At 38.1% G+C, this 72,089-nt stretch overlaps 3 protein-coding genes and 1 long non-coding RNA gene across 4 annotated transcripts; all 4 read left to right on the top strand.

The window, feature by feature from the left end:
* Positions 1–47,155: 47,155 nt before the first annotated feature.
* LOC131431274 (ataxin-8) lies at positions 47,156–47,497 on the top strand (the record flags this gene model as incomplete). The annotated part of the gene is made up of 1 exon (XM_058596885.1): positions 47,156–47,497. A coding segment is annotated over one exon (342 nt), but the record flags the coding sequence as incomplete, so codon positions are not given.
* A 30-nt stretch (positions 47,498–47,527) lies between these two features.
* On the top strand, positions 47,528–47,869 carry LOC131431273 (ataxin-8; the record flags this gene model as incomplete). Its single annotated transcript, XM_058596884.1, has 1 exon — positions 47,528–47,869. A coding segment is annotated over one exon (342 nt), but the record flags the coding sequence as incomplete, so codon positions are not given.
* Positions 47,870–47,881: 12 nt separating this feature from the next.
* On the top strand, positions 47,882–48,223 carry LOC131431272 (ataxin-8; the record flags this gene model as incomplete). The annotated part of the gene is made up of 1 exon (XM_058596883.1): positions 47,882–48,223. A coding segment is annotated over one exon (342 nt), but the record flags the coding sequence as incomplete, so codon positions are not given.
* Positions 48,224–56,085: 7,862 nt separating this feature from the next.
* Positions 56,086–56,921, top strand: LOC131432806 (uncharacterized). Its single transcript, XR_009229969.1, has 2 exons — positions 56,086–56,299; positions 56,502–56,921. It is a non-coding gene; the product is annotated as an uncharacterized LOC131432806 (long non-coding RNA).
* The last annotated feature ends 15,168 nt before the right edge of the window (positions 56,922–72,089 follow it).

Genomic DNA, 72,089 nt, shown 5'->3' with positions numbered 1-72,089 from the left:
TTCTTTCAGTGCAGGAAAGTGATGAACAGAGATGCCTGATCTGCAGATTTGTCTGCATAGTGCTGCAGACATTTTTTGTTGTGTAGACTTTTGTAGACTTTGGAAAATCGAGTTTTTCGCAGACTTTTGTCAAAATTTACAGACTTTTGAAATTACCGGGACCTTTTTTTATACTTAATAGAGAAATTGCTGCCAGCAAGGCATGCTTGCTAGCTGCAGATTTTCACATTTACATACTTTTTAAACCCTGTCTGCAGTTATTTGAAATTTTCACCTGGCATCTCTTGTGATGAAAAATATTTTCCCTGAACTTACCGGAACGATCTCAATTTAGCGTGCAATGAATTACCGTGCACAGTCTTCTTATAATAAGCATCGGAATTCATACTCGGCAACGTACACCGTTCTTTTGGAAAGATCAAAAGAAAGGCAGTAGCTGTGAAAATGTTTCGACTCGGGTAATTTATAGCGTTTTCGTTTATCACGCTACACTGAATCGTTGGAAATGACAACACTCTTAGCTCTAGATGTTCTTAACAAGGGTGAAATTATGATCCATTCGATTCAATTGCTTTTAACACCTATTGAGAAAAAATGTCTTTATAATTTCACGAACTTTCACAAGTTAATTTTCAAGAAAACCAACACCCACGGTTTCAATCAAATGCTGACACAGTGGCATGAAACTCTTGATTCATAACAATAAACTCAATCAAACTTACTCATGTGTGTATCGAAATCGGCGATGTCTGTTCCTGACAAACCGAAAAATAAATGAAAATGGAAATAAAATGCGTTTCGCCGAGCACAACTGTCTCTGTCTCACATTCAGACGAGGAGCGTCATGTGGGTCTGAATTTTGTCTGTATTGCGCACCAACAAAAATTAGATTAACAAAAATTATATCACAATCTTTAATTTTCCATTTCACGACGAGCGAACGGAAACGTGGCTGTCCGTTTCGATATTAATTCGATTTCCACGCCAACAATTAGTAGGCGGAGATTGTGAAAAAACTCCACGCTGTCACTTTTTTTCCCATTTCGCTTTAGAAATGGAAACCGATCCAATCCAGCAAGAATGAACTGGGTTCAGAGCGATGCATTTTGGACAGTTGTTTTTTTGAGGTTATCATTTTTCGAATTGGCTGGATCAGAAGGTCGAAAATTAATCTAATGTGACCTATTACGCTCTAACATTTACTCTACTCAAGTCTACCACTTAGAAATTGAAAATATTTTTTTCATGATGACTTCTGCTGGACTTTGGCCCGCAAATCTATTAACCACCCTCTCATTCTGCTACTTTGGTAAAAGTCGATAGTGCCTAGCTGAACGGTTCGGATACTTTTTTTTTAGCAAACTAGAGAATGATAGTTAGAGTAAGCTTTTTGACACTTTGTTTGCTATATTTCTAGTCTCTTTTTCAATCTTTTACAGCTTCTGCTTACCGATGGTCTTATATTTTGGGCGAAATTAATGGCAAATCGATGGATTGATGTCCTTTTGATGAAGTTTCCCCTACAGTAATGGTACGATCAAATTACTTTTCGACTGTGTTTACTTTCGGGAACAGGTGCATCGTTTTATTGGTTTTATTGTGATACATTCATTAAGTGAAATATGTCACTCATAGTCTCAATATTGTCGTGCCGGTCTGAGAAAGGCAAACATGCACCTGAGATTTTACAGCACTTGACGCATTCTTCACTTTAAAATAATGGCAGCATCAATTCCAATATGGTGGGACACAGCATTGTAGATGAACTAAGTGCAATTTTGTCTCGTTTTAGAGATTGCGAACCCGCTTGTATGAAGCTTTTTGACATCAAGCCACTTGGGATACTTAGCAGATCGAAACAATTTTAACGATTAGTATATTATTCCACTCGGCAAACGACCATAATCGGTCAAAACTGGGTTTAAATAAGCGATATAAAAATAACAATAGTATTTGATTCGGCCGAACAGCCCATTCGGTGGAATGATCCGTTCAGCGACTCGTACTCGTTCTTTTACTTTTGCATTGATTATTGCATTGAGAGTGGTAGATAATTGAAAAAAAAAAAAATTATCAGTTGACCTAAACATGCTGGAACATTTTGAATCGAAACACTTCACGTGAAATTCTTCGTGCATGCCTTTTTGGGCTAAAGTTTTATTGTTCATATGATTTGTCATCAACAACTTGTTGTTAGTCTGATTACTAATTATCGGTTCGACATAAACGGCTATCGATGTTTTTCGTTGCCACATAATTTCTTTCCGAAATCGCATCCCCATAATGAGAAACATGACAAGCTACAAGTATGCCAATAACTGTGCTGAACGTGTCGAATGATGTAATTCCTGCCCTCATTTCTGCTGGCTGTGTGTGTGTGTATTTGTTAGAGTCTGTAGAGGATAAAAATGGAACCAATTTAATTTGGGCATTAATTGAGGAGTGATCTAGCGATGCGTTTAATCTCCCTCCGGCTTGCGTACGCGTCGGGAGTGAGTCGTAAATAAGCCGGGAATGCCTGTTCATTTCATTCATTTTAATTGAATTTTGCGCACCGCGAATCAGTATGCGGAAATGGAAAACATTACGGAACGGTTTTCGCTCGGATGTGGAATAAATCGAATCAATCGCTGTAGTAGAAACGTTGTAAATACTTTGTTTGTGTTCGAAATATTTAAAAACGGACGAGGATCCAGACGGCGGGTAAATGTCTGTCCAAACTAAGGGGAACACAGCTGATCTCATTGGGACGCAGATTGCCTTGAAGTTTTTACTTTGCATTACATTATTATATACATAATTTGGAGTAAAGTAGGATGTTAGTCTAATGACTGATTCGACGAAAGATACCAAAATTAAATGCGAATCATGGAACTCGAAATTAAAACAATAGCATGACAATTCAAAGCTTGAGAGCAATTAATCCTGGGAAATTTGAAAAACATCTGCGAAAGAATTAGGATGAAAAAATCAAGTGAGTCATTTATGGATATAATCTAAACGCAGCTGTCAGCTCCATCAGTCATATCAACAAATATTATTTATTTATTGTAACTTTGATAATTGCATTGTCAACCCAATGACAGTAAACAAATGCAAAAACCTAGACTACTAGCAAATACAAATTATAATACGGAATGCTTCGACAAATTTTCAAGGACACATTCTGCATCGTGCGGTACACTGTCATGATACACTGTCAGAGTGACAATGTACTTTAACGAGTTTTCTATAAAACTAGCAACACTGAAGGGTAAGAACAAGTTCACCATAGTTACTGTTTATGATAGTGAAAAATAAATAAGCAAACAGTTTTTATCTGATAATCAAGATTACAAGCGAAATGTAAGTTAAACAATAATCTAGAATGGTTAAGCCACCATGAATATACAACTAGCTGTATTGATATTTGTAGATTCGTGGGTGTTTGTGTTCATTTTTCATCTTTTGTGCTAGTGTCGGTGATATTTAGACTGATTGTTGCAGTTTAATACAGCAACGATAAACATAAACAAACAAGTTTGTTTTGCACCGTAGCAACTAGCATAAAGCGTTGCCAGAAACGATCTCCTTCCACATTTTCAAACTATCGCAATGAAAGGGAGTAATTTGCTAGGCTTACTTGTTCAGGCTGTGAACCAAACATTGGTGGTTCGTTTGTATGGGACTTAGGGGTATTATTATTTGTATTTGCTACTAGACCTTTCTGTTCTTGCTGAATGATGCCATCGAAGTGCACAGGTTGCAAAATATTAGTTGCTTCGAATCACGAAAAACTACTGCGTTCAGATCTGGTGTAAACGCAAAAAAGAATATTTTGGGAAAAAATCGATGTTGAGACTTTTGATTTTGAGACCGCGTAACCTCGCAAATCCGCGTAAACAGAATCCACATAAAAAACCGCGAGGATTTGAGGATTTTTGGATTTGAAGATTTCCTCGATTTCAAGGATTTCAAGGATTTCCAAGATTTTCAGGATTTTCAGGATTTCCTGGATTTCCAGAATTTTCAGGATTTCCAGGATTTCCTCCATTTCAAGGATTTCCAGGATTTCCAGGATTTCCAAGATTTTAACGATTTTCTTTCGTTTTCACATTTTTTTGTTGTTCCCTATCTTAGTTTCCTTATTTTCTATCTTTCTTTTCCCATTCGTTTATTTTTTCTTATGTACGTTTTCTCTTTTCCTAAGTAACCTAAGTAACTTTTTCGTTTTACATTCTTGTTTTTTTTAATTATCTGTCTTATTTTATGCCGCTTTTCCTATTGTTTTTTACCTTTCCTATTTACGTTCTCATTTTTTCGACCACTCTTTAAAAATTTTTTTTCTTTTCATACTTCAAATATGCACTTTCCTACTGTTACTACTTTCTTTACTTCTTCTCTGATTCATATTTGCACTTTTTCCTATGCTTTTCATCAACACTTTAACACTTTCTCCATTCGTTTTGGATAATAATTGTTCAATTACGCACAATTCAAATTTCTCTTGTTATTTTTCTTTGCTTAGTTACTTGCTTACTTTCGTTTTACGTCCCTTTATACTTTTTCTATTTATTTTCTAATTTTACCCATTTTTTTACATTTACTCATGAAACAGAATAAGGATAGTACAACAGAGAATAAGAAATTAAGAAAGCGAAAAGAAATAGTGAAAAACCATATAGGATAAAAAAGTGATGGGAAAAAGTATGAAAATAAACAGCAAAAGTATTAAAATAAAGGTATTAGTTGCATTGAAAGGAAATGTTCGATGGCGAATGGAGAATGTTACAAAAATAATAAGAAAAGTGAGAAACATAATAGGAATAGAAGAGAGAAAGAGAATAGAAAGACCAAAAAGTGCACAGGAAAGAAAAAAAAGGGAAAATAAGGCAGTGTGGGGGAAAAATTGGGAAGAGTAAAAGAAAAATAAGGAAATATCAGGAAAGGTAATAAGGAAATTTAAAAATTGCATTAGAATCTAAAACGAGTAAATAGGAATAGATTAAAAGTAGATTTTAATATAGAAGTTGGAAAGCTGAATCGTGAGTTCGAGAATACGAAGTACGAAACTTAAACAGGAAAACTATAGAAGAGAATGAGAAGAGTAAACTAGAAAATAAGGAAATTAAGAAATAAGAGTGTTAAAAGGAGACAAAAAAAATCGAATTGGGAAACAAAGAAAGCACATGTTAAAAATATTAAAGAAACCTGACAAAATATTGATGTTTACAGGAAAAAAACAAAGAATTGCTTGTACAAGTTAGCAAATAAAAAAAAAAAACTGGAAGGAAATGGTTGGGCCGAATAAGAAACTCTATAAGGAAGATTAACAACAAGGAAGGGAACAGAATGAAAAAAGAAACAAAGTTAATTAGGAAAATGAATAGAAATGTGAATAGTTTTTACAAAAAAAAGTAAATTGAAAATTTTAAGAATTGGAAAATTTTGAAAGTAAACAAATAAGTGAGAATGAGAGTATTGAATGCATAAAAATAATAGGAAAAGGGAAGAAATTGAACTGGAAGAAAAAATGAATAGGAAAGATAAATGATGAATAAGGAATGCATGGAAGTAAATGAGAAACAATGAAACAGAGAAGTGACAGTGGATGTGAGAAATAAAAGAGAGCGAATTAGGCAAATAAGAAAACCACGAAAGAAAATGAGAATCGGTTAAGTAGAAAAGAAAGAAAGAAATGTAAGAAGGAGAATGAGAAAAGTACGAGAATGAATAGCAAAGTAAGAAAGTCAATAAAGATAGTAAGAAAATAAAAGTGATAAAGACCAAATGTTCACTTACTGATTTTTCAAATTCCCTTCCAAAGTTTTTATTGACCATTTTGTAAAGACTGTCCCAAAAAGTATTGACGCACTTTGATTTCGCTGTAAATAATTCACAAGTGGTAGATATTCAAATTTTATTCGATATACTGATAATATTAGACTACAACAACAAAATATTGTTCTCAACATTTGCTACTTAGCCATTGTAGACTAGCTGGCGCACCTTCTTGTGAACGTTCCTCATTAAATTCCGTACAGACTTCTTGGCGACAAGTTTTGACACTTTTTTAAAACCTTTTTCCAACTGTTGAATGATTTCGGCTGCCGAGACATGTTTCCTAAGATATGCCTTCGTTAATGCCCAAAACTCCTCAATTGGTTGAAGTTGTGGGCAATTTGGTGGATTCATGTCTTTTGGGACGAAGTGACATTTTTGGTAGTATACCATTCTACCGTTGATTTCGAGTAGTGGCAAGAAGCAAGATCTGCCCAGAAGACAACAGGATCCTTGTGGCTTCGAATCATGGGTAGAAGTCGTTTTTGTAAACATTCCTTGATGTATATTTCGCTGTTCATTGAAGCAGTGGTGATGAAGGGTTTCGAAATCTTACCGCAGCTACAAATTGCTTGCCAAACCCTAGCTTTCTTATCAAATTTTTCGACTTAAATCGATGTCTCGGACTGGTTTAACACTTGCCCTTCTCGCACCGTATAATATTGTGGTCCCGGCAAGGATTTGTAATCGAGTTTCACGTAGGTTTCGTCGTTCATGATTATGCAGTTCAAATTCCCAGCAAGAATCGTATTGTACAGCTTTCGAACCTTCGGCCTGATCGATGCTTCTTGTTTCGGACTACGTTTTGGTTGTTTCTGTTTCTTATAGGTTAGTAGATTCAAATGTTCTTTAGCACGAAGAACATTTGACTTCGAAGTGCCCACTTTTTTGGCCACATCCCGAACTGAAACCTCCTTCTTTTGCTCGAACGCCTTTAGTATACGTTTATCCAACTGAGGGTTAGCAGGACCAGTTTTCGGTTTATCCTCAAAGGTGTTATCCTCACTGAACTTCCTGAATTGCATTTCGCACTGCTTTTTCACTTACTTCTTCCATTTTTGCTATCTTTCTCAGTGACAGTCCGCGTTCTGTGCACCATTTGTACACAATTTTTCGACGTTGTTCTGCTGAAAGTCCACGCATTTCGAAACAAACTAATGAAAACGAATAAACAACTGCACAAGTGGTTAGAGAAGAGTGTAAACAACAGGACGCAGCCATAAAAATTGACAGATTCTGAGCCATTGCGAAATAGCAGCGGTTTTTGGTTGCGTCGATACTTTCTGGGACAGTCTTTAGAAACTTTTTGCTCTTTTATAAATTTTAGTTCATGAATAAGGAGTGTATCGAAAATAAGCTATCCACAAACATTTGTGTTGTACGCATGTATTTGTGATGGTTTTTTATGCTCAGATCACAGCATGCTGTGCGCTTGGCTGTCAGCTTTCGTTTGTTTATTTGTTTGTGCGGTTAAAATTCTGCATTTTCAAAATGTCGCGTATTGAAAAGGAAGTGAAAATTAAGCTTCTGGACACATGGCTAAGTGGGAAGCGTATTACTATGCGAAAATTGGCGAAGCAGTATAGAATTCATCATGCCGTCGTTAAAACCTTCATTAAAAACACTATTCTTTAGATGAGCTACCAGGAAGAGGCAGAAAACCCGGTTCTTCCAACCCGAAGCTGGACCAGAAAGTGGTATCTCTAATCATGAAGAACAAATTAATGTCAATACGTGATTGGGTCAAAAAAGCAGGAACGAGTATCGGAATGATTCAGCGTATCAAGAGGCGAATTAACCTGAAGACCTACAAGGAGCAGAAAATCTCGAAACAAAGTGTAGAACAGAAGAAGCGAGCAGCAGCAAGGGTCCGGAAATTGTATTCGCGTCTTTTGCAGTGTCCGAATGCATGCGTTTTGATGGACGATGAGACTTGTGTAAAGGAGGACTCAAAAACCGCTCCAGTTTCACAATACTTTACTGTCGTCGTTGGGGAGGATGTGAGCGATGCGGACAGGTCGATTCAAGTGAAGAAATTCGGTCGAAAGGTACTTGTATGGTAAGCAATATGTTCCTGTGGTTTGAGTTCAACCATTTTTTACACTACCGGATCTATAAATGCAGAAATCTATCGATCTGAGTGTCTCCAGAAAAGATTGCTGCCTTTATATAAGAAGCATAGTACACCTCCACTGTTTTGGCCGGATTTAGCGTCGGCTCACTATGCCAAAACCACTCTCAATTGGATTACGGAAAAGGGGTATAAATTTCGTTGAGAAAAATATTGCCCTCAGCTTCGATCCATCGAACGTTACTGGGCAATCGTGAAGAGGGTCTTCAAGAAGACTGGTAAGGCAGCTGGGAACATGCAGAAGTTCAAAAAAATTGGGCTCAAGCGTCCAAAAATGCGATGCAACACTTGTCCGGAACTTGATAAAGAGCGTTCAATCAAAAATTAAAAAAATCGTGAAGGAATAACTTAAATTTCATCCGGTTTTCATTATACTCAAGTTTAATCTCGTACAATAAAGGATCAATTTTCAGATTGAATAAAATATCGTTTTTAATCTTAATTTGAAAGAACGGTTTATGGATAACTTATTTTCGATACACTCCTTAGTTTCTCTGGTTACGTGTGCTTCCTTAGATTTCCTTTGAAGTGTATTTTATACCCGGCTTCAACCGATTGTTGATCTTTTGCCGATAATTTCCATTCTTAATTTGCTTATGTTCTGTTTACTTTTCCCATTTGTTTTTCTTCTTTTTTATTTACGTTTGCACTTTTTCATTTACTTCTTCTATTATTTATAATACTCTTTTTTCGTGTTAATTCAGATCGACAATTCATATCCTAATTCTAAACCTGAAATTACGTTCAGAATTTAGGTACATCAGAATCCGGATACTGAATTCAGGTTTAGAATGAAATTCGAATGAGAGCACGACTTGAGCGTTTGAGGCTTTATACCACACAAAAGGTTTGTTGTTACTGATGCTGGTGGACGATCCTCACCACGACGTCCAGTTCTGTCTAGAAAAACTGAACGATCTTCGAACGAAGTCTACCTTTTATACTTGTCCAGTAGAACATCGGGACTGATTATGTTCCTGACCACCTCAAAACCGTTGTCGCGGGTACGAGAAAGGCAAGCAAGCGTGATGAGTTTTCTTCATTGTTTCCAAAAGTTTGAGAAAACTTAGTTTTTGAGTTATTTATGGTTATCTCACATTGCGAAAAAATTAGTCGCGAATTGCTGATCATATTTCTGATGGCCTGGAGAAGGGATTATGTTGCTACGTTTAGTACAACTCGAGAGTTTCACGATTGAAATCTATCCTTTCTTGTACCGGGTGAATACACGTCAAAATTGTGTGCCTGTTGACACCAAGAATCCTGTGTAGTTGAGGAACAAACGTACCACCGATTCGGAATATTATTTTACTATTTTTCAGCTTCCACGAACAAATACGACAGCAAGATAAAACTTCCGTTCCATAACCGAACGTAACACGTTCTTTGTTACCGAATTGAAAAGCAGAACCAACTAAGCGTATTAACACTCCAAATACCAAGCCTCAAAAAAAGTTGGAACAGTAACTTTGAGCTGTTATAGCTCAGCTGTTTTTCAACGAATCTCAATAAATTTTACACCCTCGAATTTTGTGAAGTTCGTAGATTGATTCCAAAACTTTGTAGCTGACGATTGGCAAAGGAAAACCAATGAAAATTTAATTTTTCCCGTTCCAAGTTTTTTTCACGCGCCTAATATGCCCTATCTGCTTTCCAATTTTCTTTACTTTGGCATAAACGTCGCATAGAAAATATTGAATACTTCAACTTTACCGAGTCATAACTTTGTTGTTAGTCAACCGATCTTCAAAATTTGTTCACCATTGGAAAGGTACTACTTCCACAAATACAATGCACTGAAAAAAACTAAAAATAGGGTTGTCTACCCAAAGTTATAATGAAAACTGTAGATAGATGACCTAAGAAAAGATGAGACTTTTTACAATGATCGTAAATATCTCGAAATTCAAAGCGATGACCTATATATTTTTATACATCATTCGATTGCTAGTGATACCAGCTACAATTTTCGCTCAACTACCTTTCCTGCACAATCAAAAGAAAACATTAAACAATCGATGAATTTATAAATATATATGAATTTTTCAATTTTTTTTCACATGTTTGTATATAACTCAAAAATTAAAGCGATGACATGTACATTTTTTTGATTCAGAATATTGGATCCATTACCGGAAACAATGTATTGATGATCAAAATTATATATCCGTTCAAAGAATCTCAAGAAATTTGGTACAAATACAGAGAATTTCTATTGTTGGGAAAATTTTGCCAAAAAAAAAAAACAAATCAGATCTTTGAAATTTTATGACATATATTTTTTTATTATTTTAGTTGGAAATTTATTATGAACACAATTTACAAAAAAAACTGAAACTTGGATTTCACTGAAAATCTTAATAATTTTGGTAAATATACCTAAACTCTAAAAATAATAATGTTTTTGTATTGGACAAAAGATCTAAACAATTTTTATGCACAACCCAAACAGAATTGTTAACTACTAAAATTAGGTTTTTTTGTTTTAGGTTTTCCGTAAAATCTCAGAAAATCGGTAGAAGATCGGAAATTTCAAAATTTCTGATATATATTGCGTTCCAACGTTTCTGCAAATATTGGAATCCGTTTTGATTTCATCTGTTTCAAAGAGACGTAGAATTTGTTTCTATTAATAAAATAAATTTTGTGACAACACGAAAATTTTAAATTATTTCAATGGCTTTGTACAAAAAGAAATAGAACGTAAATTTAAACGAATTCCATATACTAACCCATGGCCAAAGAAACCAACTAAAATTAAAAAAAATATTGCTTGATTTTTGTTTTACTAGCAATTAAGAACAAAAAAATATATCTTAAATTTTCCGCTATCCTAAACGACATCAATTATAATCGATAGAATATTAGAATTCAAATATAACAAACTTAGAATTATTTCGGAATGTATAGAATTCGAAAATTATTTGAATTTTCTATATGTAAACAATTTAGAAAAAGTAGAATTCTGAATTTAGCACAAAAATCATACGAAATTAAGTAAAACTTGTTTTTATCCACCTAGTTGTGTAATGATGCTTTTCTCATATCTCTCTTATTCTCATATAAAAATGTATTCTTCAAACAGTTTTGTTTGATTTTTGAAAAACATGAAAGCTAGTACATGAACTAGTGTAACCTACAAATTGAAACAGTTCTCAAATCGGTTAGGCCATCTTTCTCAGTGAAGTGAGTTCCACTATTTCAGGTACTTGTGAAACTGGAATCGCCCCGAATATTGGCTTTGCAGCTTCCTGATGGGAAGGGAAGGATAAAAGGAACATGGAAGGGAATTGAGAATTGGGTGAGGTGGGAAAACAGCACAAAACATAAAGAAATAAGTCGTCCTGCATCCCCGAAAGGATGCTGAACGATCTGCAGGTGCCAAAATGCACGGTTGATAGAACCTCCAACCACCGAGAGGCGTTAGAGATTTTACAAAAGCGACACCATTCTGCATTCCCCGAAGAATGCAGAACGATTTCTTCCCGAATATGCACTTGAATTAATTTGACACTTTAGAAGACAAAAATACCTTATATAGCTAATAAATGACTGATACGAATATTTTTCAATGAAAAAATCCAATGTATGAACATAATTTAAAAAAATTTAAAAAAATATCTCCTCCGCCTTTTTTTATAAACATGCTCGAAAATATTTTTTGTCAAATAAAGGGTGATTTTTTAAGAGCTTGAGAACTTTTTTAAACAATAAAACGCATAAAATTTGCAAAATCTCATCGGTTCTTTATTTTAAACGTTAGATTGGTACATGACATTTACTTTTTGAAGATAATTTCATTTAAATGTTGACCGCGGCTGCGTCTTAGGTGGTCCATTCGGAAAGTCCAATTTTGGGCAACTTTTTCGAGCATTTCGGCCGGAATAGCCCGAATTTCTTCGGAAATGTTGTCTTCCAAAGCTGGAATAGTTACTGGCTTATTTCTGTAGACTTTAGACTTGACGTAGCCCCACAAAAAATAGTCTAAAGGCGTCAAATCGCACGATCTTGGTGGCCAACTTACCGGTCCATTTCTTGAGATGAATTGTTCTCCGAAGTTTTCCCTCAAAATGGCCATAGAATCGCGAGCTGTGTGGCATGTAGCGCCATCTTGTTGAAACCACATGTCAACCAAGTTCAGTTCTTCCATTTTTGGCAACAAAAAGTTTGTTAGCATCGAACGATAGCGACCGCCATTCACTGTAACGTTGCGTCCAACAGCATCTTTGAAAAAATACGGTCCAATGATTCCACCAGCGTACAAACCACACCAAACAGTGCATTTTTCGGGATGCATGGGCAATTCTTGAACGGCTTCTGGTTGCTCTTCACTCCAAATGCGGCAATTTTGCTTATTTACGTAGCCATTCAACCAGAAATGAGCCTCATCGCTGAACAAAATTTGTCGATAAAAAAGCGGATTTTCCGAATGGACCACCTAAGACGCAGCCGCGGTCAACATTTAAATGAAATTATCTTCAAAAAGTAAATGTCATGTACCAATCTAACGTTTAAAATAAAGAACCGATGAGATTTTGCAAATTTTATGCGTTTTATTGTTTAAAAAAGTTCTCAAGCTCTTAAAAAATCACCCTTTACAAGAAACGGATTTTTTTCGTTTTTCTCAATTTTAGATATATCAGTTTAAAAATAACCTGTTTTTGAACTAGTTTTGCTCATAACTTCGGTTCAGAAAACGCTACCTGAATGCGCCAGTCATTAAAAAATTGGTTTTAACAAACTCTAAAAGATGTTCAAAGATACCTATACGAAAAGAGAAAAATATAAATGCTAGAGCAAAAAATCTGATTTTTTGAGGAACACCCTAAGTTGCTCTTTAAAAATAGCTGTAACACTTAAACCGTTGCAGATACTACTATGATGTCCTCAGCAAAGCTGCTCGATATAAGTTTATCTACAGTTTTGCCGGAAAATGCAGTCCTCTATCTCAATACATCCGGAAAATAAGTTTTGGATCACCTTAATAATAAGAGCCACCCTAATACCATGTACATCGACATATGGTTTATCTTCACTGATCATTTGTTTTGAAGACATCATAGCTCTAAAGTATAAGGATAAGCCACAAATGTTTTTGTCCCCCTAAATTGTGGATCCTGACCACTGTGCAATGCAATTTAACTCGGAAATTTTAAAATTTCCGATCTTCTGTCTATTTTTTGAGATTCTACGGCAAACCTACAACAAAACCAGAATTTTAGTAGTTATCAAATGCGTTTGTGTTGTGCATAAAAATTGTTTAGATCGTTTGTCCAATACAAGAATATTTTAAGAGTTTAAGGTTATTTACTAAAAAATTTAAAATTTTCAGTGAAATCCGAGTTTCAGTTTTTTTTCGTAAATTTTGTTTATAATAAATTTCCAACTAAAATAATAAAAAAATATATGTCATAAAATTTAAAAGTTTTGATTTCATGTTGTTTGGCAAAATTTTCCCAATAACACAAATTCTTTGTATTTGTACCAAATTTCTTGAGATTCTTTGAACGGATATATAATTTTGATCATCAATACATTGTTTCTGGTAATGATTTCAATATTTTGAATCAAAGAAATGTACATGTCATCGCTTTAATTTTCGAGTTATATACAAACATGTGAAAAAAATGAAAAATTCATATATATATATAAATTTATCGGTTTCTCAATGTTTTCTTCTGATTGAGGAGGAATGGTAATTGAGCGAAAATTGTAGCTGGTATCACTAGCAATCGAATGATGTATAAAAATATATAGGTCATCGCTTTGAATTTCGAGATATTTACGATAATAGTAAAAAGTCTCATCTTTTCTTAGGTCATCTATTTACAGTTTTCAATATAACTTTGGGTAGATAACCCTATTTTTCGTTTTTTTCAGTGCATTTTATTTCTGGAAGTATTACCTTTCCAATGGTGAACAAATTTTGAAGATCGGTTGACTAACAACAAAGTTATGACTCGGTAAAGTTGAAGTTCTCAATATCCGATTCGCGATGCAGGTGCCGCATGAATGCAGATAGGGCACGTTTTGAGCTCGAAAAAAAACTTGGAACGGGAAAAATCTGATTTTCATTGGTTTTTCCTAAAAGATTGCCAATAATGATATACTTAAAATAATCTACAAACTTCACAAAATTCGAGGGTGAAAAATTTATCGAAATTGGTCAAGTAACAACTGAGCTATGGTAGCTCAAAGTTACCGTTCCAACTTTTTTTGAGGCTTGGTGCTTCGCGTAACTTTTTTAGGCTTGGTATTAGGAGTGTTAAAGATGGGAGCAGACCATAAAAGGGTCACGTTTGCAAATGTAACCATAGTCGTTGATCGGACCCCGCTAGCAAGGTATGGTATTTCTATGTAGCAGAGAAAGAGAGAGAGAGAGAGTTGCTCGGCGCGTATCTACGGAATGAGTTCATGTAAGTGGAAGCAATCCTTTCCAATCACATCCTGGCGGAAATTGCACATACATGCACAAACCGAACTCGCCTTTTCTATTTCCTGTGTCGTCTTTGTCCGACGATGTGCGCTGGAAACCGATGGAACCGTACGACCGTATTCAAGTGAGATGGTTCGAAAGCAATAATAATTTCAATTGAATAGAAAAATTACTAGCGCAAAAATAATCACTTTCCATCATGCGTCAGCTTCGGCCAGCAAACGATGGAGATGCGTGGTGCTTCACACGAACCGAATGATTTCCCCGCAGCTTTGATCTTCTGCCAACATTTGCATTTCATTGTTTGTTCGACTCGGAATCAATCGAACCCCGGTCGATTGAGTATCAACATTCAATAAACTCTTTCTGCAGTATCTATCTTCGTCTGATCGGGACCAGGATCCATTCCAATGCAAAACTGGTTGGAAGCAGTTTGAAGAGAACCATTCAAATAAGGCAGACGTCTTACCGAAACCGTTCGATGCACCGACTGAATTATGTGTTTTCTCTTTTGTTCCGGAACTCGAACCGAACCAAACCAAACTGGTGGGCGCGCGCGCGGTAAATGCGCGATTGAGTTGCTTTATTACGATATAAATTTCAATTTCGCTTCCGTCAGTAAAAAGTTCAATCGTACCGCAACCGAACCCGATAACAATGGGAAGCTCACGGTGGGATTGTTGGTGACCAGCGGATGAGGGTGGGTTTTATTCTTCGAACGGCGACTCCGGTTACGAATGAAGATGGATTTTGTAATCTTTCAGCGAATGATACCCACAATCCAAGCGGAAATCAAGTTGGAGGTGTTGCAATCGATGCCGTTTCCGTTGTTGACTTTTAATGTTTGGTTAACTTCGCCGTTTTTTTTTTTTTTTTTTTTTTTTTTTTTTACAAGGTGAAATGCATTTACGCACGGAGTGTGGGACTCTCCACAGGACTACCCAACTGTTGATTGGAACTACCCACTAAAACACCTTGGATCTCCAACCCTACCTCCCCGGCACCACCGCTAGGTATTACTTCGGGGTGGAAGGCTATTGGTGCTCACAGCACCCTCCCCAGATTTATGCAGAATGGGGATCAGCATCCTGCTCTCGAGGGATCGACCAGTTGGATGACGAGGTCGGTCCAGTGATGCCGGCTGGATGGTAACTTCCGGTTCACTGGCGCCTCGACGACCCAAAACTGATGCTACGTCGCGGAACTACTCGACTAGTCTCCGCCAAAAGATCTAGTCTACACCGATGGAGGGTTCCCCGACGAGGGAAGTTCTACCGAACCGACGCTTACGGTACGCGTCTACGACCCGACCGAAAGGATGCCTAAGTCGATCCAATGATTCCGGTTGGAGCGTGGCTTCCGGTACACTGGCGCTCAGACGATCCTATCGGTATCACGCGACGATCTACTCATCTAGTCCCCGACAAAGGATCTAGACTACTCCGACGGAGATTTCCCCGGCGAAGGAGAATCTCCCGACACCGATTCTTCTCACCACACGGGACACCCGATGGAGTGCCGAGGTCGGTCCCGCGATTCCGGTTGGAGCATGGCTTCCGGTTCGCTGGCGCCTCGACGACTCGAATCGGTGTTGTGGCGGCTACTCGACTAGCCCCCGCCGAAGGATCTAGCCTACACCGACGGAGAGTTCCCCGACGAAGCAGGCCCTCCCGAAACCGACGCTTTCGATTCCCGTCAACGCCCGACCGAGAGGATGCCTGGGTCGGTCCAGTGATTCCGGTTGGAGGATAGCTTCCGGTTCACTGGCGCCCCGACGATCCTAGCAGTTTTACGTACTACTCGTCTAGTCCCCGACGATGGATCTAGACTACTCCGACGAAGAGCTTCCCGACGAAGAAGGTTCTCCCGGACCGACGTTTATTCGCTGATCCCTCTTGAGCCTACTACGGTACGCGTTGATCCGCACTCCATTTCCGCCGCAATATGCCCGCAATTTGGGATGCCGCGGTCGACACTGCGTTCCAGTTCTCTACGCAGTGGCACATTCTCTGGATCAGGTTTTCCGGTGTGGTGTCCCTGCCGCATGCCTCCAGTAGATCACTCCTTTGAGCCGCGAAACGGGAACATGCGAACAAGACGTGTTCAGCCGTCTCGACCTCGTCTGGGCAGCCAGGACATACAGGGGATGTCGCGTGGCCGAACCTGTGGAGGTACCATCTGAAGCACCCGTGGCCTGTGAGGAATTGCGTCAGGCCGAAGTTCACTTCTCCGTGAGGTCTATCTAACCAGCTCGAGACCCTAGGTATGAGCCGATGTGTCCACCTGCCCTTGGTTGAGCTGTCCCACTCTTGTTGCCATCTGCGTAGAGAAGCGGCTTTGGAGGCCCTACGGGCGTTCCTGTCTCCTCGCATGCTGTAGCGCTCCGCGTCTTCCTTCACTATCAGACCGATAGGCATCATGCTTGCAACCACACAGGCCGCATCCCTCGATACAGTGCGGTATGCACTGATTACGCGAAGACACATCAGTCTATGCGTACTCTCCAGCATCTGTGCGTTGCGTTCCACATTTAGTGCCGACGCCCATACCGGGCTGCCGTACCTGAGGATCGAAACTGCCACTCCTGCCAGTAACCTTCGTTTACTGGAGCGCACAGGCGAGCTGTTGGCCATCAAACGGGAGAGCGCCGCGATCGCTGTTGATGCGCGCTTGCAGGCGTATTCAACGTGCTTGCTGAAACTGAGTTTGTCGTCAAGCATCACACCCAATTGCTTCAGTGATCTCTTGGAGGGGATCCCGCAATCTCCGGCATGTACCAGTGCCTCCTGTTCTGATTTGCGGTTGTTTACCACCATCACCTCTGTTTTGTGGTGCGCGAGTTGCAGTTTCCTGCTACGCAGCCAGTCCTCCACCAAGCAAATTGAGTGTGATGCACTCAGTTCGACCTCTTCGATGGATTCGCCGTAGACTGTCAGCGTGACGTCGTCCGCGAACCCGACTATCTTGACACCCGGAGGGAGCCTCAACCTCAGTACTCCATCGTACATTATATTCCACAGGATCGGGCCCAAGATAGATCCCTGTGGTACTCCAGCCGTGATTGGAGTGCTACGTGTGCCTTCGTCGGTCTCGTAGAGCAATACTCGGTTCTGGAAGTAGCTTTCCAGAATCTTGTACAGCCCTTCCGGTACTCCTAGTCGAAGTAGGGAATCAGCAATGTCTGCCCAGCAAGCACTATTGAACGCGTTCTTGACGTCTAGCGTTACTACCGCACAGTAGCGGATCCCTCGTCGTTTGCGCTGTATAGCTACCTCCGCCGTGGTTACCACCGATGTTATGGCGTCCACCGTCGACCTGCCTCTGCGGAACCCGTACTGTTGACTGGACAGTCCTCCTGCCTCCTCTATGAAGGGGGCTAGCCTGTTGAGGATGATTTTCTCAAGGAGCTTACCCACAGTGTCTATCAGACAGATTGGTCTATACGCCGAAGGATCCCCTGGGGGTTTCCCAGGTTTCGGTAATAGTACCAACCTTTGTCTTTTCCAAATGTCTGGGAATATACGCTCGTCCAGACATCTCTGTATGACCTCCCTGAACATGTCCGGTTTAGTCATTATAGCCGCCTTTAGAGCCACGTTCGGGATACCGTCTGGCCCCGGGGCTTTCTTTGTATCGAGCGATCTCGCCGCAGTGAGCAACTCCTCGTTCGTCACCTTTACGACTTCATTCGCTGGTAGCGGAGCTGGCTGCCAGGGGGACGTGTCGTGGTGGGGAAAGAGAACCGTTATGATTTCCTTCAACCTCGCCGGACTACGTTCAGGGGGTGCTAGCGCCCCTCTCGTTTTGGCCATCACCATCCTGTAGGCATCGCCCCATGGGTTGGAGTTGGCTCCCTCGCATAGCTTGTCGAAACAGGCTCTTTTGCTTGCGCTGATGGCCTTGTTTAGTGCTAGCTTCGCCGCTTTGAACGCCGTGTTCCTCTCCATCCTCATCTCCGCTGATCGAGCTCTTTGCATCCTTCTTCTAGCCCTGAGGCAGGATGCGCGAAGGCGTGCAATTTGCTCGTTCCACCAGTAGACCGGTAGTCTATTGGTCCTCGGTTGAGCCTTTCTAGGCATGGTCGCGTCACACGCCCGTGACAGGATAGCGACCAACTCGTCCCCTCTCAGGTTCGCGTTGTTCTCCTCTAATTCGAGGGCAGCGCAAAACGTTTCGCGGTCGAAGTTAGCCACCTTCCACGCTAGAGTTTTGGGAGTATTACTCATCCTTGTGCTTCTCGCCAATTGGCCGATCGTGTAGCGAATGGCTAGATGGTCGCTATGGGTGTAGCCATCATCAACTCTCCAATTAAGATCTCCAGCTAGGCCGGGACTACAGAAAGTCAGGTCGATAAACGACTCGACTCCATTCCGCTGGAAGGTACTTTTCAGTCCATCATTCGCTAACACGACGTCCAACTTGGCGAGGGCCTCCAGTAACGTCTGTCCTCTCCTATTGGTGAAGCGGCTGCCCCAAGCCGTTGCCCAGGCGTTGAAGTCTCCGGCTATCACCACCGGCTTCCGACCCACCAGGTCTGCGGTCAACATGTCGACCATCCGAGTGAACTGGTCTATTGACCATCTCGGTGGTGCGTAGCAGCTACAATAGTAAACTCCGTTTATCTTAGCTACGGCTACTCCCTCCGCTTGTGTTTTCACCACCTCTTGCACTGGGTATCGACCAGTCGTCAAGATCGCCACCGTCTTGGCTTCGTCAGACACCCAGTTCCCGTTATCTACCGGTGTGTGATAGGGATCCGAAAGAATCGCGACATCAATGCCCCATTCCGTCACTGACTGGTGCAGCAATTGCTGGCCAGCTGCACAGTGATTTAGGTTCAGCTGTACTACTTGCATGCTGTTTTACTCCCTCCACTTGTTGAGCAAGTAGGTCCGCCCATGACGTGGTTTGTGGCCTTCTTCTTGCTCGCGCATAGCATGCAACGTGGCGTTCTTTCGCATGCATACGCCTTGTGCCCCTCGCCGCCGCAACGCTTGCAGAGGTTGCTCCGGTCTGGGCCTTTGCAATTCCACGACTTGTGGCCAGGTTCGGAACACCTGAAGCACATGTCGACCACCGGCGGTTGGTAAGCGGTCACTGGGCATACCGACCATCCGACCTTTAGCCTGCCCACTTTGAGGACCTTATTGGCATCCGTGGCCGATAGCTTAAATGTAGCTATCTGGGTGCCCTGTGGTCCTTTCCTCATGCGGATGGATTCCCGTGAGACATCCACACCTCCTTGCTCCTTGATGGCCATGGCAAGTTCTTCTGCGGTGGCGATTTCGTCCAACCGTTTGCACTGGAGTGCAACCTCGTTACGCAGGGCTCTAATTTCGGCCGTATCGCCCAGGACTGGTTGGGCCAGCGCAACAAGCTCCGTTCCGCCCAGAGCTCCCTTTTTAAGCTCGAGCAGCATCTCTCCCGTCTTCGTACGACGGATGCTGCGAACCTCTTTGCCAAGCTCGGCTAGCTTTGCCTCGCTCCGCATGGCCTTGAGCACATCGGCGTACTTTTCTTTGTCGGCCTTAACCAACAAAGCCTCTCCTTTGTCCCTAGCCTTCCTCGCGGGAATGGGCCCGGCCTCTTTTGGGACCTTTTTCTTCTTCGCGACCTTCACCCATGGATTCTCGCCGGGTTCGCTTACATGGCTCGGATCCGGGGTTCGAGTGCCGAGGTTTGGGTTGAGCCCCTCGCCACGTTCCTTCGCCCCATCATTTCCGCCATGGTCTTTGCTCCTTTTGGCCTTGGGAGTCAGGCGTTTACTGCCTGAAGAATCCCTGGCGCGTTTCCGGCGCTGTTTATTCCGCTCAATCGTGAGCCGGAGCGCATAGTCGACCGCCTCCTGTTTTTTGTCGGTATCGAAGGTGAAGGGCTCTGTTTGAGAACACTTCTCCGACTTTCCGCCACCCTCTAGCCGCACTATCAACGCCTCTTGGTCCCTTTTAGCTACGTTCACGGCCTTACGTAGCTTCAGCAAGTTCGCCTTCAGTTCCTTGCTGATGTTGGATTTCTCCTGCGCGAATTCAATAATCGCGTCGAGTTGTTCTATGACCGCTGTCATACTCGGCTTGATTACTTCCTTCGCTTGCTCCTGGGACTCAGGCTGGTTCACTGGTTTGACGTGGACATTGCTGTCACTCGTCTCCTCAGCTACTGCTTCGCTCTCCTTTCTCGCACCCGTTCTGGATGGAGACCTCCTCAAACCCCCTCTTGCGAAAGGGTTTACCTCCTCACTCGACGCCGATGTTGATGGTGTTGAACTCATGTTTTATATGGGTCCCCCTTATGGCTACCGTCAAACCCAGCCGAAAGTAGTCGCTATCATGATCCCATGGTTACCTATGCGGTGCAGTGAGGCCATGCGAGGGTTGGCTTTACGCTCAGAGCCGGATCAGCGCAAATCAGGAAAAGGGCATCTGAACCTACTTCCACCCAGTCATCCCAACCAGGTGGCTGAAAGTGAGACGGCGTGCCATAAGGCCTGCCACGGTTTTATGGGACGGAAGGCAGCTGCGGCATTAGCCTACTCGCCATTTCAAGCCGGTTCCACCCTGCTTTACTAAAGGAGTAGAATACCGCAGCTGTCAGCCCTAGTTTCTCTATATATTCCGATCTACCGTATCGTATCCATGGATGGTGTGGTAGCCAGTATGCCATAGTTAGGACCTCACTGGCGTTAGTCCTAACGTGCCGAGTCGGCACTCCCGTTGGGCTTGTGTACTTTGAGCGGCACACGATCGCTTTGGCAGGACTTGCTTGCGGATACATGCAGCTTTTTGTAGAGGATTAGCAGAGCCCACTGCCAAACCCCACCGCATCCTACACAAGCCCTACAACTCACAGTTGCCGGGGGAGGGGTCGTCAAGCCCTTAGACATAGTCCCTGCTGCCCCAACTTCGCCGTGGGTTGGATGGATTGTATTACTTTGCACCAGATTCTGTGAATCCGTTTTCGGAAACAATGAAAATTTTGAAAATCGCTGCAGAAAATTTTCATAAGCGGTTTGAGGCAAGAAAAATATCAGTAAGAAAATATTCACTTAGATTGTTATCACATGGAAAATATCCGTAAAAAGTTCACTTGATGACATTCTCATCGATGCCGATAATACCAAATACAAATAGTAATGCGCCGAAGTCCCATATAATCATATCGTTAATATTTGGTTCTCCAAATGATCAATAAAACCTTACCCATCCTATTATTAAGCTCCGATAAGTCAAAGTTACCAAAAATGTTTCTTACTGGCAACTATATTTAATGTTACTATGGTTATATTTGCTTGTTTATAGATCGATAATAAACAAAACGTTATAATCAAAACTACCCAGAAACCAATTTAGAGACTGGCGTTATAGCAAATAGCCATAAACAGATGCGACAGCTGTCACATCAAAGGAGAAAAAAAAAGAAGAAGAAGAATTTAGAGAGTTATTTGATATGATAATAATTGTGTCCCTAAATAATGATTCAGTTTTTCCAGATTACGTTGAAATCGATTCTGCAGTGAATTTCAAAATATTTGTCTGTTCGCACGTCAATAAGGAGTCAAGCAAACCGGAACATACAAACAAAAATTAAGCCTACACAAGCAAGGATGCAAAAATGTTATTCAGATAAACAGCACTCAACGAAGAATTTTGAAAAATCAAATCAAAATTTGTCGGTCATAACCAAATTTCTGAACAGGATGTTTTACTGTTTAGTTTCTTTCGAAATTGGATAATTCATTATTCCATTCAGTTGTTGTACTAAATGGTAGTCAATATTAAGCATGAAACTTGGATTGTTTCTCTTAAATGATCGGTGCCAGAATAAAAGCTACTTTAATCATATTTGCCTAATAACTTTATATGAATGATATTATCAAGTCTATAAGAATGCGTGTATTTTTCCTTATAACCGATGTTATCAGACTAGCAGTATTGCGATGCGATGCCCGATCTGATTTTTTCTTATAGTATTCAACTCGTACCAGTCTAGGGTTTTGTGTTCTGAAGCAGCAGATGCGAAAAGCATTGAAACTCATGCTTCACTGTCGAAGCTTTTCATTAACAAGCTCAAGAAATAAACTTCTCTTCTATTCTACTGACTGAAATGCTTAAAAATACTATTCATAACTCTTTTTTCTGGAAATACAAATTATGTAAAATTTTTGTGACACAGAACAGTAAAAATAACAGTTATATAGGAAATTCTATTTGAGATTTTTATTTTTGGATTCGATAAAACGTTAGACAAAATCGCTTTTTGTCTTTGTCAAAATTTGTGTGACGGCGACGGTTCACTGTCAAAACGATAATGTTGACCATCTAGAGATAAGATCTGATCCTGATAACTTAAAATGATGTCCGATACATAATTTTTGGTATCGTGGTTTAAACCTTACCGTGGGTAAAGTTTAATCCTTCATTGAAAGTTTTCTTTTGGAATGGTAAAAGTCACTTCGTTCCGTTGTAATTCTGTATACAAACGTGTATCGATCAGAACACCAGACGATGTCAATATCAATCTCACGAAAACTAATTGTGCACTTCTAGTTGGAGAAAATTTCGTTACAAAGTACTACATTGGTCATTGGTCTTGCCTCTATTACGTTTTGCCATCCTAGATGACGGCTATAGGTTTTCTTTAGGTTTGTTCTAGCGCAGTAAAGATAGCGCAGTAAAAATATTCCGTTAAAATTCCTTCTCTGGCATTTCACATTGACCGCGGAAGAGCTTTTTTACTTTATCATCTCAACCATATTGTTTGTTTCGTCGTGTCCTAATAACCTGAAATCGTCCATTTTGGATTGAATATTGAATCCTGTATAAACACATTTGAATGAAAATAGTAGACAAACATAAAAAAAATTATTTATCGCCAGGCTTTATTCAGTTTTTCTAATAATAAACAGTATCCATGGTGAGCTGATTTTCAGTCTTCATTGTTGTTAGTTATACATCAATTTCATTTAAGTACACTGTCACTCTGACAGTGCATAGTGACTGTGTACCGCAGAGCACAAAACGTGCCCACGAAAAATCGTCAGAGCATTTCGTATTATAATTTGTATTTGATACTACGCTAATAAAGGGTGGTACCTTTTTGGCAACACTGTCTTTGACAGATCACGCGTGAATCGTGTCTTGTGTCATGATCAAACTTGTTCAGTTTGGTCTATAATTTAATCATGAGTCGACTTGCGAACCAACAACGCTTGCAAATGATTGAATTTTACTTTCAAAATTAATGCTCGGTTAAGATATTGAGAGATCCACTTTTTTATCGAAAAATTGTGTTCAGCTACGAAGCTCATTTCTGGTTGAACGGATACGTCAACAAGCAAAATTTCCGCATCTGGAGTGAAGACCAGTCAGAAGCACTGTAAGAGCTACCACTGTGTCATAAAAAAGTCTCTGTTTGGTGTGGATTATGGACCGGTGGCATCATCGGGCCGTACTTCTTCAAAGGCGATGATGTTGCTGTGAATGGCGAGTGTTACCGTGTGATGATGCTTTTTAAAAATGAAAGAATTGGACATCCCCGACATGTGGTTTCAACAAGACGGTGCCACATCCCACACGTCACGCGAAACAATGACCAAATTGAGAGTCCTCTTCGGTGAACAGTTTCTCACGCTTTGGACCCGTCAGTTTGGACTATTTCTTGTGCAGCCATGCTAAGACGATTGACGCACTGGAAGCCAATATTGAAGCATTCATTTGTGAAATACCGGCCGATATGTTGGAGAGAGTGTACCAAAATTGTACATTTGCATGAAATCAACTCCAAACATTAAATTATATTGATCGTTCTATCGATTTCAATAAAGATTTCGCACATTTTTTCAAATTTTTTGTTCATTTTTTTAAAATCAAATCTATAGGATCTCTTAAAAAATAATCTTTTAGAAATGTTCGTCTTTTGAAGCAAACTAATCTGATACCCAATTTTCAGCTTTTTCGTAGAAATCAAAGCGCTGCTCAGCCAATACGTTGCTCGTCGATGAAAACAAATGGTAGTCGGAGGGGGACAAGTCGGATGAATACAGCGGGTGAGGTAGATCTGCACTCAGCGATAACCAGACTCACTCTGTCCTCTCTCATCGGCGTCATCTTTTTTGCCTTTCTCATACAAAAAGGTTATGCAATTACTGTGAAAACCTACTTTTGAACCGAGGCCCTTACACTTCAAAAATAAGTTATTTGTGGTACTACTGGAACCGTAGTATTTAACTATGCTATTTCCGGAACTATCCTCAAGCGAGAATCGACTGTAAAGGATCTGGGAATCCTTTTGGATTCTAAACTTAGTTTCAAGCATCACATCGAGTATATTATCTCTAAGGCACTTGGTTTTATTTTTCGAATCACAAAGAACTTTAAAAGCATATATTGCTTAAAAGCATTATATTGCGCACTGGTTCGTTCTATTCTAGAGTACGCTTCTGTCGTCTGGGCCCCCTATTATCAACTAGACATCAATCGCATCGAAGTTATTCAGCGTAAATTTCTTCGCTTTGCTCTTCGTAGTCTTCCTTGGAGAGACCCCAACAACCTCTCAAGCTAGCGGGAACGCTGTAAACTAATCGATCTACGCCTGTTATCTGTTCGCCGAGATCTCTCCAGGGCAATATTCGTGGCAGATCTGTTGCAATCTCAAATTGATTGCCCCGAATTGTTAGGCAAACTAAATTTTAATATTCATTCTCGAAATCTTCGATCTCATCAAATCCTGAGAATTCAAACAGCTCGCACTAATTATGGCTATAATGAACCTTTCTCCAGTATGTGTCGTCTATTCAATCGATGTTTCATGTATTTGATTTTACCCTATCTCGCAATACCATAAAAAATTGTTTTTAAACACAATCTCAAACAGTCCTTCCAACTCCAATACTTAAATTCTAGATTTAGCTTAGGGTTAATTTAGTACCTAATTCACAGGTTTAGTTTAGTGCTCCCTTATTAAGTCTTCCTCCATTCTCCATCGATTCGGCAACCAAGAATAATACAGGGTCCGGCACTCGAAGTGTAACCAATTAAAAAGGCCATAAATTCAGTTTGGAAAATTACTTTTACTTAATTCAAAGTACAAAATGTGTAAAAATAATACAAAATTCAGAATCAATTCACTTATGCTCGATATGACCACCTTTTGCCTTGACTATGGCCTTGAGACGGTCAAAAAACGAATCGCAAGCTGCCCGAATGTGACTTGCAGGTGTATTTTGGCCCACTCGCGGACAATAACTTATTTCAGCGCCTCGAGACTGGTGTATCTTTTAGTTCGGACTTTGCTCTCCAAAATGGCCCAAAGAGAATAATCCATTGGATTCGCATCTGGCGAATTCGAGAGCCATTGTGTGGATGTGATGAAGTTCGGAACGTTGTTTTTCAGCCATTCTTGGTTCACTCGAGCTTTGTGAGACGGTGCCGAGTCCTGCTGAAACGCCCATGGTCTGCCACCGGGATGTTTGTCTGCCCACGGCTTCAAAGCAACCTCCAGAATACTTTCCCGATAATATGTCGCATTTACCTTGACGCCAGGCTCGAAGGTCTGAAGTTGGTTACACTTCGAGTGCCGGACCCTGTAGTCATCATTAGATTCGTTTCTAATATCCGCTCGACTCTCTCAATCCCCCGGCTGTCCACCATCTCTCTTCTTTCCTTTTCTCTCCTTTTTTCCTGCATTGCTATTATTCACCGCTCTCCGAGGGCCACTCTCTTTGATGTCCAGCATGCGGGACACCCGCCGAGTGTTTGTGACTTGGGGGTTTTCCCGTGGACCCACACGGACACGTACCATCGTCACCGTCCAGTCACTCTTGACCCCCGCCGGGAGTAATTTTACTTTAAGCCCTTAGTATTAAGCAATATAACTGTTGGATCTTTGTTATCTGTTGATATAAAAAGATGAGGAGGTTTTATGCCTGCTGGAGAGAGAGATTGTAAATTTCAGCTCCAGCGGGCTTTTCCCTGCTCCTAAATAAAATAAAATAAAATAAAATAAACTTTATTATAAATTACTTATCATATTTCCAATGATATGGTGAAAATATTATGTGGCAGCGTTAACTACAACAAGAGATATTCGCGGATAAGTTCTACCCACTTTGGTACAGGACAAATTTTGAAAAAGCGCCCCATAGTACAAAAGTAAGTCGTATTCATGTCAAAAAAATGTTGTAATTACTATCAAGCGAAAGGAAATACACAATCCCAACGGAATTTATTACTACATACTGTGTGTCCGAACTGTTTTATTAACCAAATTGCAACAGCACAAATAGATTGCCGGAATCCCGCCTAAGCCCACTTGTGGTCACAACGATTAATGAGTTTGTTTTCTGGTGGAATTGATTGCGTATCGCACGGATCAATACATTTCCTGGTGGTGGTGGTCACCAGCAACGGTATTCCGACTCGGTCAGAATGTTGTTTGAACGGATCCTATTAGGGGAATTGTTTGTTTTTTTTTTTGTTTGTGTCATTCCGATTGGGGTACTGCTGCTTCGGTGAGCTGATGACGATGGAGCTAATTTGGGGTGACGGACAATTTATGTACCACGACCACGGTTGTTGTACTACACTGTTGAACATTGTCTGTTGGTCCTTGATTCCGGCAGCGCACGGTTTTCGACAGTGGGACGAATGAAAAAGGATTCAATTTTCCAAAGGGGAATTAGCCGATAGTTGATTAAATGTTTGCAAGTTCCGAATGGTATTTGTGTTGTTCATTTTAATAGGATTGCGTAGCTCGAAACAAGCTATCAACGCACACATATTATACTGCTTATCGGGTACTCCTTTCACTTGAACTCCAATTCATCACTAATTTGCACATTTTCGATACAAGCAAATATTGATTTATGACCATAGCAACGACTTCTTTGTCCTGGCCAGGCGTTTTCGCAGTGCCCCTGGCAGGCAAGCAACCGGCATAGCTCATCGGGCACAATCTACGTCAAAACGTATCACACGATGACAAATGGCTGGCAACATCCGATGAATTCTAATGAAGTTTGCCGTTGGGACGTTAGGATATGTGACGACTATACTATGCTATCTGCTATCATCTACCGTCGCACTGGAGCTGAGACACCGGATGTAACTACGTGTATGTGTGTATGTCTGTGTGTTTGCCCGCGCTCGGTGCGAACCAACGAACGAGCATTGGGAAAGATTTTCTAGGCGTATAATTCATCTGATTATGGCGGATATTACGGTGCTTTATCTCGATAGCCGAGTGAGAAACGGAATGCCAGTACGAAATAGAGTGGCCCGAAAGGGTTACAACCTTTCCGATAAGTTGCATTTATCACATCCAGCGAATGGAACAAATCGACGTTTGAGCGGATGAGTGAACGTTGTCGAAAAGTATTAGGGTTGAATAAGATGAAACGATGTGTAAATGTGAATTTGATGGTTGGGATTTATGGACATGGCCGCAAACTAACAGGCTTTGACAGGGAACAAGCCAGCAGACTCGAAAGTGTGTGTGGCAATAAATGGGGGTTGTTTTCGATAAATCACGATTCAGCATCCGGTCCCAATAAAAACTTGTGTTTGCAATGATGTTAGGTTATATTTATAGCATGCTCCAAAACACTGCAGCATGAATTCCAGATGTAGAATCAAAGACAGATGAGAGTTTCCTGTCACAGAACATATGTGGAACTAAAATTAAAAACATATATCACAAGTTTTCAGATCATTCAATGACATCGTCTATTATTTTTTTTTTCAAATTGATAGTCTTTAGCCAAACCATTAAGATTTAATGCAATGTCGTTTCGATTTATCACAAAAAAAATCCTTTAAAAATACCGACATTTGAAGGAATTGTAGTATTGTGCATGGTTCGACATTTGATGCGGAGTTAACTGATTACAATTAGCGTGTATAGAATCCACACACCAGCAACACTGTTTGCCAACGTCAACAGAAACAAAAGCTTGGGCGATCTAAAGCAGCCCTTACACGAGAATTATTTATGTCATTTTTAATGATTACTAAATAATGGCATTCCAAATTTGTATGAAGAATTCATGATTACTGCCCACCCCGGTTACACGATTGTCGTCTGCATACAGTTGGCTTGGAGCCGAGATTTTTAGTTCTTTGGTTCTAGTTCGCTGTCAAACAGAGATGCCATGTAAAAATTTCGAATATCTGCAGACTTGGTGGAAAAAGTCTGTAAATCCGAGAAACAATTTTCAGTCAGCAAGTATGTCTTGCTGGCCGCAGTTTCTCTATAAATGACTTGCGAGCCAAAAAAAAAAGATTGCGAAAATTTTAAAAGTCTGTTTTTTTTCAAAAGTCTGCACAACAAAAAAGTCTGCAGCACTACACGCTTAAAAATAGTTACTAAAAAATGAGTAAGATCTCACTCATCTACAGAAAAAGTGGAACAACTCTAATTTAGAGTAACTCCGAAGTTACTCAAATTTGAGTTCTTCCACTGGAAACGATATTTGGGTAAAATCTACTCATTTACTGAGTAATACTTTATTCGTACATGTACAAAAACAGAGTAACTATCACTCAAATTTTGTGTGAAATTTTATTTCACATATACCAAATTTGCAAAAAAAATTGCTCCTTTTCTGAGTGTATTGTATTAAAATGTTAAATAATTGAACTCAATACTTTATCAAGTGGTGGTCGCTTGGAGTAGTGTGTTATGCTCAGGCACCAATCATACACTTATTCCTCATAAATGACATTTGAGCATATTCGTTTCCATTTTAAAGCACAACACGAAGCTGATCATTCCGGTTTTTGCAGACACAACACCGTTTGTGTTGATCGACTCACCCTCGAAATACGCGTCTCACTAACAAAAAATACAACCTGTTGCTACAAATGGTTATTGCAACTTTTAGACTTATCGCGAATGCGAATAGTAACTATAAAACGAGATTTTGCGTTAAACTCAAATTTAGAGTAGGAGTTACTCAATATCATTGATGATAACTACTCAATTTTTGACGTTTCCATGTATCATTTGAAAATGAGTAACTAGTACTCAAACTTTGAGTAACTTTTTCTAAGCGTGTATGTATTCTCTGCTGTCAAATGCTGTGTTTAAGCAGTGTTCACATCTTTCTTCATGCGGTTGCACCTATATAACACGCAGAAAAATGGAGCTTGTTTGAAAGAACATAACAGTTAGTAGATTTTTAAATTTGATATATTGTGATTTCTATCTAGAATATGATTGTTTCAAACCAATTTCCCCCTTCAACATCAACAAAGATCTTTGTTTGATGTGAATCAAATTTTTTTGTCTAGCTAAACGAAAAAAATTACTGTTCTAGTTGATTTTATTGTTGTAATAAACTACCAATTTTTTACTTATCAACAGAAGTTGAGTTGATTTTATTGGCAGTATCTATGTTGATTCAATTCTAATATATCGTTCTGTTAATAAAAAATTTAATTTCCTTTATCTATTATCTAATTTGTATAATGATACAGCACAGTTTATTGTTGAAATGAACCGTGTCACTTATATTTCTTATAAACCAGAGAAACTTTTTCAACTGTGAATAAACAAAATAGTTTGTACGTGTTTTAAAAAGTTAAATTTCATCTGCTCATTTCTTTTTCGTGGGGCATTTAACAACAACCCAAGCGCAAGTATTGATAATCAATAATATTAGAAGCTTCATAATATTACATAACACGTTTTCTTTACAAAACAAATTGTTACAGGATATCTCTATTTTGACCGATCTGCAAGGACATCGAGTCATGCTTGTGGTTTGGAAATAATAGTAATTTCATACATGTAAGTAATTAGAATTGCAAAATAAAATAAATCGACAAAAAATGTATCTAAAATATCCCTCCAAATTATTTTGAAAGAAACCATTTTACACTCAATACATTGTAAACTGATTTTGCATGTTAAATTTACTATGGAATTGTTTGTTAAGAAACTGACAGGAATGCGCAAGTCAAATATTTGTTATTTTTAACGAAATATTTATTGAAATAAACTAATTCACTGAGAGAAATCAAATATCTAGTTTTGTAGTTTCAAGCAACAATATTTGTGGCACTTCAGATCAAAACAAATAAATGTAGTTGAAAGTCAACTACGTTTGGTAAAAGATTCGATACCAGTGATTTTTGCTAAAACGAATGCTTATGAAACGTATGTTTTATTCGATATTTACATTAGGCGCTTGCTAATCGTTAGAGAACATTCACAGAGAACAACTCATGCTTTTATTGCCTAGCTCAAGTAACGGGTCTCAATGTCTCAAAAAGTTTGTAGTTTTTGTAAAGTATTGTTTGAAATTAATTTGTTCAGCTCTAGAACTTTCGAATCCTGAAAATGAGTTCAGTTTCATAATTATAGAACCAATTTCATGAACTGAATTCTTGATCTGAATTCCGAACTAGAACTTTGCAACGGAATTTTGAATTCGTGGTTTTTTATGCTCAGATCACAGCATGCTGTGCGTTTGGCTGTCAGCTCTCGTTTGTTTACTTGTTTGTGCGGTTGAAATTCTGCGTTTTCAAAATGTCGCATATTGAAAAGGATGTGGAAATTAAGGTTCTGGACACATGGCTAAGTGAGAAGGGTATTGCTATGCGAAAATTGGCGATGCGGTTTGGGATTCATCATTCCATTGTTATAACCAGCATTAATAAGTTTGGGAAACACTATACTTTGGATGAGCTACCACGAAGAGGCAGAAAACAAGCTTTTTTCAACCCGAAACTGGACCAGAAAGTGATATCTCTAATCATGAAGAACAAATCAATGTCAATACATGATTTGGCCAAAAAATCAGGAACGAGTATCGGAATGATCCAGCGTATCAAGAGGCGAAATCAACTGAAGGCCTACAAGAAGCAGAAAATCTCGAAACAAAGTGTAGAACAGAAGAAGCGAGTATCAACAAGAGCCCGGAAATTGAATTCGTGTCTTTTGTAGCATCCGGATGCATGCGTTTTGATGTAAAGGAGGACTCAAAAACCCTTCCAGGTCCACACTGTCTTTACTGTCGTCGTTGAGGAGGATGTGAGCGATGCGGACAGGTCGATTCAAGTGGAGAAATTCGGTCGAAAGGTATTGGTATGGCAAGCAATATGTCCCTGTGGTTGGAAGTCAACCATTTTTTACACTACCGGAACTATAAATGCAGAAATCTATCCATCTGAGTGTCCCCAGAAGAGATTACTACCTTTATATAAGAAGCATAGTATTCCTTCACTGGTTTGGCCGGATTTAGCGTCGGCTCAAACCGCTCTTAATAGGCTTGCGGAAAAGGGTATAAATTTCGTTGATAAAAATATCAATCCACCAAATTACCTCCAGCTTCGACCCATCGAACGTTACTGGGCAATCGTGAAGAGGGTCTTCAAGAAGACTGGTTAGGCAGCTGGGAACATGCAGGAGTTCAAAAAAATTTGGGCTGAAACGTCCAAAAAAATGCGATGCATACTTGTCCGGAACTTGATGAAGAGCGTTCGGTCAAAAGTTCGAAAATTCGTGAAATTTCATCCGGTTTTCATTATGCTCAAGTTTAACCTTGTACAATAAAGGATCAATTTTAAGTTTGAATGAAATATCGTTTTTTATCATAATTTGAAAGAAAAATTTGTGGATAGCTTATTTTCGATACACTCCTTATTCGTATTAACGTCCTTCAGTTATGTCTGTGACATTACCCACCCACCGTTTTGCCCATTGGATACTTCAATTAGAATTTTGGGTGAAATTAGTTGAATGTGTCATGTTTAAATTGTGTAAATGACAGCAGTAGTTTGACATAACAGTTTATGTTGGGTTGTTATGCCACCTAGCAGTACAACATAAACCACCAAGCAGACGTAATAGACTGCTATGCACTGACGAGTCGAAGACGAAAGGCAAAGAAAATTATAATCGGTATGTACCTTGAACTCAAAATAAGGCTTTTGATCATTTATGAACGGAATTGAAGAACTCAATTATAAGTCGGCTAAGCTTTCTGAACTGAATTGCTATGCAACGGAAGATGAGATGAAGATTCAACGTGAAAAAAAGACGCAAACATAGTAGAAACGGGAATCATACCACTCTTAAAAAACAGATAGCAATCAAGCCATTATTGCATGATACTTCTGTGCACTATTTCCTGGCAGGATAGATTGAATGAAAAAAAGCGAACCGTTTGATGATGGCGGTCTTAGCTCATACCAGGCACGGGAAGCTGAATTTATATTCCAACATAATATTTTCCGAGCAGAAAGCACTCACGTCATAGAATAACCAATTAAAGATAAATGAAAACGATTCGTTTTGATGATGCATTGATATCTTCAATCATCGAGTTGGGAGGGTGTTTCGAAAGAAAGGATGGGATGTCTATCATTCTACAAGCTTCTATACTAACGAATATCACAGTTCTCTCAAATTCGCCAAAACACGACGAACGGTTCGCCTCATCTCATTTTGGTACCTGCGTTATTTACCTACCGTACAAATTGATTTCTTATCCGTTTTTATTGACTGAAACTCGTTTATTCGTTCTTTGAGACGACCGAAGAAAGGCAAAGAAGAGCGTAATTCGACACATCGAGTACAGAACAATGGTTTGACATTCGACAGTTATTGAATTATACCAGGAAGAACGGAATGTCAGGCAGGAAAGAAATATTGCAAATATGCCGACACGACACTTGTTCAACATTTACCAAACCTGTGTAAACAGATTATACTCCTACATCGTTTCATGACAGGAAGGATACCGTTTCCTAGGTCTATTTTTGAAAAGATCGCTGCCACCACCGGAACGATTTGCCTTCACTTTTGGATCTTTATTGTGTTTGCAGTTCTGCTTCATTCATCTTCATCGGTATCCAAAATGGAACATCTATGGATCTATGGATTCTACGGTGGTCTAGATTGACGTCACGGATAGACAGATGATTCGAATCGATTTGTCGTCCTTTATCATTCGACTCTAACGATATTTTACACTTGTCTGAAACATAAGCGGGCTTTTATCCGCTGACAGTTGATGATGACTGACGATGGGCACTCCGTTGGGTGCCGGTACTCGATGGGGAAATGTTGAAACAAAATGAATCAACCGGGGAAATGAAAACAATTTCGTCAGTTTTAATGAACGAATGAAATCTGTCCGATTCAGGCACAAATTAACTATCAAAAATGAAATTTTCCGTGTTGTCTAACCTAACGGAAGCATGCTTGCCGACAAAAGAATCGAAAAATATACAAATTCATTTATTGATTCAATTTGTCGGATGAAATCACTTATTTCGGGATCGTTGTTGGAACGAAAAACAGTCCAGCTAGCCAGCCGACCATCGCGACGGGATACCGAAGGACGATTATTTCCAGCACTGCCGTCCGTCAAGTTTGATTGATTACCGGTGCAGTGACTGCCTCCGATGGCAGTAGGCCCGGTACACAACCGAACCTCTCAGGTTTGAACCATTTGTCAAAATTCTGTGTGTGCGTGCGACCAAAGCAAATTTCTTCCCCCCGTAAGTTGTGAACCAAGTGTTCGATGGAAAATCGACAACCGATCGTCGTCGTTGTCACGGTGCGGTAAGGCATCGATCCAACCGCATGAGTTTCTGATACAGCCGAGACTAATTTATTATTCAATCTGTCTTTCATAGAATAGTAATCTTCCAATCGTACTTTGTTACTTACGTACAATTGTTTCGTAAAATGTGATGGAACTATTTTGTTCGTGACAAAATCTGGCCACCTCTACTTCATTTTGTAAATTAAATTTTTGGTGATACTACAAGCTTTGAGATCGAAGATGGCGTCGAAAAAATAAACAGGTGCGAAAAGCAATTGTGTGCGGTTGCAATGAAAATCCAGAACTGTCAGTAAGATAACTTTCGATACACGTTTGACGACCGGGAACGTTTCCATCCGTATCAAAATAGAGTCCTTTCTAGAACTCCAGAGTCACTAAAGGTTCTTTTTAGGATCTTAAATGGTCAAAAGGTATCCAATCAGTTAATATCTAAACACATCATCAAGTCCTACCTCAATCTCGGGGCTATGTCTCTGATGTTACCTACTCCAAGTTTTTTGTCGTGAATACGACTTACTTTACTATGGGGCGCCTTTTCAAAATTAGCCATATGGAAGAATGGGCAGAACTTAATCGTGAATATCTCGACTTGTTTTAATGGCAGCAACATAATTCTTTCACTATTTCATCAAAAATATGATCAGGAATTTAGGATAATATTTTGAACAGTGTGAGATAACAACAAACAACTCAAAAATTAAGTTTTCTGAAAATTTGAAAACAACGCGGAAAACTCTTTGCTTTCGCTTGGGTTTTTCGCGCAAGGACGATGATTTTGAGGTAGTCAGGCCCATATCTTCAACTGAACGTTATAAAAGGAAAACCGTGGTCGAAAATCGATCATTTCTTCTTATGCGTTGAATGGAAGCAGATGCCGGGGCGAGAAGACGCGTTAAAACAGCGGCATCGGAGAGCGAACCTTCTGCGTGGTTAAAAACCTCAAACGCTCAGGTCGTAGTTCTCATTTGCCTTCCGGTCGTCAAGGCGAGAAGACGCATTAAACCTGTTTCGCATCATTTGGCACTGCGAGCGGATGTGTTGCAGTTTGTACGCAAAGCTAGTTTTAATTCAAGCAAGAGCGATTGTATCAGACAGCAGAGCTGCTGGTCGTTTGCATCGGAGAGAAAGAAAACGAAAAGTGCACAACATTATATAAAATCAGCCGTTCTGAATTCTCTAAATGTTATCTGAAGAACTATTAAGATTACTTGTTTGCAAATCGAAGGTAAAAATCATCAGTTGAGTGAAAATCCAAAATAATTTGATTTGCTTAGTGCACTTTTCGCTGTGCGGAAATCGTTCGAGAAAAATGTTCCTAACTGTGCTAAATATCATAGAGAATTCCACGATTTGGTCCTTCTAAAAGGCAGAAATGATTCATTGACAGCACCTTGGTAGTTTCTTTCAATGAAATATGCAAATCCGAAATGAGATAATCGACGTCAAAAATCGTTTAAAATTCTAGCAGTGAAAAGAGGGAAAGTTTCACAATTCACACAATCGATCAACTATCAATTCGAGTTCGAAAGTATAAAGAAATCGTGTCAGTTTTATTCGTATTCACGACATCCAGTTATGTCTCTGACATTACACACCCGTACTTTTTTGATGTGGAACACATCTTTATTAGAGGTGCAAATCAGAAACTCAAGAAAAACTACACGTAGAAATGTGGTCAGGTTTTAAACACTTACAGCTCAGTCTGTTTTGTATCAATTATTAATATTATTTCATCATTTGATAGGAAATATTTCTACGTATCGATTTGAATGTTCATAGCCATGTATTTTGAGTTGTATATCATTGAAATGTTGATTAATAGCTAGCAGTGTCCTATTTTGTCTGCAAAAAATCTCCAGCATACCGGATTTCCCTGCCATAGTCGACGGTTTTGAAGGAGTAAGCGATGTATCAAAGAGAGAGCATCGCTCTGATTGGTCAATCGATGCAAAAGCGAAGCTGTTGGAAGCACGCGAATCTATAAATAGAAGCGAAATTAAAGCTAACGTTTCAGTCCTATTCCTAGCATGCTAGAGGTAGGTTGTTGCTAGGCAGCAAGACAAAAACGTGCCATAAAACGATTTGAAGCTTTAAGAGCTGATGCCAGTTGTTAACGTAAAACCGTGTCGCTCGCTGTGCGTATTACCAGACCCTGTCAGCTTGGAGCGATCACAATCTTCAGTTCAGCAACGCCATCGCACGGCGTCTCATTCAACATGTCATGTCAATTGTATGGGTGCGCAGTGCTGCTATTTTGGCGCGTACGAATTTGACATTTTTCTCCCGACGACACGACCTGCCACTCGTCTATTAAAACTGTATCACAAATTTAACTACCCCTCAGTAACTCGTAATGTCAAAACGGAATTGCTTGGAAAAATATTCAAACTGGCAATACAAGTTGTTTTGTTATTGATTTCGAATAACAGTTACCATAACCTTGGTTACTGTATATACAAAAAAAATAGAATGGATTCAACGGTTCAAGTGGAAGATCCGTTTTATGCAGTTACAAGTTCTCCAGCATCATTACTACTGTATTTGAAAAGAATACACGGATTTGGCATTCAAAATAATTATGCCATGCTACTAACGATAAATAATGATACCTCAAATGAAATCTACTTGAAGGAAACGGACATACAAAAAAGTACACTAATATTGAAATGATCGAATGTACTGTAGAAGCTTAGACTCACTAGGGAAAATCCTTTTGTTTTTATTCGTCAGTGTATTTGTCATTCTCCTCAGATAGTTTAATATACGTAATAGTATGAAATGAAATTAGTAAATGATTTTTAAGCGTTTCCTTTAATTCTCATTTATTCATTGTATTGAAATATGTTAGTTTTTGAAATTTTCTAAAATGTACAAAGTTAAGAAATACTTTCTACCCGTTGTGAGTTGTAGATGTTGTCTATCGTTAGTAATCAGGCTGAGAATTAATGAAAATATAGTTGAAATCGTGTTGATATTTTTCTGTTTTCGTTTAATCTGAAATCTTGTTCATGAGCTAGTGATTCCGATATTTAAAGCTGATTTTTAGAATGCACTCTTTATTGTTAGATCTGGAAAATATAGTTTCATTAGAGCGATGAATATTGAGATCTAGAAGTTTTATTCGTGTTCCAATCATCGTATCTACATTTCATTTCCTTAAATCCGGCCAAGAAAATAACTTGTTGAATAAATATACTACAGTTTGCTGAAGCTTTCTGTACTAATCACTTTCTATATTCGCAATGAGCTGCATATTAAAATTTGTTTTTGTTTTGTGAAGGTATCTTGGTAACTAGCTCATAGCAACATGACAGTGTTGCTCGAGAATTTTTCTTTTGTTATTAACAAGGGGCTGTTCAATAAATGGTAACTGGTGGTAAATCGCTTACAGACACTTTTTATTCCATTTTTTCTTCGGAGTGTCTGGTCGTGTCGTCGTTTCTCCCCTACTTCTATGTACGTGATTCAATGCGGACTCGCCTGAGGGTGCCATGGTCGCAAAAAAGGATGTTGCCAAAGATTTGTTCGGGAAATGTGAGAGCTGGATATCTTGTTAATATGATGTCTTTGGTATTACATTTCTCTTCATGCTCTCTCGTAAATGTGTAAAATGACTCTCGATGTGGCCGGGTGGCCAAGAAAGTTTTGATATTTTCGGTTACAAGTTTGACTACATCACATGAAATACAATAAAGCTACCGCTTGTTTGGCAGCCTTGATGAGCCGATTTTATTTCTCTCTCATGTTTCGTTACGTTACCAGGATACAAGAGCAGAAAAAAAATTGTGCCGCCATAGAAACGTACTTACCATTACAAAAATAACATTCTTTTAATTTTTATCGCGACAACATATATGTTTTTATACACTAATCGCATCTAAACTAAATTATCTAGACATTGTCATGATAGATTTTTGATCCATGCTTTTGAAGGCGAGATATTCAATGAACAAGCTGAAAGTTGCCGTTTTCAGCTATGCAACTCTTCCTTCAGAAAAAAAGACTTTCCCGACCGCTAAAGTCAAACAATCATTCTGAAATTTTCACATAATAATCTAAATTAAATTTCTAAGAGATTGTCTGTTGGGTTTTTTTATATTCGTCACCGTTTCTGAGAAAATCAGATTTGAAGCGTGAAAATAGCCCTTTAAAACACCCTAAAACACACTGGCCTCAGTCCTTAATTGGTATGCTCTGATCTTGTGTCATGCAAGCTCGGAATTCCATGTTATGTCGTTTCCCCATGAGAAATTGACAACTACCTCTGGAGAAATTTTGAGCGCCTAAGATTAATTTCTAATTTATATTAGATGAACTCGATTGATAATGAGAAATAGTTTATCGCTTCAACCGAAACCGCAGAATGGTAGAGAAACTTAACGCTAAAAAACTGCTTGCATAAAAAACTTGAACACAAGCTTGGCGAAGAAAAGCTTAATTATCGAAATCGCAAGTATGTACAAATATATAATTGCATATATTTGAGATAATGGTGTAATTTCATCGGTCATAAAACAAATGCAAATCAAGACAAATGATGTTCGGTGTTGGTTCGGATTGATTGAACTTTTTGATTGTAGATCATTAGAAATTTTGGTTGCCTTGTTCCACATCAACGGCTCGAACAACCCCATGGGGCTGATCCTTGTAGTTTTAGCTTCGAAAATTACCAGAAAGAGCGTGTTAAATACTATTGAAATAACCATTGTGCAAATCTAGTAGCACTGGTTTCTTTCCGCTATACGTCACCATAGCGCTGTTAAGTGTATGTGTGTGCTTCATCGACTGTGCACAGAGATGCCAGATACTTTCATAGAAAATATGTATATGTACTAATAAAATGAATCAGTTCAAATTGATTTAAAATTTTAATATAAATGTTTATCAGTATTCATCATCGAATATTTGCACAAATGATTTCCATTTTAACATGTGATTTGTCCGTTGATTAATAAACTTTTAAAGAAGTACTACAATCAAATACTAACAGATACTCAGAGAGAAACGTCTAACTTTCTCGCTTTTTATGAACCTTTACAAATCTGCATTAAATTTAGAAAATCTGTATAAAATCTGTACTCTGTTTTAAATCAGTATGCGAACGCAAAAATCTATACAATACAGATAAATCTGTATAAATGGCAACTCTGGTTCTGCATTTTGTTTTTAGAAGGGGTAACAATTTTTATTTTGTTTTTTTCAAGTTCTCCAAATTAACTGCACAGTAAAATTTTAAACTTAAAACGAAAGGTAACGAAATCGATTCCAAAAAATTTTAAACGTCGAAATGATTCCAAACTGTTTCTAAAAATATCGTGTGTTGTCCCATAGTTGGCATTAGGCCCTTTTTTAGGAAAATTCTGACATTTTGAACCTGAGAGTGTAATAGTGCCAAGTTATGGGATGAATAAAGGACCAACGATAAGATGAACATAAAACATTTGAGATGAAATTAGGAGCACAGTAGTGAACATATCAGAAGTGTTTTTAGCTGATTTTATGAATATTATTTTAATTTTCAAGGAATGTGAATCAATTCCCAATGTGGAGCAAGGCGAACTAAGCAGACATATGAAAAAACCGTAGTGATTGTAGTGGCTAAATCAGGTTTTTAAGGTAACGTCCTTACAAATGAAATAAAATAGGGAGCCCTTACCCTATTTAAATGAAGGGTCTTATGGTTCCATAGATTGCTGTTGAATTTTATACCGATCCGACTTCCGGTTCTGGAATTAAAGGCAATATGTGCAAATCTTTAAGAAAGTGCGCACTCAATTTACTCGGAAATCTCTTAACCGATTTTCACAAACTGAGATGCAAATAAAAGGTCTTGAAATTCCTTAAAATGTCCCCGATAAGTTCCGGTATTACAGCGCGATTAGTGAAAAATTTTCAATTTAATGAATATTTTTGCCAAAGTGATGGTGAAACGAGGGGCAAATTTTTATAAAACCTTACTGGTAAATTCATCTCGTCTATACAAAGAAGTTGAAAAATTTTCGTGTGGCGATTTTTATAATGGATGAAAATTTAGAACGAACGGCTCGCCTTCGAAGCGCCATTCGGTCGATTGTTGTGCGGTTTCGACGTCATATTCATAGATCCACACCTCATCACCAGTTATGATGCATTCGATGAATGTGGGGTCACTATCTGCGTTCGAAATCATCTCTTTGGCCACATCAACACGACGCTGTTTTTGAATGAAATTCAGCTTTTTTGGCACCAGCCGAGAAGCGACGCGTTTCAAACCCAAAACATCAGTTAAAATGTGTTTGGCTGATCCATAAGAGATGCCCAACAACACAGCAATCTCTCTAATCGGTACAGAACGATTCTACAACACGATTTGCTTCGCCGATTCAATGTTTTATTCAGTAACAGATGTTGTTGGGCGGCCAGGGATCTCATCCAAGCTTGTACGATCACCTTTGAAGCGTTTATACCACTCGTATGCCTGTGTTTTCCCTAGACACGATTCACCAAAGGCCTTTTCTAACATTTTCAACGCTTCGGAACACTTAAATCCATTTGCAACACAAAATTTGATGCACACACGTTGTTCTAAATTTTCATCCATTATAAAAATCGCCACACGAAAATTTGTCAACTTCTTTGTATAGACGCCAAACAAAAACTAATCGTACGATATGCGTCAAAATTTGACAGAATGTGTATTAAAGTGTCAAAAACGTTGAGAGAATAAAAGTTTACCGATTGGACAAGCGCGGAAATTTTAAAATGAAAATTCCGGTTCTTTTTTGATCATAAGGTATAATAACATAATAACTCAACTTTTTTTTTTTTCTTCGATAGTGGAACCGACAAATTGTCGTCCATAGTGCGTTCGAAGAAATTAAGACCTCATTAGCCTTGCATCTCTTCAAATCATATTTCGCATTATGGCATAAGGTTAAATCCAGCCAGAAATGCGTAGGACCATCGTGTGACCTTAGAAGTGGAAGCAAATACAAATTATAATACGGAGTACTTCGACAAATTTTCAAGGACACATTTTGCATCGTGCGGTACACTGTCATGATACACTGTCAGAGTGACAATGTACTTTAACGAGTTTTCTATAAAACTAGCAACACTGAAGGGTAAGAACAAGTTCACCATAGTTACTGTTTATTGTAGTGAAAAATAAACTTGAACTATGTTGTTGTGTATGAGATATGGTTATTCCATATCGGATTTTGTTTTTTGTCCTCCTTGGCTTTTCAGAAATTTGCTCCTTGGCTTTTCGGAAATTGCTCAGTATTATATGTTAGAATGTCTCGGCACTGTTCACCGAATCGTTATGGTAGCCATCCGTTCTTCACATTGCAAATCACTCCCGTCAGAGGAGTAGGAATTTTTCCAACATCTGCTAAATGCGGGGAACCTTTACGTCATAATACTAATAGAAAATAATTCAATTAATAAGTTTATCCATCATGAAAGAAAAACTGTTGTGTCTGCCACCGTTCGGGCTATAATCAATTTGTCTGGGTCACGCATATATGAGTGACTATTGGGAAAACGCATACACAGCTTGCATTTGTTTCTCTTTTAACTTTTATTTTATCGTGTAGAGCGCTAATCGCTGTTTCCGTGGTACGTATACGAATCGTACCCATGTTCCACACCAAGGCCCGTCTATGAAATAAAGTCCCATCACTGCCAAAAAATATCGCAATTCTTCATTCATCGATTAGCTGGAGTGTATCTTTGAATTTGTTGCAATACAACAACGGAAAACATAAACAAACAAACTTGTTTTGCGCCGTAGCAACTAGCATAAAGCGTTGCCAGAAACGATCTCTTTCCACATTTTCAAACTATCGCAACGAAAGGGAGTAATTTGCTAGGCTTACTTGTTCAGGCTGTGAACCAAACATTGGCGGTTCGTTTGTATGGGACTTAGGGGTATTATTATTTGTATTTGGTGGAAGTATTCGTTTTTGGAGGCATTTTTTTGTATACATGCCCGTTGATAGTTTCGGTTGTTACAAATGGAATGTTCCGCTGTCCACATGAGCCAATTGCTTGCCAAATCATGTATATAGGGTTAACTTTTACACCTTCTGCTTTTCAATGTCTTCTTTATTATTATTCAGGTGTAATTTGCAACAAGAGAAAACATCATTCTGATGTTTTACTTTAGGGGAGCGGGTCATTTCGCCTAAAGCCGGAAACGGCGGCCTCTTGCATACAAACCTGTTTCTTTGCTTTAGTTAGGTCCGAACAAGCGGTGGCGAGGTCGGACAGCACACGAATCAAATCGATGTGGCAAAGTCACATTAGATATTTTTCACTTAGTAAACGGAAAATACCGCATACATTTGCTTGGTAGATACACCTATGCAATTGCTTTAATGCTAAGTGGCTAATAGTCCACAAGTTTTTTGGGAACTCCGTCCCATCTTGAATCAATCTTTATTTAAGAAGTACAATTGTACGTAAACAAAACGGGCGTTAACGTATTATCATTCATTTGTGTTTATTTTAAATCAATTCCAATTATAATATTAAGACAATTGGAATCGGCGAAATGACCCTTTCAGCGAAATGTCATTCGGCGAAACGGCTTTCGGCGAAATGACCCTGATCCCTACTTCAGCATTTATTTACCACAACTATATTTTCTAAATACAAAAAGGAGGAAACAAGACTGACTTTTATGTTTCATTTTCAGAACGCCCGCACAAGTTTTGACGCAACGAAGCTAAAATAAATTAATGCGCTTCTTGCGAAAGTCGGCATGATTTATAACAAAAAGGGTGGTTGGGTAATGTCAGAGACATAACCGGATGACGTGAATACGAATAAAATGGATGGTTCAGTTTGAAGAATCTGAATTCTGGAACCGAATTTTGGAGCCGAGTGCTAGGACTGAATTCTGGATTTAGGAAATGATCTCGGGAACTGAATTCTAAATCGGAATTTTTGAACTGAATATCGAACTTGAACTTTAGATCTGGATTCTTGTACTCAATCTGAATGCTAGATTCTGAAAATGTATTCTGATCCGAATGTCAATTTCAGTTCCAGAATTCAGTTTCGAAATTCAGATCCAGGTCCAGAATTCATTTCCGAAATTCAGTTCCAGAGTGCAGGTTTAGATTAAAGAACATGATCACAGTTCCAGATTTCGCTTCCAAATTCCTTAAATTCAATTTCAGTCCCAGAATTCTGGAACTCGATTCTGACGTTGAATTCTGGAACTGAATTCTGGTCGAGGATTCAGGAGCTGAATTTAGGTTGCGGGTTTTGAAAATGAAAAAGTGGGTGGGTAATGCCGGCGACATAACTGGATGACGTGAATACGAATAAAACTAACACGTTTCTTCACACTGCTGAACATGTAAAATCGTTCTCATAAGTTGATATATCGTGTGAATTGTGCAAGAATTATTTCTTTTTTTTCAGAACTGTAACGGTGCACTAATACTACTAAATTAGCAAAAATTCACAACACACTTATTCTAACACATAAATTAAGAAGAGACATGGTAAAAGAGAGTAGAAAACAGTTCGCCTGCAGAAGTACACACGGTACGAAGTACAATAATGTCAATGAAAGAAAATGTCAAAATGATCCTTAAAAATTAATTTACTGATACTTCGAAATCTACTACGCAGGCTAGAATGAATGTGACGGTGAAGCCCTTCGTAACAGCACCCACCACTAACGTACAACAACTTGGTAAATCAAAGTGACACGAAACCACTAAACTGGTGGTCTCCTGTCAATCAGCAAAGAGAGCAGTGTAGATGTGGCGCATGAAAAAGTCAAAAACTGTTTAAATTTTAATTGTTGCATAAAGTTTCTTATTTGGATTTAATTGAAGTGAGTTGCTACTAAAACAGTTCTGAAATTTTCAGATTAGTTATTGAATTGTAAGTAAAATTACATAAAACATGAATTGAGGATAACCTACATAAATTCGTTGCCATAGTGAATAGATTTACGGACAACGTGGCAAGGCTCAACATTGTATCTGTGTCGGTGTGTTCACCATAAAATTGTAGGTTATATTTGGTACTGTGTTTGACTTATTAAATAAATTTAACTGTTTCACAGTTGAAGCTTTCCACCAATAAACGTTTTCGGATTGCTATCGGATCACCTTCCCCACACGTGTCAATTTTTACATTTTATCCCTGCCCAGTAGGCGTAGGCACGAGAAAGGCAGGCAAGCGTCGTAAGTTTTTCTCGTTGATACAAAACATATTAGAAAACTGTAATTTTGATTTATTTTCGCTTATTCCACATTACTGAACATTTTCTAATAAATTGCTGATCATATTTTCGACAGCATGAAACTAAAATTATGCTATTAGGTTACGTACAACTCGATATTTTCATGATTAAGTTCCACTCATTCTTGTACAGGGCAAATTACGAAACGGCGTCTCATAGTAAGGAAAGTGATTCTTTGTCATTTTATACCAAAATTACGATGAAAAATATTTTTTTAGGAATCGTGCAGACTTTTGCAAAAAGTGCCGTTAAATTCAGTTTCTGCGATTAGTTATAATTATTATTTTTATCTATACGTTCACGATAATGTTTTCTTTTTTAATTCAGAGGATTGCTTCAAGTCGTAAATGAAATTATTAGGGGAGAGTGTTCGGTTACTGACACCCTATTCTTCTAAGCTTTTAACTTCTGACTAAGTGCATATTATGCACACATATCAACATCAATGGAAAGCTAAAGTTCCTAGTTAACAACTAAATAATAAACTAAGTTGATTCAATCGATTGAAAAAACTTTATTTTTTAATTTAGTAAAGTGATAATATTTGGCCATTTCAAAGAAGATGTTCGGTAACCGGCATCCCAAGAAATTTGGCTAAAAATGAAAAAATATAAGTAAAAACTGCAATTATTCATTGTCTGATGGTGAATTCGACTTGGCTCCCTTGGCCAATGATTTGGATGGTGGCACCTTTGGAGTTGATTTGGCCGGTCTTCTACCGGCTTCGCGGGATTGAATACGTTGCTGCAGTCGTATTTATTGGCTTCTTATCCACTAAGCAATGTTTAACGGCATTAATCAGTGCATTAAAGTTCATTTTCCTTGAATTGGACGAGTTTTTACCTATATTGAATTTTTATCGTGACGTCACGAATGAACAAAAAATCATCCTTGACAGTTCAGCGGTACTGTTTACAAACAAGCTTAAACAAAAATCGAAGAACACATTTTATACAATCATCTTTACACTTTGCAACTAGTCACTTTTATTCAACAAATCTCAAAAACAAACCGTGAGCAAATGTTTTAATACTTTATTGGGGGATATGGACCGTAAATGCTCTCATCCAATTTGTCAACAGACAAACAAAAAAAATTCTGTTTACAAACAGTACTGCTGAACTGTCAAAATGTGTTCATACGATTGAGGTTAGCAGTGACGGTAAAAAACCTAATGACGGATGTATTGAAGCCGCCAAGTTGTCCACGGGTTGCATATCACCCGATTTGCCACCTAATACAAAAAGTTTAGCTAGCAAAAATGAAAAGATCACGCCAATTTTCAAAAATCTGTAATTTCTGACTGCAAACAATCGAAGTTTCAAAAGTCTATCTCTGCATATCATCATCGATTTTTCACGATTTGAAAAATTTTTGAAAAATCATTTTTTTCTTTGTATTTTCTTGTAGTGAAATTCAAGAATATTCTGTGAAATTTTCAAGCCTATCGGAATGAAACTCAGCAAACTATGGGGCTTCATCTTTGCTTCGAAGAAGTAAGAGCTCGGCGCGCAGGCCCAAGATTTCTGCTTCGATTGACTTAAAAACTTGACAAAACATTCTTGAAATGTTTCATTATAACAAAATGCATCGTCATTCAAAAACTACTGTTCCAATTTTTTTCAAATTTTGCAGACACTTTCCACATTGAAATACCAGACCCGAACGTTTTCCTTTTCGTTGTTTGTTACTTTCGGAAGGTTTTATAGCTGCAAAATAGTAGATTTTTTCGTAAAAAATCGTAGTTTTGACGTTAACCGACCAACAGAACTTCAATAAAATTTTGAAAAATCTAACAGAAACGTTGTGCAGCAGCCCTAATTTTTTCCAAAGAAATCTTTATCTAGTACAGACAGTAGACCAGTATAGTAATAACTGATAACGATGATGACAGTGTATCGATATTCATCAACTATACAGAAGTAATTCTTACATTCACTTACATTGTAACTGTAGCAGCCCTAATTTTTCCATAAAAATCTTTATCTAGCCAGTACAGGCAGTAGACCAGTTGAGCCATTGTAATGTCCACGGCTGGCTATTTCAATATATTGCATCAGCCAGAAGAAACCGATCGAATTAATTGATTATGTACATATGCGACGCGATCGCAGGGAATTCATGTAGGTAGTTATAGGTGGTAGTTAGTCTACCAGATATATATATATATCAGTATAGGTTTTTGGTAGTTACATAGGTTGGAGTATAAAAGGGTCGGTTTTTGGTTTAGGCAGGGCTCTTTTCTTTAACCTTACTGAAGAGTAATGCTCCTTGTGCGACCGGGTAACACCGTAATCAAACTTGGATACCATTACTCAGGCCAAAGCAGTAGTTAAGAAAAGAATAGTTAGAAGTGATTACCGCAGAGATCAGGTCAGGCACCAAATTAGGTGCTGTAGGCAAGTTAAAACAGTAAAGTGAAAAAATTTTATTAGAAGGAAATAAAGGGAAAAAAAAGAAAATTTGTGTGTTATAAAGTGCTTCGAAAAACACTACCCCTCTCGCCGCTCGGGCAAAAGCTTTGCCGCAGTTGGTATCTAGAATAAAATCTACTCTATCTACGCTGTTATAATTTGTTGACTTCTGATTAGTCTGCGCTAAGATACAGTAGACACCGCAAAACATGATTTTTAAGAAAAGCTCTCAAAAATACTTCTTCATCGACTTATCTCTCAATATTTTTCCACGAAAAAACTACAAAATGTTTTTCGATTGATGCTTTGTATTATGCAATAATGATAATAATAATAATAATAATAATAATAATAATAATAATAATAATAATAATAATAATAATAATAATAATAATAATAATAATAATAAAAACAACGACGACAACAACAACAACAACAACAACAACAACAACAACAACAACAACAACAACAACAACAACAACAACAACAACAACAACAACAACAACAACAACAACAACAACAACAACAACAACAACAACAACAACAACAACAACAACAACAACAACAACAACAACAACAACAACAACAACAACAACAACAACAACAACAACAACAACAACAACAACAACAACAACAACAACAACAACAACAACAACAACAACAACAACAACAACAACAACAACAACAACAACAACAACAACAACAACAACAACAACAACAACAACAACAACAACAACAACAACAACAACAACAACAACAACAACAACAACAACAACAACAACAACAACAACAACAACAACAACAACAACAACAACAACAACAACAACAACAACAACAACAACAACAACAACAACAACAACAACAACAACAACAACAACAACAACAACAACAACAACAACAACAACAACAACAACAACAACAACAACAACAACAACAACAACAACAACAACAACAACAACAACAACAACAACAACAACAACAACAACAACAACAACAACAACAACAACAACAACAACAACAACAACAACAACAACAACAACAACAACAACAACAACAACAACAACAACAACAACAACAACAACAACAACAACAACAACAACAACAACAACAACAACAACAACAACAACAACAACAACAACAACAACAACAACAACAACAACAACAACAACAACAACAACAACAACAACAACAACAACAACAACAACAACAACAACAACAACAACAACAACAACAACAACAACAACAACAACAACAACAACAACAACAACAACAACAACAACAACAACAACAACAACAACAACAACAACAACAACAACAACAACAACAACAACAACAACAACAACAACAACAACAACAACAACAACAACAACAACAACAACAACAACAACAACAACAACAACAACAACAACAACAACAACAACAACAACAACAACAACAACAACAACAACAACAACAACAACAACAACAACAACAACAACAACAACAACAACAACAACAACAACAACAACAACAACAACAACAACAACAACAACAACAACAACAACAACAACAACAACAACAACAACAACAACAACAACAACAACAACAACAACAACAACAACAACAACAACAACAACAACAACAACAACAATATATAATTCAATTCAATATATAACAAATAATGCAACAAACAACAGAACCACATGTGGCAATATACTACCATAAATATTGCACTTTAGGATGAGCTTCAAACTACAAACCATTTCGCGCTCTCATTCTGCTACTAACGCAGATGGCGATAGCACCCAGTCGACGCCGTTCTATTGACCAAATGTCATCATAGACACTCTGGGAGGCATGAGATAGGAACTTGTGAGGACTTCGTTGTCTCACCATTTGCCGACCGGGAAGTATTTAATCTGCAAAATGCTTTTCAAACTTTTTGGGGGAGCATTTTACCCCGTTGTGTTGATGAATGTTGATCCGTTGTTGAAGATCATTCGACCTCTTTGCCCAGATATCCGCGGTTTTGTGTAGTTTGAAACGTATATTTTTCATGTTTTTTATGGGCGTTTTACCCCACATATATTCCAAAGGAAATTTTTTTAAGGATTTGTATAAATGATATAATTCATTAGTTTTTCCTTGCATACAGCGAGTATTTAATTCGTAATTTTTAGAAATGAAAGTTTATCTTGCTTAGTCAATACATATTCTTCTACCACAGACCAACTCATTCTTACAGAGAACCGTCTAATCTTTTGTTTAGTTTGAGAACAGTGATACACACTTCAAAAAAAACCTGTGATTTTACATCTTATTAGATGCACATAAGTGGAGTGTCGCAGCTCACGCAAATTTACATGCAAGAAGAACATTCAACATTGTATCTTAAATTCCATAATATGAAATTCACTGAAATAAAAAAAAATACTAATAGTGACCGCCACGACTTGAACCGAGAATCATTGGATGACAAAGTACGTCTGTTAATCGACTAAACCACAGAAACACACTTCTAGCTGGTAAAAGGTGTATTTAAATACATACAGTCGCACCAGCTAGCAGGATGCAAATTACAGTCGACACCAATAAAACTCATGCTAATCAAACATTAAGTCATTACGAATGAAATTTTCCGTCATTTGGTAAATTAGGTCATTATGAATTACATCGTATGACGGATTAAGTCACCTGTAAAATTCAAATTTTTTTGGGTGTGTAGCTGTCGATTTGCGTTTTTAGTCACTATGACGTTTCAATCTCCCTATTCTACCGGTTCTGACCATCGAACGAGTAAATGCGAGTCCATCCCAATATCGAAACAATATTCTCAACTCTAACGAGATGAAATGGGGTGAAAGCAGTTGTAAAACAAGTCCTAGTGAAGCACTTTCTTATGTCTCTACGTGGTATGTTAGCACACGCGGTACATCACCAAAATATTATGACAAAAAAAGGAAATACGTCCCACACTCTGAGGTGATGTGATTTGAATAACTGCGGAAGCCATTGATGGCATCGGCTGTCTATTTCTGTCACCTGTCAGCCCACCTGATTTGTTCGTGGCCTCGGGTCTCGTGGGAAAAACGAGCTACCGGTGGGTTATGAAAATTCGCGTTTTCGTAAATTCTAAGAAAAAATAAAACTAGAGCATTCTGTTCAGGTTTGATTTTTTATTCCGGCCGTAAAAACGGTGGTCCCAGGTAAGTATGTAAATATGTTATCCCTGTTTTCTTCGATATACTATGCCCCGTCCCGATTGAGTGAACGAGCAGCGATTGAAAGGATGAACCTGATGTGATCAAAGTTGCAGGCATCATCTTTCCATCTTCGGTGCGAGCCAGTGTTTGTTTGACGTGCTTTTATCCTGTTGTCGTGTCACTTCTGCTATATACTATTTGATGTACGTTTATTGAACATCAAGTAGGTTCGGTCTCGTCGTGTTCCGTGTTGCCTTCGTACCGAAAGTCAATCGCAGAAACGCTACGTCGTCTTACGGGTGCCCCGATCACGATTAACCCCGAATCGCATGCTTGAGTTGTGCTGAGTGGTTCTAACTTCCATATTTTCTTTTTTCGTTGCTCGGCTTGCTCGGCACCAACACGGCAGACTCGCGGGTGCGATATGCTACACGGATCACATACCACGTTTCCTGATGGGAAATCTTGAAAATGTACGAATTCAATAAAATGTCTGGAAGAAGCTTCTAGGCTTCAACACCTTCAACGCCGGTGCGGCAGCACAAAGGCGGCTCCCAATTGAAAGTGACTCTTCACGTCAGAAAGCTTTTAGTGCGCTGAAATTGTAAACCACGGGAAATATCGTGCACTGTGCAGTCTATGGCTGCTGGGAGAAAACCTGTTCTAATCCACCTAGTGGTGCAATGATACCTTTCTTCCATTGTTCATTTCGCATATAGAACACTTTTATGCACTTCTGAAAGAGAACAAAAAAATATGTGTGGGCATCAACTCGATTACAAATCCTTGCCGGGACCACAATATTATAGGGTCCGAGACATCGATTGAAGTCGAAAAATTTGGTAAGAAAGCTATGGTCTGGCAGGCAATTTGTAGCTGCGGTAAGATTTCGAAACCCTTCATCACCACTGCTTCAATGAACAGCGAAATATACATCAAGGAATGTTTACAAGCCACAAGGACCCTGTTGTCTTCTGGTCAGATCTTGTTTCTTGCCCCTACTCGAAATCAACGGTAGAATGGTATACTACCAAAAATGTCACTTTCGTCCCAAAAGACATGAATCCACCAAATTGCCCACAACTTCGACCAATTCAGGAATTTTGGACATTAACGAAGGCACATCTTAGGAAACATGTCTCGGCAGCCGAAACCATTCAACAGTTCGAAAAAGATTGGAAAAAAGTGTCAAAACTAGTCGCCAAGAAGTCTGTACGGAATTTAATGAGGAACGTTCGCAAGAAGGTGCGCCAGCTAGTCAGCAATGGCTAAGTAGCAAATGTTGAGAATAATATTCTGTTGTAGTCTAATATTATCAGTATATCGAATAAAATTTTAAAATCTAACACTTGTTAGTTATTCACAGCGAAATCAAAGTGCGTCCATACTTTCTGGGACAGTCTTTATGGTGGAATCCGCTGGGCCTGGTGTACTCTGAGCTAGTGCAATCGAGTGAAGGCATCACGGAAGACAATTCATCTGTAACTATTCTACTGTGTATCCCGGAAAAGCTCAATAGCAAGAGACCCCTCGAGCTGGGTCTCAGGGTCGGCTTACTACTGGGTACTCGGAGGGGCTTCGCGAACAACTATTGTAGGGTACTGTCACCTGTCTGAATATGGGTTGTGAGTTAAAAATGAAATGTATTTGGACTAACAAAACGGATTTATTGGATTTACTTTATTTTATTTTTTTTTCAATCTGTAAGTGTAAGTGGATGTGAGTGCTGTGGGGTTTTCCTGGTACGTACCAATGCTGTTGTTAGGTGAATTGGGATGGTCCGGCGAGCGCTCGCGTGGCTGCTACAGACGGTGCGGTTGTACGGGAACTATGGCTGGCGTAGAATTCCGGTTGGTCGAAATTGGTGGGTTCTAGGTTGAAAGTTACGGCTAGTACTGGCGTCTTCCCTCTTTGACGGAAATCGACAGGCCCAGGACGATACCGGAGTGACCGTGCCGAGAGGGGTATGTTCTTCTTTGCAGTTATGGCCCAAGGCCAGAGAGCAATCGCTGGTCTTTGACGGGTTAGACGTAGTGAGCATCCAGGGCTCACTAGGCCGAATCGTGTGCTACCTTGGGAAGATTTTCCTTCAGTCCAATGCGATCAATAAATATACCAAAAGGTCATGTGAGGGTATATGTAATACGGGTATTAGTTTTACCCGGACTGGCACAATTGACTTCTGTTCAGTTTGCGTAAGCTCTATACAATTACCTGAACGAATTATTATCACACCTCACAATTTATATAAAATACCACAATCTTCACTGCTCTACTGAACCTCAGCACACGAACGCCAGATTAATTCGGAACCTTTGGTCTGGGTTCGATTGCTCTTCTCCTTCCTATTCACTGAAATTTGGCGGTTGTTTTTACCTCCTTCCAGGCGTGAACAATTAGTGTGCCGCGCAATCGTACTTCATCAGCCGTAGAACAGTTTTCCGCCACCTTACATTTTCTGTTATACGCTTCGGTGTTCATTTGTACCCACTGTGTTGTTTTAGTGTTTTGACAATTGTGTGTTTTTATTTATTTAACCCTACTAATCCTAGTTTTACAATTAACATATAATCTAACAATTTTTAAACATTTTTATTTGACTAACCCTACTAACAATAAACCCATGTATTAACATTTAGAAACGTGACAGTACAAATAACATTTAAACATATAATAAAAAATTAGAGGGTTGTATTCAAGACACAACCGAGCACAATAACATTAAAAATGAAATGTTTCTAGGGTTCCCATAATAAATACGAAAATGAAGGTGATAATGATGATGATGGACTAAACTAAAAACTTATTCAATTGACTAATTACAAACTTGCTCTAGTTTAAGCGCTAAGATTGTTAGCGAATGATAAAATTGACAATTAGATTCTTTCTTGATAATTGATTCTATTCAATTTTGATCCCTTCCACAAATTTTTACATTGTTAAGTTTTTGAATAACGTTCTTCAACTAGAAGTCAATTATGATGAATTCAAAGTTACTCGAAATCTCAATTTTAGATATAAACAACCTAAAGATTTGAACCTGTACAAATAAAACTATTTTATTTTATGATAATAATTTTCGAGAAACGTACAAACTTATTAATTTTATAAACAGTTTATAGATCCAAGAGAAGATTTTATTTATTTTAACGAAAAATGTTGTGCTCAGTAAGAGTGTAATTTTATTAATCCTTCTTCAAAATTGTCGATAATCTTCGGAAAGTGTCGGTAAATAATATGGCAACAATACGAGGAAGAAAACATGTGAAACAGTCCGCATAAAATATTTAGTTACTTACATTGATTTTCGCTTTGGCATATACGGAATATACGGAATGGATACGCAACAATATTCCGAAATTTTGTTCATATTGTAACTTGATGTTATTAAGACATGAACGAACATTGTCATAGTTACAACGCGTGTAGCCATCAGACGCTTATTGTTTTGAAGCAAATAATAATTAAACTGAAACTGGCGGTTAACCAAATTCTACGAGGGTTCCTATTCAAACGATACATGTAAAATCGCAGGTAAGCTTACCTTGAGTTTATCTTTGAAACTATACGATATTGCATCTATTTGTACTGTATATGTGAGTCTGTGAAACTCATTTATACTACTAAACCGAGGAGGCCGCTTTTAGATAAGTTTCAGAATTTAATTTTGAATCATTTGAAGCGTTTAATTCCTGGTGGGACAACAACTTGTTCAGTCACATTGTCACGTTTTATTCGTATGGGAATTGAGATTTAAGTATGCAAACCGATCCGTTGGCAAATTAAAACATATTTAAGTTTACAATATTGAAGCTTTTGAATCATTTGAATTAGGAAAATCCATTAACAAATCATCGAGGAACAAGCGCTGCAAATTAGATCCAAAAAGTCAATCGCCGATAATTCTAAATTGGCTAAATAATAATTCTAAATTGGGCTAAATTGGAGAATCAAAATAAAATACTCAATTCAAACCAATTTTTCAATGGGATGCAATTGAAATATTCAAATGTAGCTTCAATCTCATAATAGGCATTTTTAATGGTAAAATCGACCAAAAATTTGCTAATACATGGGATATTTCAAAGGAATCGGTAACCACGCTGATTCGGTTCTTTAATAGCTAGATGATAAATAAGATACTCAAGTGAACACGGTGTTGCACAGACAACAGGAAATTTCACCAACACATAATGCAAAAGCGACAATCCAGCAAGTGAACGCATATACAATCCAGTCATCAGCTCACTGGACGAGCTACTTGTTTCATTCACAGTCAAACATCAACTAGGCAAAGAAATATTTTGCCGCCTATATTTATAAATTCCTCTTCGAACTACGCAGAATGATGCGGTGTTTTTATGCATGACGCAAAGCCTCCTATGCCGAACAAGAAGTTGACGTCATTTTGTACAACAGGGATTGGTGGATGAAAACATAGGTCGATTCCAACCATTTTTTCAATAGTATGCTATTGAAATACTGAAACGACGTCGTCATACATGTTTAAGTTAAAAGTTTCCGAATCGATTGGTTGTTAAATTATAACAATCCATCAACAAATGACCGAGTTATTAACGTTCAAAATTATGACACAAAAAAGTTACGCGACTATTTTTGAAACTTTTAATTGACACCCGGCCCCATATAGTGAAGAGTAAGGCATTTTTAATGCCAAAATAATCAGAGGACTTTGTAACAAACGGTTACACACCGATAGATACGGCAAAGTAATTTTGCAACATGACAATGATCAAATGGGAAGTCCTACCCGACCCGCCGTATTGCTCAGACGTTGCTCTTTTCGATTACTACTGGTTCTAAACAGCTTGGTTTGGAATTGCACATTGAATTTGTAACAATTTTTTGTTAATAACGTTTTCAAATTTCGAAAATAATTTCGAAAATAATCGTTTTCAAATTTCGAAAATAATAGCTCCTATTTCCATCTCATTTCTTCACCTCATTACCTTGAACATGAATAATATCTTACAACGTACCTGAACCAAACTGTAGAATGTTTTAAAATGATTATTTAAGCTATTGTCATGCTTTCTCATTGGAAGAAATGGTTTTAAATTCTTCGGTGATCGTTTTTTTTCGTTTAAATGTAGGACACATTTTCGTCTCAAGATTTACAAAAAGGCTCAAATAGATATCCAAAATGCATGACATTTGTACAATGACCGGAAAGTAACTTTTTCCACTTTATCCCACTTACCCTTACTAAGTTTGTGAAAATCGGTCAGGCCATCTTCGGGAAATCAATGTGAACTGTTTTTAGGGAAACTTTCGGACTGGGATTCTCAACATGCTCATCGATCTTTCAAAAATGATTTTAGTAGATACAAAATAATTTACTTCTGAATTTGATTGATCTTTGAGTATTTAAATAACCCAAAGGGCACACTTAAGTGCCATTTTCGTAGACTAAGTCACGTATAAAAGTCGGAAATTTTGTATCTAAAAATACATCCAAACGATTCGACGGAAGTCGAATCCAAAAAAAATGAATGTACTATGCATGCGTACACTCTTACTAGCCGCTACATAATTTTTGGTAGAAACCTACCCAAAACCAATTAAAGTGCATCTACGAATTTTTAGATAATTAATGTATTACATAAGCCAGATTAACGCAATATTTAGGTAATTGTAGGATTGCCCAAAGTGTTGTCATAGCAACTTTGGCAATGCTTGCTATCTATTTTTTACGATAAATTCAAAGTTTGAGTAGATAATGATTCAGTTAATACCAATTATGAACTCAAAAAGAGTAATTGGGGTTTTCACCTAAAATTTGGGTGGTACTCAAATGTTTTTCCTATTTAATTTGCGGTAGCTCATAGAAAAGCTTGACAATGAGGGATTTCTCCTAACAAGTAAACATGATTTTCAGTTTAGTTTTTACCATTTTTCACGGTGATTCCAATGCCTTTCTTTTATGAGAAAAGAAAAGCAAGATGGTTCACGTGCAAGGATCATTCCGGCTGTTAAGGGGTAAACTTTGAAGACCAGGTTATTGCTAGAATTGAAAACCGTGGTTGGGTTACGCGAAATTAGATTCATTATACTTATGCAATTCAGAATGCTGGTGTAGTTTGTTTCAAATATTTTTCTCAATGCTGTCACTATGACTTTTAATGAAAACACCATCGGTAACACAAATACACACCCCCCCGGCTGCAATCGTCGTTGGTTCAAAGTGAACAGTTCCTATAGTTTGCTAGCATGATAAAAGCAAGCGATGTAAGTTTTCTCGCTGCCTAGTGACGGAAGCCATCAGCACTTCGCCTGACGTTGTGCTGAAACCGGATAGGTTTTCGCATCTCGTTCGGTACTTTTTACACGTCAGCACTTTGCTTATAACGTGTGCAAACTTCTCGCACGGCAGCTGGCACAGGAGATTGATTTATATACACGTGAGGACCGTCCTTGGAGAGATCAGATCATCACAAGACTGCTTCCATCTATTGCAAAGCCAAGCCAAACCATGAGTACCTACCTGGGCTGGGAACACATTCGAAAGAGTTAACGGCGCGGAATAGCGGTCGTGATTTCGTGGTTTCCGCAGCGTTAGCCATTTCGGAGTGCGTGGTTTTTCAAACTGGGCCAACAATTTTCGTGACTGCAGGAGAAATTGAATGGAAGTGATTTATTTTGCATTTTTGTTCACGCTTAGTACCTCCCTCCCTCCAGGACCAGCCAGCACAGTGATGAATCCGACCGGGAAGGAGACAGGTGCAAAAAACACTTGGCGGCTGCTTGATCTGCAATGCCGTACTTTTTGTAGCGTGTCGTAAAACCCCTGTTAAGCTGGAGAAGTTTGCGAATTGCGGTTTTGTTTTTGCTCCGAGCAGTCATTTATTATAAACTGCCGAGGGAAGTCTGCACGTTGTTTTTCGATTGTGTTGACAGAGGATCCGTTTGTGAGGACCATAAATCACCCGTGGAAATTCGAGCTCTATTTATTTGCCGTTTTGGCGGATGGAATTCGTTGATGGCAGTTTTACGAGTGTGGAAAATTTCCTGGAAATGAAATTTTCGTCAACGATTAGTTTTGCTATATAATTATACAATTTTGTAATGTTTTCTTACCAATAAAAATAACATTTGAAATTAAGTGCAATTCATTTCAAATGTAAATATTTAATTTAGAAACTAGAATCATTCAATGTTTTGATGCGAAAAAGTAGATTTTTCTCCCAAGAAATGCCAATTTTTAACAATTTTGAGAAAATATCAAAACTATTTTCATGTTCTTTCGTCTTTAATATGATACAATTAACCAAATTTCCTTTCTGAAAAGCATCCCCAAATCATCGCTTTTAATGGTTGTTCGAAAGTGCTCCGAACGAAATCGTTACTGTTTCCCAACCAGGCACGTTTCACTTTAACCCACTCCCACTTTTCATCGCACCAGCAGCCGAATTCCGGCGACAGAAGAAATTTATCACAATTTCCTTGAAGAGAAGAATGTCTTCGCCTATTTTCTTAATTTGGAATTCCTTTCAAGTTCAAGAAGAATTTTTTTGATACTTGAAAAAGAAAAAGAAAATAATTTTTTCTTCAACATATTTGTGTTAGAAATTTAGAAAGGAATTTCTTTTCTTTTAGAGATGAAATTCTGTAAAACTAACAAAAATTTATTACATATGATCATTGGACGTGTTCTTTGTGCAATAGTATTTCCATAAGAAAGAGTTTTAATGCTTGATGAGACATCCCCGATTCTAGCTGGCGCTCGTTCTTAAGTAAGATGAATGTATCTGAGGTAAATGCAGTTAGTTGTAGGTATACAGGAGCAGAGAATGTACAAAGAATACCGCTATAGCTGCTACGTAATATTTTTTATAGTTTTACTGAATTTTATCTCTAAGAGAATTATCTTTCTGGATTTGTTTCGCAAAAATGGTGATGAAAAAAATATTTTCTTTTTCTTTTTTAAAGTATCAAAAAACATTCTTCCTGAACTTGACGGGAATTCTAAATAAAGAAAATAGGCGAAATCTCTTTGCATTTTTTTTTCTTTCAAGAAATTTTGTGACCGGAATTCGGCACCAGATCGACTTAAAAAAAACTAGCTACCGTCCAATACGATAATTTCGATAATTTTGCAGAAGCCTACCAAAAGACAATCTCAATGCGATTTGCGTACGCGGAACTCTTCTCGATAAACGACTGCTCTCTTAGAAGTTTTGAGCAACACTGAGGGAAGTATGCAAATGCATAAAACACTTCCGTTTTGGTTTCGATATGTTGACGTATTTTTCTTGAAATGCACCGTGCTTTAATTTTGGACACTATGTTCATCATGGTTATTTTATTTCGTCATCAATTGATCGGAGAAGTGTTTCGAGTCACTTTTCCAATAATTTTCAGCTCTCGTATAAAATTCGCCTAATATTTCTCGATCTTACAAAATCGAGGGCAATATGGTGGAATTGGGTTCTGTTCGGAGTATTCGACCCTATTGTTACTGTACTACTGAAGTTGCTCACGACTGTAGTGGCTGCTAGCTGAAGCAGGTCAAAGCTCCGTGTGTGCCTTTCAACCTCTCTTCGAGTCTACAGAATGTAACGAACCCTCAAGTTTCAGGCCAGAGGTACAAATCGCTTCTCAAATCCAATTCGAATTCATGATGCAACAAAAATTTTAGTTTCTGACCGCAGGTACAAACCGCTTGCCAAATCAGAAAGTTTTTAAAATAAATTAATTTACACTTTTTATGCGAATTTTCAAAGTTATGCGCGTGTTTTTCATGCGAAAATCTCAAAATTTTTCCTTAGACGATTCCTTGAAGCAAAAAATTACACACTATTTCTTTTGTTTCATACGAACTTTTCAAGTTATTCCTCTCCGCGAATTTTCGAAGCTATGCAGTTTTTTTTTCATGTGGATGTTCATCATTGCATACTGGACAGCATCCTGTGGATGTATTCATAAAGAATATGCACTCACTTTTCTTCGAGATAACTGAACCGTTTTTAAATTCAAATGAATGGTCTTATGGTCCCATAGCCTGCTATTGAATTTCATCGCGATCCGACTTCCCGTTCCGGAGTTATAGGGTAATATGTGAAAATTAAGGAAAAATGTGCACTCAATTTTCTCGGAAAAGGCCTAATTGATTCCCACAAACTAAGATTCAAACCGAAAGGTCGGGAAGTTATTAAATAAGTTCTGAAACGTTTCATTTGGATCCGACAACCGGTTTCGGAACTAGAGCGTGATAGGTGGAAAATTTTAAGTTCCATGAGTATTTTTTCACAAACCATGGCAAAAATAGGTACAAATCCAATAAAATTTATTGATAAATTCGCCTAGTATTCAGAACTTGTTAGTTTGGCGGGATATAAACTTAACTCGTCATTACTGGTACCCCATTCCCGATTTCGGAAGCACCGAAAATAGTTAAGAACAACTAACTTTCAATTCTCAGCGATGTTTGAATCGATTTTCACAAATCTTGATTTAAATTGAAGTGGACTCAAAACTATTCCAACCGTTAGTCACTGTCAGTAGACGGCTTATAAAATTAATACCGGCTATCCTGGTTCCCGTCATGCGATTCCGGTAGCACCGGAAAAAGGGACAGACTATTCTTTCACAGATGGCTTCGCCGATTTTTACGAACTTAGATGGAAGGTTTTATAATCCCATTAAAATTCTTAAATTTCATCTGGATCTGACTTCCGGTTTCGGATCTACTGGGTTAAGTGTTAGAAAACTGATATCTAAAGCGAAAGAAAGAAATTTTTTTTAATGTGGAACACATTTTTGTTTTCTTTATAGAGGTGCAAACTAGAAACTCAAGAAAAATACACGTAGAAATGTGCTTAGGTTTTGAACAATTACAGCTCAGTCAATTTTGTATTAATTATTAATATTATGTCACCATTTGATTCGAAATATTTCTACGTAGTGATTTGAATGTACATAGCCATGTATTTTCAATTGTATATCATTGAAATGTTGATGAATAGCTAGCAGTGTCCAATTTGGTCTGCAAAAAATCTCCGGCATACCGGATTTCCCTGCCATAGTCGACGGTTTTGAAGGAGTAAGCGATATATCAATTGGAAAGCATCGCTCTGATTGGTCAATCGATCTAAAAGCGAAGCTGTTGGAAGCACGCGAATCTATAAATAGAAGCAAAACTATTGCTAACGTTTCAGCCCTACGCGCAGAGATGTCTATCTCCTCTGTGTGACGAAGAGCAAGCAAAATTTCTCCCCTCGCACTGACAACTTCAACGAGAGCTCTTCTCTTTCACATTTATACACCACTGTTGTATAAAGTGTGCACGCATAATGAGTGCGTTTGTTTATTTCCTTTTACCTCTTCCACTGAATCGCACCAAAGTGCTAGAGCATTAGCTAATAAATTCTCTGAGGTGGATGCAGATACTTTCACAGAGGTGTACACGCCGGTGAGCACTCTGCTGTATGGTTTTCGTAGATGAAGCGTGGACACGCAAAATCAGCAAAATAAAACAATTTATCGTAAAATTTTCGGTGCTTTCCTCTTTGTGCGGTGCTTTCCTCTTTGTGCGGTGCTTCGTATTTTGCATCCTCGGTGTGGACAAGAATCCTGCTCCAGCGTGTATCACTCTGGTGAAATGCCATCTCTGCCTACGCGTAGTATGCTAGAGGTAGGTTGTTGCAAGACAGCAAGACAAAAAGTGCCATAAACGTTTCGCCTGAGAAAATGACAACTACCCCAGGGTAAATTTTGAGTGCATAAGATTAATTTCTAATTTATATAAGATGAACTCGATTGATGATGAGATAAAGTTTATCGCTTCAACCAAAATCGTAGAAGGATAGTAATGGTAGAGTAACGCTATAAAAATAACTGCTTGCATACAAAACTTGAACACAAGCTATAACATATAATTGCATACATTTGGGCTATTGATGTAATTTCGTCGGTTTCCAAACCAAATACAAATCACGACTATTAGAGTCTATATTCTGGGTTCGCGTGTTCGGTGTTGGTTCCTAATAAAGATCAATCTAAGCAGACTCTCGTGCATTTGCGGATTCAAAAGTGTGACGATTAATTAAAAATATCGATCATTAGAAATTTTGGTTGCCTTGTTCCACATCAACGGCTCGAACAACCCCAGGGGCTGATCCTTGTAGTTTTTTAATCTGTTTTAAACTGTTTCAATTTGTAGGTCATACGAAGCGACTTCGGCTATTCCGGTCCTCCTAAGTTAGGTTTCGGAATGATTTGAAATAGTGGTCGATAACGGCAAGAAGAATCTCACTTTTCTTTAAGATGTGTGTGTGTGTGTGCACTTTTCGAAGATATTTATACGCGCTCAATTTTCTCAGAGATGGCTGAACCAATTTTAACAAACTTATGCTTGTTTGAAAACTTTTTTTTTGTGCCAGAAATCTTAAAGTTGCATGAAACGTTAAGATTTAGTGTTATCTCGAATTTTTTTTTTAAATGTCGACTTTCTGGGACTTTTGACGCCGGCAGCTCTGTCATCGTCCCCCTATTCCCTATGGTGATTTTTCAAGATCTATGAAAATTCTACTAAGTGGACTAAGAAGGGATTTTTTAGATTAGCATCACTCTTCTTATAAAAAAATAGGCAACGCGAATGTCAAGCGCCTGGTTGGAAAAATGATGCCTACTATGTGATATGAACAGTGAAGAATGCTTTTGTGAACTACTCGGTTCAATCTGAATCAATTGATGTCAAAAATGAGCCCAAATTAGTGTCACAAATCATTTAATAAGAAGAAAAAAAAAGTTTTTATGAGACAAACAAGAAAGAAAAAGGCATTATCACACCACTAGGTGGATTAAGAAGGGTTTTCAGATTAGTATCACTTTTCTCAAAGTGAAAAATCAAAATAAAAAATGAGCCCAAATTAGTGTCAGAAATTATTTTATAAAAAAGATTAAAAAAATCATGAGACTATTTTGAAGAAAGAGAAAGGCATTATCACACCACTAGGTGGGTTAAGAAGAGTTTTTATCATAATTTGAAAGAAAAATTTGTGAATAGCTTATTTTAGATATACTCCTTACTTACATTGAGGTACTCTTCCAAAACTGTGCTATGACAATCCCAGAAAACCGGCACCATGATCTTTCCGACTCATTGAGTCTCCTTTCCAAGCACTCGCAGCACGACATCAGTCCATTGTCGGCTAATCATTTTGTTCTCTGGCGTATGATAATGCGTCCAGTCAAACATGTACTCGAAGTGCACTTGCGTTCGTCTTTTTAGTCCTAAATAAGTATGTGCGGGATCCAGCGGCAGAATATCTGTTTTCATCTGCAGTTGGGCAAGCTATGCTAAGTTGGCGCATTATCTCTTTCCGGATAAAGAATCCCCAGTAGCATTTTTTCAAAAACTTTCGGAATGCAGCTCAGGATGGAAATTCCTCTGTCGTTTCTGGCAAAATAAAATCTTTTTCCACTGCGTCGGAAAAGTATTCTCAGCATTGTTTGACGATAGACTGCTTGAGTCCATCCAGTGCGACTCCCTTTGTACTGTACAAAATGTACAAAGATTTTCATACACTTCACGTACGGTAAAAGATATCCTAGGTGTATTCCAGTTTGTATGTCGGCAAGTCCAAGCGAACCAAACAAGTTTTCTGTGGCCTGTGAACGACAGTTGAAACAATTATTAAGCAATTTCGCGTAAAAATGTTATTAGACTCGATAACTTTTGGGTTCCGCCAACCTAGAGCCAAACTGTGTACTCTTGGCTTCATTCGATATACATATTTCCAAAAACAGCTCCAACGAAGCAGAAGTTTGCCTAGCTTAGCATACGTTTATTTTTGGATTTGCATTCTGTTCGGCCGCACAAGGAGGCTGGAAAGTTGTCGAAAATGTAGTACACCAACCGTTCGGAACGCCACTTGTTCGAATGACGTCAAAAAGTTCCGAGTCGTATTTCAGGTGCATTAATCAGTTTTATGGCAATCATTTCAATTGGTCTGCCTTGCAACAGCTGAGCAGTTCCGTTTAATTTGTGGTCCGGTACGCTGCAAATGCTAATTAGAAACTACCCCGCAATTGTTTCCAGCTGGATGCAAAAGTTTACCGGCAACAAATTGCCGTAATGCCGGGAACAATGCTGCAGTTGAATACGAAATTTTCCCCCCCCCTTTTTAGCTGAACCGATCCTCATCTGATTGCTATTAGCCGGTGGAAAACGTGAGCGAAACGGTAATCGAACAACGGCCAGCCGGAAAACATTTCAAACAACAAATCAATTTGCTTCTAATGGACACCATTTCCACGTGAAACCTAATCCGGCACCTGCAAACCGAAACCGATCGGCGAAACAGATTCTACGGCCATTTAGTTTCCGGGAATCCGCTCTGATTACCATCACCACCATCACTGGGGATAGGGATGAGTATGGCAATGATAACGGTAATGAGATTTTAATTGATAATTTTTTTTTCATCGCCCGAAAAATTATCTTCACTCAATTTGCAATTATGGTACGGAACTAATTCACACTCTTCCGATCGGTGGTGACAAGCTGTCAGATGGCCATGACGGGAAGCCAGGCAACCAAAGTGTGACTATCATGTGTAATGCGCAGGTGATGAAGATTGATAGCCTTCTGGTGGTAATGCGATGGACAAATAATGCACAAACTGGACCGAGTACAGGAGCTGTGCTTTTTGTCTGCCATAGCACAGAGGAAGTGCTCTTCGAAAGCTTATGTCATTCGCGTTATGACGTCACAGCAGACCTTGTGATATATGATTTTAGAATTAAATACCATGCGTCTCCATCGAATGATGACAATTTGATGGAGGCGCATGCTTTTCCGAATGAATTATTTTTTTAAAGTCTGAAAAAAATACAGCGTAATGTACTCATAAATGATTTTTTTATGATGGAAAATCTAAAGTGGTTTATTTTTCACATGAAATACATTTTGAAAAATTCTGGAAAAAATCAGAGAGGTTTCCCGTAATTCCAAAAATATTCCTGATTTTTTTCAATTTTTTTTCTAAAGTGGTTTTTGAAAAAATTAAATAAAATGAAAATTAGAAGAACTACCCTAACTCCACCAATATGGCAGTTAAAGGGTTAAAATTTTGGGAAAATCATCTCCAACGTAAACCCTTTCAAACAGCGTATATCAATTTTTGTTCTGTTTGGGGGCAGTTTTTGTATTAAAACCCGGCTATACCCTTTTTCTTTCAAATTATGATAAAAAACGATATTTTATTCAAGCCAAAAATTGATCCTTTATTATACGAGGTTACAACACTTGAGCATAATGAAAACCGAATGAAATTAAAGTTATTTCTTTACGAATTTTCGAACTTTTGATCGAACTCTCTTCATCAAATTCCGGACAAGTGTTGCATCGAATTTTTTGGACGCTTGAGCCCAAATGTTTTTGAACTCCTGCATGTTCTCAGCTGCCTTACCAGTTTTCTTGAAGACCCTCTTCACGATTGCCCAGTAACGTTCGATAAGTCGAAGCTGAGGGCAATTTGGTGGATTGATATTTTGCTCAACGAAATTTATACCATTTTCCGCAAGCCAATTGAGAGTGGTTTTGGCATAGTGAGCCGACGCTAAATCTCGCCAAAACAGTGGAGGTGTACTTATATAAAGGTGCTTCTTATATAAAGGCAGCAATCTCTTCTGGAGACACTCAGATCGATAGATTTCTGCATTTATAGTTCCGGTAGTGTAAAAATGGTTGACTTTAAACCACAGGAACATATTACTTGCCGTACCAGTACCTTTCGACCGAATTTCTCCACTTGAATCGACCTGTCCGCAGCGCTCACATCCTCCCCAACGACGACAGTAAAGTATTGTGGACCTGGAAGGGTTTTTGAGTCCTCCTTTACATCAAAACGCATGCATCGGGACACTGCAAAAGACGCGAATACAATTTCCGGGCCCTAGTTGCTACTCGCTTCTTCTATTTTACACTTTGTTTCGAGATTTTCTGCTTCTTGTAGGTCTTCAGGTGATTTCGCCTCTTGATACGCTGGATCATTCCGATACTCGTTCCTGCTTTTTTGGTCAAATCACGCCTTGACATTGATTTGTTCTTCATGATTAGAGATACCACTTTTTGGTCCAGTTTTGAGTTGGAAGAACCGGGTTTTCTGCCTTTTCCTGGTAGCTCATCCAAAGAATAGTGTTCTCCATACTTATTAATGATGGTTTAAACACTGGCATGATGAATTCCAAACTGCATCGTCAATTTTCAGCATAGTAATACCCTTCTCACTTAGCCATGTGTCCAGAACCTTAATTTTCACTTCCTTTTCAATATGCGACATTTTGAAAACGCAGAATTTCAGCCGCACAAACATGTAAACAATTGAAAGCTGACAGCCAAACGCACAGCATGCTGTGATCTGAGCAAAAAAAACATCACAAATCCATGCATACAACACAAATGTATGTGGATAGCTTATTTTCGATACACTCTTTAGACAAGTGTGACTGAAATGGAATGACAGTGAACGCTAAGAAATGTAATACAATAACCTTCTCTCGGTCACAGTCACAATTTTTTTTAAATACTTAATAATGATAGTGGAGAAGTTTAAAACGCCTTTGTTAAACTAACGGTGAAAGGCGCACCGAGAATTAAGTACACGAGCAATCTTCAGTAGCATTATTTTTTTATCTGAGGGCCCCTCCCGAAACGAATTCCTGGGTACCGCAGAGACGGGACTCGAACCCGTGGTTAACTCCTAACCGGGGAAATGGTTTTACCAATTAAGCTACGCTACAAATAAAAACACATGAAGAGATCGCCCATTTGATTAACTCACTTTACCTTATAACTCCGAAGTTTAGGAATTCCATATGGGACCACGAGAGCTTTCATTTGAATCTAAGTTTGTAAAAACAGGTGCAGCCATCTCCGAGAAGACTAGTGAGATTATTTCGGCTCCACAAAACTTTTCGTATTCCCTTTGGATCCCATAAGAACTATGCAAAGTTTTAGCTTGATCGGTCGGGGATATCGACTTTATACAAAAAAAACCTGATTTAATCCACCTAGTAGTGTAATGATGCCTTTCTCATATTACTCATAACATCATAAATATTACTGTGGAATTCGCTAAAAAACTGTTCATTGAATACAAATAGGAATGTTTGTTCGGACTTAATCAAACAAACTCTACAAGTTCTGTTTACCCTGTAGTTCCGGAACCGGAAGTAGTGTCCATAACAAATTTAGGAATTTCGTATGAAACTGTAAGACTGTCTTTTGAACCTATAAGTTTGTGAAAATCGATTTGGCCATCTTGAAGAAAAGAAAGTAAAAGTAAGATCATTTTTGCAGTTTTTAATGACCGTTCTTCCGAAACCGGATACAGATGACCTGCACTATTGGCAGTGATAATTGCATATTTTTTCAAATAAATTTGAATTCAATGACATTCGTTTATTCTTTCATACGCACTTATCATAGAATACCTAAAATTTTTATCAATCGCACCACCGTCTTTTTCCAACATCACACACCATTAGCAGACATCAGTAACTGTTTCGATTCCTTCATAGCATGTACGAAATAGAATAAAGCACGCATCGTTCATTTTGTGTTTTCTTTTTCTTTCGATGTTGTACATATTGTCAATCTATATGGCGATTTGAAAACTTAGACACTCATCGCCCTGTAACTGCGGAACCGGAAGTCGGATCCGGATGAAATTTCACAGTATTTTTAAAGATAATATGAGTTTCAATTCAAACTTTTAACTTCGGGTGCGAAAATATAGTTTCACCGATCGAGCCAAAATTTTGCGTTTTCTTATGGGACCCAAAAGGAACACGAAAAGTTTGGTGGAGTGCCTTTCCATCTGTTTCCCATACAACCTTGTCCCACCTTAATACACACCCAGACATTGCTCACCTCGACAAACTGAGACGAATTGTATACGACACTTATTACTACTCAATTTTTCAAGTAATTGCATAACCTGTCTATATGAGAAAGGCAAAACGTGTTTTTATGAAGTAGATTCGTAAAAAAGTTTGCGTTGTTTGGAATTTGGTTCGCAAAAAGAGGTACGTAAAACAAAGAAAGTTTATTATTTCGGAATTCTTTACTTAACCCACTCAAAACATTGTTTTTATCTAACAATAATCAGCTATTAATTACATAAAAAATAAAAAATAACATTTATTTTGACTGTGCATGATCTTATAACTATTTCAGGCTTCAATGATTATTGTTAAGACGTAGAGCCGTCTTGAGCTAGTTTTAATTTTGATTAGTATCAAACGGATTGAAAAAATGACATGTGAATGCAACTATGTGATGAAAATTGCGAAATTGTTGCCGCAGAGACGGGACCCGAACCCGCAGTTAACTCCTAACCGGGGAAATTGTTTTACCAATTAAGCTACCCTGCAAATGAAAACACATGAAGAGATAGCCCAATTGATTAGAAGAGCCAAGCATGCTTCGTTAGATTCTGTTAAAAGTATTGGGTACGGATAGTTACGTCTTGTATGCACTGAAAACCTGAACTGCGTAACATGCAAATATATTGTGACAGAGGATCCCAATGCTATGCTCTTATTTATGATTATTTTATGCCTACCTACAGGATTTACCCATAACACACATTTCGGGTTGACAATAAAATAATCCTCACTCAAGGCGCCCACAAACACCCACCGGCTGACAACGCAAAACAAAGAGATAATAAATCAAAGCTCCGAGTATGCGTCTATTTATGGGAGGAGTGGTTAGACTTTAGTATCAAGATAAGTCGTTTATTATTTATTACCTAACTTTTCCCTTACTGCGTTTTACTATAATATACAACAACAAAATATTAATTTCACTCACGGAAAACTCCGCAAAATATACGGAAAATAGTTACTTTTGAATTTTACAAGCAATTTAACACAGAGACATAAATTTACTATTGTTGGAATAAAATAAAATCAGATTCAAAAGATGAACTTCTTTGAAAATACTTATCTCGATTCCGTATTTTGAACGAATATCGAACTTGCTTGCTTCAAGAGAGTTTTTAAACAAATAAATAAATATGCAGTCTCAATATAGACTGTAAAAAACACAGTCGATCGAAATATTCTGATGCGAGTAAAATCATGAATCGTGATGCTTACATTGATTGTAGATCGTATTTCTTACCGCAAATAAACCATAACCCGTTTCCTGGACTGGTAAATTTCCTCATTATTATCGATTCTCTCCTAATTCGATTTTCTAATTTTTCGAGCAATATATAAAATTGCGTCTGAGACAACCTGAAATATCCATAAAATTTTGCTTTTATTTTCTTCCAGCTCTTTGAAAGAAGTGTGACATTTCAAGTTGACTGAAGGAAGATAATAATTTGATAATTTGAAACAACTTTAATTCGTCAGCAAAAGATGATCGTGGACCCATCAGTGAAAAGTTCACGACGTTGAAATATAGTAGAAATGCAAGTAGCACGAGATGACTGCCTTGTGGAATGCCAGAAAATTAGAAAAAGCTTCTTAGAAACATAATTGATGTTGACCGCCAACCGTTGATTTCAGGGATACAATAGACTCCACCGAAAAACGTTGGAATCGAAGCCCAGTCGGTACAATTGGGCAATTGTGATAGCATGATTAATTTTATCAAAAGCAGCGAAGAGATCCGTTCGTTTTAGGACCTTCAGACGTAGCATTCGTTATAAACGTTGTAAAAGTTAGTAAGTTAGTTAGCTAGAACATCTCCTAAAAATGACTTCCTGGATACTAGCAGTCCAGTAGAAAATTAAGTCTTCATTTTTGCGACTGCTGTTCGTACGGAATCAGCGAGCACATTAACTGAAGTTGCGTCGTTCATCAAGAAATACCATACGGGCGAGGACGCGATGTTCTGGCTGGGTTTGGCTTCGGCCCACTACTCGAAGCGATCGTTGGAGGAGATGAACCCGCTCAATGTCCCTTGGCTATGTCTCATGCGACAATTTCTGGGCTAACCTCAAGCGTAAGATCTACTCCAACAATTTTGTCGCGAAAACTGATGAGAACTTCATAAATAAAACGAAGAAAGAACTCATAAACAACACCTACAAGCATGTTTTTGTCCTAAATGGTGAAAGTTCCGGTTAACTCGTAAGGGCGTAGATTTTTTTTTGCAAGTAAGCTTAACTAATTACCTTCCATGGGAAAATAGCAATTATCTGTTTTAGCTTTTTTTATCATCATCCGAAAAAAGCTAAACCAATTTACACTCTGTGCGATTCGTTAAAGCCGAGGAAAAGGATCCTCATCAACAAATAGGCCATCTGTGAAATTTTATCCGCCGTTCGTCGTTAGTTTTGTGTCAATGTGTGTTTCACTTATAGCGTTAATTTATGACATGTCCGCCATTTTGATTTTATACCGTAACATTTATTGACATCAAATAAATTTCAAAACTCAAAAAGGAGAAAATATGATTGATTTTTGTGTTTAATTTTCAAAAACGTTTGCACAAGTTTTGATTATACCTAAAATGACTACGAATCACAAAATATAATTTTCATAAATCATGCACGCTTTTGCTAGAAGTGTCTTATTTTCATCTATACATACACTCACTATAGAAAAAGAAAGCGTATATAGTTTTGATTTATAAACTCTAGGAAGAATTGTCATCTGCTACTACTATTTACTGATTTTAAAAAGTGTAAATAAATGCGTTGCAAATAGGAAATGACTTTACGTCTGCTCAGTGGATTATGTTGATCCGCAAGGTGGCATTAGCAGTTCAACATAGTCTGCTAATGCACCGATTAGCTGAAGGCGAAACGTAAATACCGGGTGGCAAGTGACCGGGAAAATCGGGAAACCGGGAAAATATTACTAGCCCAAATGAACGGCTGAAAGCAAAAGTCGGATAAGTGCAACTTAGTTTGGAAAACCCGTTTAAGTATTTTTGAATGCAAAAACCGGATAAAAACATTGAGCGCAAAAGTCGGACGCGGACTTTGAAATGCAAAAGCCGTTTAAAAACATTTTTATTGCAAGAACCGGACAAAAATACTTTTAATGCAAAAACCGGACAAAAACTTAACCGGTTCTTCCAAAACAAATGTATTTATCCGGTTTTTGCATTCAAAGTTATTTTCGGCCAACTGTCGCTGCGGGATAAAGCATGGGTCGCTAGTTTGCTACGGGTGGCGTGATATGTAAGGACATTTTCATTGAGTCTCGTGTTGGTTCGCAGGGAAAATCGAATGTGATTTGATAATTATGTCAACTCTACTTTATAAATGTTAATGGAAACTCTTTGCAATAAGTCATTAGAGATGAATCATTAATGTACGAAGATGAAACATGAAATATAGCTTGGTAAACTTAGTTCGTATCTGTTTTCATCACGACGGAACTATATTTTCCATAATGGATGGAGCTAATATACTTTATTAATGACTTGCAGCTACGATGCTTTCATGTTCACTAAATTTATAATGTTTTCGCCAATTAACAAACATGTATTAAGGATTACTGAAAAAAATGAGAACAGAGTTGTGTTTCTTTTGATAAAGTCAATACTCCTGTTAATCATCTGTGCAGTCAAGTATGCATATTAGTGGTTTTAATTCGAGGAACATCATAGTTGTATCAGTTCAATTGTGAATATTACAACAGATTTGAAATTTTTATTCAAACGATATTAGAGTGAAATGTTCAACATGTTCTATTCATTCAAACCATCAGTTGGTGTAGGATTCATTATCTCTGCACAAAAAAAAAAAGAAACTTATACGATATGTAAGTCAATACACAGATAAAAATATTTTGTGAATTTACATTTATTTTCATGCACATATTTGGAGCAGGCAATTGAATGGAAATTTACACTACAAAACGAAATGGTTTGTAAATATACAGTCTTGTTCAATGAAAAACTAAATGAATTTCAATGTAATTTTACATCAATCATGGTTTTAAATCAGATTTTCGTTTCAACTGATGTCTATTTCATAGTACTATCGGTTTACATGTCGTGTAAGTTTCATCTTTTCTTTCTGTGTAGTAATATGAAATGGACATCAATTGACAAACATAATCGTTATAAAACTAAATACGAATGCATTGATTTTAAATGAATGAAACTTTATTTTTCAATTAACGCTCAGGTTTGCTTCTTGGGTAAAAAGAAAAATAAAGAACTGTAAAGTAATTTTGAATTTAACATCCTTTTCGACATATGTGCATGAAAATAGGCGTAATTGTACAAAATATGTTTATTTATATGTGCATGGCATTAACTCAGAGGATAGAGTAAAAATCGGAAGGATTGATTCGAATAGTCGATCTGACGACTGATGACATACCGCGTTGGAAGCGTCATTCCAAGATAATTTTACCATTGAACAATACACATCAAAAGAACGCGCTGAAATTGGTCAGCTTTGCATGCAAAACGAGATCAACTTTTGGAAAAATCATCATGTCAGAAGTACATTTTACGTTTAATATATGCTTTAATAAGCAACATTGTTGGTTCTATGCAACTGAGAACCCTCAATTAATTGAGGAACAGTCTCTATACGATCAAAAAGTTACAGTTTGGTGTGGTGTTTTTTTTCATAGACGCTGATAGAGCAACGTAAAATGTCAATGGTGATCGTTATCGTGCCATGATAAATGATTTTGTGATACCCACTGTTCGTCAAAATGGTTTGAATGGCTACTGGTTTCAACAGGATGGTGCAACATGCCATACAGTTTGACTAACAATCGATTTGTTACGAACATTGTTTCCCGTACGAGTCATATCTCAAAACGATGATTTTGATTGGCCTCGATTTGACGCCACAAGACTTTTTTGTGGGGACTTTTTGATATCCAAGGTATACGCTGATAAGTCATGAAGCATAGCAAAACTCGAAGTCGACATACGACGTGAAATCGCCGCCATATCGACCGATACATTGGTCAAATCGATGGAAAACGCCGAAAAAAGGGTACATTTTATACTCAAGACCAAAGGTATCATTTTCAAAAAATAGATGTAACATATCTCCTTCAACAAAAAATATTATAATCTAAATGAAAATTAAATTAACAAATCCTTCCTCTATAAATAGCCTACTCTACTCTTTATTTGTCTGGCGAGCAAATAAAAAGCTTTTCATCGCGAGAGATTCCGAGAAAAATGCCAATCTACGGAAATGACACTACTACTATCTCGCATCGCTGATAGCGTGATGGGTGAGTCGATGCCTTTCACGCAGCCTACCTGGGTTCGATGCTCTGAAAATGAAAGCTGAAAGTCAATTCAAATTGTGATAA

The sequence above is a fragment of the Malaya genurostris genome, chromosome 2, assembly GCF_030247185.1.
Source record: "Malaya genurostris strain Urasoe2022 chromosome 2, Malgen_1.1, whole genome shotgun sequence".
NCBI classification, from domain to species: domain Eukaryota; kingdom Metazoa; phylum Arthropoda; class Insecta; order Diptera; family Culicidae; genus Malaya; species Malaya genurostris.
Note: the sequence above shows the minus strand (reverse complement) of the source record. Positions and strands in the feature narration are given on the sequence as shown.